Source organism: Tetrao urogallus (genome assembly GCF_951394365.1).
Source record: "Tetrao urogallus genome assembly, chromosome: 1".
NCBI lineage: Eukaryota > Metazoa > Chordata > Aves > Galliformes > Phasianidae > Tetrao > Tetrao urogallus.
In genome coordinates this window covers 65,648,271-65,720,359 of record NC_136813.1, presented here as the reverse complement: position 1 = coordinate 65,720,359, position 72,089 = coordinate 65,648,271, and the positions used below count along the sequence as shown (strand labels likewise).

The 72,089-nt window shown below is 39.2% G+C and overlaps 1 protein-coding gene across 1 annotated transcript; it reads left to right on the top strand.

The window, feature by feature from the left end:
- Positions 1-25,310: 25,310 nt before the first annotated feature.
- On the top strand, positions 25,311-70,998 carry PPP2R3B (protein phosphatase 2 regulatory subunit B''beta; the record flags this gene model as incomplete). The annotated part of the gene is made up of 13 exons (XM_079549787.1): positions 25,311-25,658; positions 53,005-53,190; positions 54,881-54,984; positions 55,533-55,635; positions 56,773-56,847; positions 60,220-60,306; positions 60,722-60,878; positions 62,005-62,053; positions 62,980-63,069; positions 64,048-64,223; positions 67,239-67,357; positions 67,529-67,635; positions 70,854-70,998. The coding sequence occupies 13 exons, from the start codon at positions 25,311-25,313 to the stop codon at positions 70,996-70,998; spliced, it is 1,746 nt and encodes a 581-aa protein (XP_079405913.1).
- Between the last annotated feature and the right edge of the window lie 1,091 nt (positions 70,999-72,089).

Sequence of the window (72,089 nt, the reverse complement as noted above, 5' to 3'; positions counted from 1 at the left end):
GGTCCATTTCTTCCACACAGTCTTCCAGCCACTCTGCCACGAACCTGTAGCATTGCTTGGGATTGTTGTGGCAGAAGTGCAGGACCTGGCACTTAGATTTGTTGAACTTTGGCCTCAGCTCAGCGATCCTGTCCTGATCCGTCTGTAGGGCCTTCCTATCCCCCAGGCAAATCAACACTTCCTGCCAATTTGATACCTCCTGAAACTTACTGAGGGTGCACTCAATCCACTTGTCCAGGTCATCAATAAAGATGAATTGAACAGGACAGACCCCAGTGTCGACCCCTGGGAAACACCACCTGTGTCTGGTCACCAGGTGGATTTAATTCCATTCACCACTACTCTCTGGGCCCAGCCATCCAGCCAGTTCTTTACCCAGTGTAAGAGGGTATCTGTCTGAGTCATGGGCTGCCATTTTCTCCAGGAGAACACTGGGGGAAAAAGTGTCAAAAGCTTTGCTAAAGTCTAGGCAGACTGCATCAACAGCCTTTCCATCATCCACCAGGCAGGTCACTCATCACAGAAGGAGATGAGTTTGGTCAGGCAGGACCTGCTTTTTGTGAACCCATGCTGGCTGGGCCCAATCTCCTGGTACTTCTGCATATGTCATCTCACTCAAGATGATCTGCTCCATAATCTTTCCTGGCACCAAGGTCACACTGACAGGCTTGTAGTTCCCCAGATCCTCCTCACAACCCTTCTTGTAGCTGGGAGTCACAACAGAAGTACCAGCAGGTACATCCTCTGGGAAAGAAGTGAAAAGGCACCACTGCCACTCAGTCGTACAGAAATGTTGAAAGCTTCAAGCCCTGCAGGACTAGACCATTTCTTCTCTATTTGTACCATGATCCAACATCAAAGCAATTGTGATCTACCACTTATGTGGATAGTACTGTTTCAGACAACAGTGTGTCCAAGATATGTGCCCAGGGCTGGAAGATACAATGGAGAACCTATGGAAGATGAGGTCCTTCTGGAGAGACATTTGCTTGACAGCTGGGAGGCTTCTGGTCTTGCAGTGTGACCTGTGGTTAGGAGAGATACTTATTCTTTACCAACTGGTCCAAAAAATAAAGACATTAAAAAGTCCTTATGGTAACAACAGTTTCTACAGGGTACTGTGACTTGTTGACTGCCAGATCTCCACACTGCCCCACCTCAGCCCAGTGTTGATATGAGCCCACCACTCTCTTTCCCTGAGTGCTTCACTCATTAACAATTAGTGACAATTGGTAAGGTTTTTTAAGTTGCCCTTTATACATGGGGGTGGGATAATACAGTGTACAGAGCACGTTTGCTCTAAGCCATGCCCTTGTGCAGGCTGCAGGCAGGCCAAGGTGGGCCAGAGCCCCTCACATGCTTGTGTGTGCCACTGGGTACAGATGAGCAGCAGCTTCAGGAGATGCTCTGTACAGCCTGAGCTGGAGTGATGGGATCCACAGAGCAGGGCTAGGCAGACAGAGAGGGAGAATGAGGTGACATATGAGTGGTTACCCTTACAAAACTGTTAAGGACGTTGCATATCAACCTTACTGAATGCTGTAGTGCATTGAAGTAATTTTATTTGCATATCCGAGTTAAATTTGGCTAGTTTCTAAGGAATACTGCTATAGGCTGTACGCACGTACTACCTGGAACATCATCTCCCCCCATTATAAACCTCTAATGATGGCTTATAAACAGAAACATGGTCAACCTAGAAATAAGCTGTCACACAAAATGCTGACATCTCTAAATGCCTAGCGTATCCGAGGGATTTTTTTCTCATTAAAAATATTGCATTTGTTTTTCTCAGAGGAAGTTGAAGTCGTAAGAAAAATCAACATTATGTGACCTAATCTTTCTCATTTTCATTTTTAATTCCCCCAGCATAGGGCTAGAATTGCTCCATTCCTTGACACCAAGTACCATGACAACTACCAGATCCATCAGGTCTCTGCATAGCCACTCATTACCTGGGGATAAATGTATGTACCAAATGCTTAAAGTCTTTATAAACCTATTAAATATAAATAACTAGTATGATTTGACCTAGATAGCTGAATTAAATATATCATAATGTCCCGGCTTTAAAAAAAAAGCCTAAGTGTAAAAGTGTTTATTTCTACATCTCATGAAGACTAAGTAAAGTTGCTACAATTAGTTCATCAGCCTTATTTATGGTTTAATAGAACTCCTCAAATGCTTTCAAAGTAAAAAAAAAACGAGTAAGTTGTTCAAGATTTTCACATAACTGTTGTGTGATATAAATACAAATTTCTACAAACAGTGAGAATATACACTTTTTAAAAAGAGATGAACCTCAAGTCTGGATAATTATGAGAGTTGTTCCAAAAGTAATGCTTCCTATTTTATGATGTTGGTCTCTGACATCATAGGCAGCTGTTAGTGGAATGCTTCATCACTGGTGAAAATGTGCAGCTAACAATGGCGACTGTTGGAAAATAGTGCTTTGTAGCTGAGAATCTGCTCTATAAAGAGTATTATTGTGCTCTTTTTATCTATTGTGGCTTCCATGGAAATAAATAGGAGGCATTACTTTTGGAGCAACCTACACAGTGTCAAGGAAAGGGTATTTTAAATTGCCCTTAAAGCTCTTAGCATTTGCATCTTACAGAAAGCATGAAGGTAAAAACACCACATCTTTCAACAGTACTATCCTTTGAGACAAACTGCAGTTGCACACACGTTCAAGCATGAATAAGCACGATAAAGATGTATGAATTTCTTATCACTAACCCTTACACAAACATCATTTATGAACAGTTGTATCTAACTCACCTGTTAGTCTGGCTTTTCCCTTTAATCTTGCTGTTAAATGATACTTGGTAGAATCTTGATGTGATACCGATGTTCAGTCTGCATTTTGCATTTTGATGTGCAAACACCAAAAATATATCCAGCTTCACTCCTTATCCTTATAAATGATACTATCATTTTCACAGGCAACCTGTTTAAATATACTAATGTGTTCCCTGAAAAATATCACCTTTCTGGCAGCTGGCCTTTGCGAGGGACCATTAGGTTTTCATCTGAAAAAGAGATGCAAGGCCAAGCATCGCGGCACTAAGCTGGCTCAAGGCTTTCATTTAATTAGCACATCTTCCACTTGGCCAAATTTAAATAAATGCATTTCTTGGTAATACAGATTTTTAAAAAGGCCAAGCATTTGCACCCTGTGACCTAGATAAAGAAATTGCTTAACAGATGAAGGGCTCAGGGTTCTCTGATTGATTTCAACTTTATTCAGCTTAATTCTCCTATTGTCTGGCTAGTGTTACCCCGTTCTACTCCAGCTTCAAGTATCTCTCCAGTCTTCTTCCCTCACACTACTGACTACCCAAAGCCTTTATTTTGCATTTGATTTTATTTTCTTCCTCTAAATATATCTCTCTGAGCAGATAATGGCTTTTTCAGTTTCCCAGAAAACTTCCTTAGATGCTCAAACATTAATGGCTTTGCTTCCAGCTACTGATCAGCCATACAAATCTATTCACACACTACAACTCTTGTTGCAAAAATTGGGTTCAACTCCATCCCAAACTTCAATACAAAATCTGTTTGAAATTGACTGATTTGAGCCAGTATGAGACTAAAAACAGTTGTCAATGCAAAACAGCTACCTTTGTGATCCTAATGTTTTGACTCATTTGAACACGTTGGGAAGCTCAAGACAAATGAATTTCTTTTGTAGCTGGAAGGCAAATAAAGTAAGTTTGGATGAACGTACCCATGTAAACTAATTACATTTGACTCACCATTGCCTTTCATCTTGTACCACACTCATTCATCTTTTGGTCAGAAAAAGGAAGAGAATGCTGCTTCTCTGCCCAATCTGTATCTGTGTCATGCCTGATTCAGACCATATGAGCTCCAGAAAAATGCACAAGTTTGCTTGAGGCAGAATCAGGCCCAGAAGTTGGTGAAATCACTCTTTCTCTGCTTGGAAAATGAGAGCAAACCACACTCACAGAAGTGTAGCAGAAAGAAGGGCTGAAAGAAAATATAACTGTGCTTCTCATTCATTTTGTCCTCTGTGGAATGTTTTATAATCTGAGTTTTCATTCCTCTGCCACATGACAGTCAAAGTGGAGGGGAAAAAAAAGAGATAAATATTTAACAAATGTATGAGAATGCTTCTCAAGGTCACCCCAATTATTTATTATTAGATTTTTTTTCTTGGTTTGCAGCTGTTGTAAGAGAATTCCTTTCACTCAAGTATCCCCTGGCTGCAGTTTCCATCAGAAAATCTATTTACTGGAATTGAATACGAAGACTACCAGGTATGTACAGCTGCACTACAGAAATGTATGTTATCTGGTCATTTATTTCTTGATATTCCATTTTTAAAGAGTTTAAATGTGTTTGAAAGAGGAGAATAAGTGTACAAGATTAGGAGGAAAATTACATAAAAATGAAAGCCTCAAATAATCCCTGTTTGAAGATACATCTAAGAAAGGGAACCAGGAAAATGAAGCCCCGTGTATGACCCAGGGTTAATTGTACTCAACTATATATGAAATATATGCACATTTCTATGTGGAGAAACAGAAGCATGAGAACGAACATTTCCAGCAAATGAGGACAACTGGCTCGATGACGCACAAGCACCATTAGCCACAGCCCTTGGAGACCCAAAGCAAACAGATAACTGCTGCTATCAGAAGCAGCAGGTAAATAGGACAGAAAATGTAGAAGCTCAACAAATTACAGGACGATAAACTCACACGGTAGAAATAAGCCGAGTGATAATAAGCAAAGGCAAACGAGGACAATAAGAGATGTCAAGGGTAGACGAATCAGCTACAGTCCTTGCACAAGCGGTTAAGTTTGAAATCTGGGAATGCTGCATTTTGGGACCAGCTGGGGACTTCTACTGCTGAGCCAATGCCCACCAGCTCTGGATCAGTGCTCCCTCTGCAGGATGGCAATGTTGCTGAAAATGCGCCACTGGCAACAACACTAACAGTGGCATACGGGTAAGGCAGACAGCCCCTTCTTGTCAGTCAGCTGCTTTCATGCAGACAGTGATGCAGTTATAAACACATTACTTTAATTTGTTCAATGTTGACCCCTTCCCTACATTACTGCTGCGCTGGACCACTCTAAGCTGGGGGTTACTCCACACCTCCCAATTTATCAGCCACTGGAGCACTACCAGCCTGCGAGTCCTGTTTGATGCTTGCTCCTTTGGATCATACAAATACGCACACGAAAACAATGAAACCAGAAACACTTCACTCTCCCTTGGGCATGAAATACTAGGGCATCACTCACAGAAAACGATACCTCTGGCCAGAACAACTCCTGGGCTGCTCCAGTGCTCACCAAACCCAGAGTCAGACTGAGGGCAGCAAGTGTTCAGACAGCAGAGACAACCAAACCTTGCAGAGCCCTCAGATCCAGACAGGCATCACAAGAATCCAACACACTGCTGTACCATGTTTGGCATTTAAAACCCAATATGCATGTGTCTCAACTCCTTCTTCAGCACATGCAACCTGCAGAAAGCCAAAATATTGATAGTCACTTTCTTGCATTGAGTGCCAGGTTTTTTTGGCTTCTCTGCCTCTTACTTTTAGCAAAGCATTTAGCCTGCTAGTGTGACCTTTCCTGCGGAGTTCACATGAGTGATAAAGCAGACGATAATGCATTTGCTATATGCAATGCATGTGTGAGAAAGGAAGGAGTGTAAATGTATGCTACATTTAAGGGTATAGAATTTGGCATCTGGATTTTCCTTCTCCCTGTATCAGCACAATGCTGCTTTTAAACATTTTATTTTCTGGCTGTCCTCATTTTCTGTGAACTATTCCTCTGTCTTTTTCACTGTCACAGGAATCAATACACAGTAATGATATTACATAGGTGGGTGTGTTAGCTTTGCAGTAACTTCTGGAGACACAGACATGTGGTTTATTAATTTTCTATATATCTTTGTCTGGTTCTATTCCTCTTGTCCTCTTACCTACTTTCTGGGGGTTCATCCTAAGACTGCAGAGTACTGAGAAGCAATAATGCACATCTCTGCTCCTGTTCCTACCATAAAGGTCAGCCTAAACAAAACCAGCTCATACCAAGAACCAATGACCAAGAACACCCGCTACTCCTCAGAACAGCTGCTTCCGTACACTGTTTACTGACCTATATATAGCATTTATTTCTCTTTATCAAGGCTGTTTACATGAAACTTAATTAACAAAATCAGGATCACTGTTTCATAGACTCTTCCACATAGACAACAAAAATGTCATTCTAAAGATGTGCTAAATAAAACTCCAGTTCCCCTCTTCTCAGTTCAGGTTACCTTTATTTGGCCACAAAACAAGCACATTTTCTAAATCTGCATTTACTTAACATACAGGATCAGACCAACCTGTCAGTATCGCAGAACAGTGAGAATGAACGCAATAAACTTCTAGGCTGCCATCAGCAACAGTAAATGGCACAGAATGACAACAATCTTTCCACACAAATACTGATCTTATTTTTGCTGAACTCTAACTTCTTGTTTCACGGTGCTTTTATAGACAACACTTCATGTGATTATGGGAAGCATTTAGGACGCAAGAATATTGTCACACTCTCTTGTATGGTTATATTATGAAATTGTGAAGAATTAAAGGAAAAAATATTTCAGTAGACCACTCAGTTAGCATTGCACTTCAGGAGGAAAAAACAGCACAGACATTTTGTATGTTTGCAGCAATCAAAAACCATTTCTCTGCATAGTTGTGGTTTTTAGTCATACATTCCGAATAAGGTATATTCCACTGTAAGAGAAATAGATGCCATTTTTTTACCAGGAGAAAAGCCTTTTATGAATGCTTCTATATGACAGCTTTATGTCTCCCCAACATGCCATTTACCTGACTTACCATAAATGCATTGCTTCTTCAGCTACCTCAAAAAGAACAGAAAAAACAGAGGCATGGTCAGCCAGCTGTAATAGCTGCACATATGTTACTGCCTCACAAGCAGATAAAAGGCTGATGTTAGGAGAAGAAATAACAAAACTTTATCTCTGCCTAGCCCATCCCACAGAATTCAAACAGTCTCTCAAGATTTGGAAATTACTACACATTTTAAATGAATGAGGTAGTACCAAAGCATTAGAAGGAGAAAAACATTGTGTTATTTGACAGAACAGAATCATTGTACCATTATTATCATTTGATAAAGAGAGGTATCATCCGGTGCATTACTTTTGATAGCAAAAGGAGATAGGCAATTCTTCCTGCGTTCAGTAAATAACATGGATTTGCACATATTTAGCTTAATTAACACTGGTAACTAAATATAGCCTTATCTCTTATCCTGACTGCTCGTGATGCAATTTATAAGCTTCCTTGCAGCAACAGTAAGCCTAACATTCACAGTAAATGTTTAGGAATTTTGCAGTGCTGATGACATAACTCATCACTCCAAACATGACCTGCAGTCACTGCAGGGGCAGTACTGAATATGCAGTATGTGCACTGCCTCTAACATCTGCAGATGCCAATAAGCAGAAACACAGAAATCCTTTTCCTTTACTTTACTTTTTGCAGGTTTCCACAGTTACGGTTTCCTGAAAGGTAGGCCTAGTGACTATCACTTAGACCAGTGCCCAAGATGTAGGGAAGAAGAAAGGAACTTCTAGCTGCAGTGGCAGCTTCATATTTTTCTTTCCTTCCTGGAAGCATTGTGGAAGAGCTGTCTTGCAACTGAAGTCGAGGCTGTAAGGGGGGGCTAATGTAAGTTTCCAACTGTCTTGAGAAGCGAAGATTCATGGGAAAATAGCTGTTTTTTTTGTGTTTGTGTTGTTTTTGTTTGTTTGTTTGTTTGTTTGTTTGTTCTTGCTGTTGCTGTTTGTTATTTTTTGAAATACAGTACATCTTTGGAGGCCTTCAGACCGGGCAGGAACTAGTAACTTGACTCCCTTCTTGCAGCTGGAAGAACTTCACCTTGTTTCTGCAGTGCGAAGAGGAGCGGGCAGCACAGTAATATGCACAGATACTTTCCATCTGAGTTATTTAGAACAGATGAATTTGAGGCTTCCTTATTCATCCCCGGAGGAGTTGTCTAAGGAGTTCAATATTCACAGTTATGTATTTTTAAGCAAAACACATAAATTATATCAGAAGCATACCAGCTTATGGGTGTTTTATGCCCTGTTCATATAAAAGCTCATTCAGCTACCTCCGTTTCAATCTCCGGGGAGTGCAGGAAGGGAGGCATTAGTTGGTGAACTGCACAGAGTTACCACTGAGGAATCCCTGCAGAGGATCTCTAGCAATATAATTTTCATCTTCTTTCTTCAGCAGACAGCAGCACAGCCACTAGAGAACACAAAAAAAGTTTCTCAAAGCTTAATAGACTTCTCCTTTCTACATCTAGCAGTAACTTGTCCACAGTAAGCCTTTGTACTTGACTGTGGATCCACAAGTATGGTTTTAATCTTAGTTTAGACTTCTTAGCTTTTCTTGCTAGCTGTACTTTTTTTGACACTTAGAATCATAGAATAACCCGAGTTGGAAGGGACACACGAGGGTCTCTGAGTCCAACTCCTGGTTCCAAAATGGACCATACAAAATTCAAACCCCATGTCTAAGAGTGTTGTCCAAATGCTCCTTGAACTTTAGCAGCTTGGGGCCATGATCACTGCCTCGGGCGGCCTGTTCTATGCCCACTGCCCTCTGGTGCAGGACCTCTTCCTAACCCTCATCCAACTCTCCCCTGATGCAGCTCCATGCATCAGATAGTTCAGGAATCCTACCCTGTACAGTATCATCTGGTTTTCAGAACACAAGAGTCTACAGCTGCTGCTTAGTTTTTCCCTTTCACGTTCTCCAGTCAGGTTTCTCCACTGCAGTCAAGCAAGGCTGGTAAGTCTATGATCATGCATATGGTATATATTCTCCATTGCACTTGTGGTAAATAAAAGGGGAGGATAAAGAACAATTCTGCTTTGGTTCTTATCTGTTTCTGAAGCATAGAAGAAGGAAAGGGAAGTTTCTTATCATAAGACCCAGCCAGTAAATGAAATAATTAAGAAAATTATATGTCTGCCAATCTGATACAATTTACACTGAAGACTATTCTGTATACACCATGTAAACCAACTATATGATTGAGTTTATTTACTTATTTATTCATTCATTCATTTATTCATTCATTCATTCCTGAATGCAAGCCATTTGTTGCACTTGCATAGAGGATCCTCTTGGACAAATCTTGTTTTGAGTAAAGGCTGGAGAACGTTACCAATTTATTGCAGGGTTTTAATAAGTCCGTGATCCAACTACCAACAAAGTAAACAGGAAAAGCACTGCTGCAGCTGGGCTCTCTCTGGGTTTTTAGCTGATTCTGTATGTAAAGAAATTAGCACGTGTATATATTCATGCATGGGGAAGAACAAGTTCAGATTTAACCGCCAATATGCATTCCACAGTACACAATTTGTTGCTAATTTAAAAAAATCTAAGAAACAAGGCTTTGTGGACTTACTTTTCATTTGAAAAGCTCAATAAACACAAGTATTATCACTCTCCTAATCCACTGTCACCAAATAACTTATTCCAGCCACTTAAATTTTTCCCCATTCATCAGTTTAAAATTGATCACTCAAAAAAAACCCCACTTCTAATTCTTATAAATTGATAGCTCAAGGTGTTCATCTCACTTAGATTCTGATTCAGAACAAATTTAAGACCAGCATTAGAAAGGGCAGTCTCATACTGTTAAGACACTCATATGAGTGACAGTGATATCCCCCCAGCATTTCCCCACTTCTGGGACGGAACAGAGGGAGAAAGTAGGAGTTCGAACAGTTCCAAGGAGCCTGGGCTGCCATCCACAGTGCATAGTAAAAACTACACTCTCCAATTGCTAACATACAAGCCATGTTGCAATTTGGCTCTAATGATGCCAGCCTAGGACCTCAAGGACATGCGATTTGCACATGGCGATGCTGCTCTAACAAAGTACCTTGTCTGCTGCTCTACTTGTGTAGTATCTTCTCCACGGTGAAACACAATAGGACTGAACTTACTACTTTACCCACAGGGAAATCCTGACTCTTCAGTGATTGATCTCATTATCATAACACTGCGTGGAAAAGGGTTTTGATATTTAAAAAACCTTCCCAAAAGTATTTAATTAAGTAGGTCTGTCTCTTACCTAGATAACTCATTTCCTTTACTATACTACAAAGCAGTCATCAGGCTGCAACTTTGGTGTTTTACCGTTACAGTGACTCTTGCATTTAACTAACAATTCCATATGTACCCCATACTGTTCATCTCTGTCCTTCTGCACCACTGGCTCAGCCTTGCAAATCCAAGTTGATACCAAGCATCAGCTGAGCCGAGGATCTTACAAGGTATACAACGGGCAAAATCATCCTTAGATATGACACTTTTTCTTCTTGGTTGCCTACATCTTCAGGCTCGTCTGTTCTTACAGTGAAGCCTCTGAAGTGAAGAGATGGTGTTCTGTTTTACCTCGGTACATTTGCAATGTCTGTCATTCTGCTCGACACTTGTCTCTCCCCAACTATTGTTCTACTGCATAACACCCACGTTACTGCATTATGCAGCAGTCCACAGCCCATCCACTCCTCTACACAAAGTTTGTTAAAAAAAAAATCAAATTCTTCTCTGCAATCCAGGTGGTTTACATTATTTTTAATTCCCTTTCCAGGATTTAGGATTTAATCATAGAATTTCTGCAAAAGGTCTGCCACATAGAACTTCATTTCCAAACACTGAGGCTTAGTTTGCTTAGGAACATTACATTCATTTATTTTATTTGACATTTATTCTTGTATTAGTTTGCTGTAATTCCTTTCAATTCTAATAATAACCCTATTTTCTGCTCTATATTTATAGCCTCTTGTTCCCATCACCCAAGCAGTTGTTTAATGGTTAGCTATAAATTTGCATCTGTTTGATCTCAGGTGTCTTACTGCCTAAAGAATTAATGGTGCTTTTCATAATATATACTCCAAAGGTATATTGTTTTGAACAACTCTTTTGACCTACTTGTTTCCATAATGTTTGAGGTATCTGTCAATGTGATTTCTCTTTATCATTTTTCTTTCCTTCCCTTTACCAGAGGCTGATTTTCTTCTAACAACCTATTTCATTTCAATTCAGTAAAACTCCCTTTATTTTTTAATTTTCTTAGGTTATTGAAGTCCCCGGCTTCCAAAAACATTAATTTTACATTTTGTCAAATAGAAGGAAGTTCAGTAGATTCAAATAAAACCAGACTGAATAATCCTACCTATCTAATGTCCTTATTCCTTCACTTTGAAAAATTCAGCAACTGTGGATGAAATTCTTGTTCCTGTGATAGGCTGAGAAGAAAATTAAAGTAAGTCTTATTACATTAGGTCTGAAATACAAAACTCCTTGTCACTTTTCAAAAAAGGAAAAAAAAAATTACTCAGATCTCTATGTCAGTAACACGCTGACGCTCCTGATGCACCTAGTAGGAATTTTATTTTACAAAGACCCCGATCTTGCAATCCAATCTGAACAGCAAAGCCCTTTCACTTCTACTGAAAGCCAGTGAATACAGTAGGCATGAGGCTTACAAAGGTATTTGGCACTTAAAAATGCAGACGGGTACATAGCAAAATCTTCAAAAATGTATAGGAAGTGAATTCCTATCAAAATACTTTCCAGCTCAATCAAGTGTCTGTAACACAGCACACTTTCCAAACCATTTTCTTTTTAGGAAGCATTCCAAAGAATTGGGATTTCTGCCTTATGTCACAAGAAAATGCTGTTTTGGGAAGGCTCAGGCCATACAGGCTATGGGACTGCAGAATTTTTGGGAACGTGATTCATCTCCCTGCCCTCTGTGTGCTCAGTAACTTGCTGACCAGCAGCACGTTGCTCCTGCTCCCTGACTATGTCGAGCGCAGGTGCCTGATTTCACATCTCCACAACCTTGCACTTGCATCAGGGCTTCTCTTGAGAGAAAATGCAGGTGTGTTTGCTCATTTCTATTTTTTGTGACAAAGGTAATTTTTTTTTTTTTTTTCAGGAAAAATAACTGCAGAGTCAATATATCATTTACTATATATATATATTATATATATATAGCATTTACTAATTAACCAGTATTACAGGTACAGCAAAAAGACAGTATTCAAATTCAGATTATTATTATACACTGAGGTAAACTTTGAAGGTTTCCTTTCCAGGTGATATCACAAATATGACTGCATTGGGCTTCAAGGGCAACAATATCTTCATTTCACAGAACATGAAAAAAGTTTCACTACCTCCTAAAGTAGAATGGGTACATACAGAGTGAAACCCATACTACTTTGAATTATAATGTATTTGAAAGCTTGGTTATATATGGTGCTGTCTTTCCTAACCAGAGAGACTATCAGCAATTATGACATGATAAAACTATTAAAAATGAACACTCACCAAACATAGAATGATTTCTTCACAGAAGAGTAATAACCACAGTTATTTTGTCCTTGAAAGAAGGAATGATCAAGAAACGACTGCAAACAAAATGGAAAAATGAAGATAGACAAAGAACACCAGAGCTATGGAAAGCTACAAGTGCAAAGCACTGTAATTCAGGCGGCAAGTTTAGGAGGTTGCTATATGTGCACTCTAGGATCTCACTAGAAATCTTCTTTCCTCTAAAATTAGCCTCACAGTTAGCTAAAATGCCGTTAACAACAGGAGAGCTGTGCAGCCAGCGCAGGCATGCACACAGTGACACTGCTCATGCAGTTCAGAAGGGAGCAAGTGTAGCGGTTCTTTGCTAAATCACGACCTGGGCTTACAACTGCTAGCATTGCAAAGGTGGCCACATTTGAAAGGATCTGTTTTCTTTTGTAAAACTAAAGAAAGAAAGAAAAAAGCAAGCATTTTTATGGCGCGACAGTACCATCCTTCTGTAACTGTTTTGAATACTAACCAATTGGCATGTGTGAGTCAGAGGGGGAAAACTGCAGAAAACTGCAGTGCTGCAAATTGTCTTAGAGGGGAAACTGATTATAAACATTTGAGAATGGGTATTCTGTCACAATTTTTTGCACACAGACAGTTACAATTAGGTATTTATTCTCTCTCCCGCACCACTGATGAACAGCTTCAAACCGAACTGGTTATAAAGTGATAAAGAATTGGACATAACATTTTCAAATGGACTTTCAGTGCCTTTTTACAACTGACTGAGAATGTTTCCTGATTTATATTAAAAAAAAAAAAAAAAGTTTAAACTGCTTGACAAATATTTCATTGTCCTCATCCAGCTCACTGCTGCCACTTGTTTGGAAAAATGAAAGGTAAGTTGAAAAATGCACCTATTCCATTTTCATCTCTAATTGAATTCTCTCTTGACCCCCTTATTCCCCATGGCTGTATTTCAGGTTTTGATGATAAGAAAAAGAATTTTGTATTTGGATAATACAATTTTCTCACTTGCCTTCAGCGACCTTCAGCTCAATTTCCTCTCCCCAGAGACACTGTATATTATAGAATTGAATCAAATTCCTTATTCATAGAAAAAAAAAGTCCCAATTTAATCTGAATATTCAGCATTTTACACTGGTCAGGGTGATGGATGGCATATTGAAATGCTTTTGGTTCAGGTAATCAAATGGTGGAATTCAGACTTGTATTGAAAAAAATAATGAAGTCTATTCAATATTCTCATAAGGTGCAAGAAAATGCACATTACACAGTAAAACTGGGGCTTTTTTTTTATTACCTAACCAATAACATCTCCATTGCAAAAAGTATAGTAAAACATTAAGAATTTATGTAGGTTAGAGCATGTGAGAAGCAGACACTGTTGAGGGAAAAAGCAGGCATCTTCCTGAGAGTCCTCAAATGAACAACTGCAGAACAGGGGGAAAACCAGATCTGTTCCCTGTATGTACCTGCAATGCTCCGTGCTGGCTTACCGAAACCCTTAAATATGTTTTTAAATGCTTTTCAAGAAAGCAACACAGGCTTTTGAATCATTTCCAGTTTCTGTTCTCCTAAACAGTTTGTATTGCTTCGTTTCAATTCCCAAAAGTTTTGTCAAGCAGCAGCATCAGGTTGCTGGTGGTTTCGAAAGGGCTATCGGTTTCATTTTGGAAAACTGCTCTGCGGGGTGTGATGTATAAATCCAAAGTAACGATGGACTAGCAGTTTGGTACCACTCTAATCATGTACCATACTTGGACGTTTAGATCTGGAGGATGTGACTCCAAGAAAACAAGAGAAAAATGATGCTTTTGTGGCTCTGGTTAAACATTCACTGACTACCTCAACTCCTTCTAGCGGCGCATAGTATTACCCTGTTCTGTTTTTAAATCTTGAATTAAAGTTATTTATTTTCTGATTATTTGGAGTGTTTAGGCAACAAGGAATGCCTAATTGTCAGCACCACTAGCATTTAAATGAATCTGCAAAGTAGCAATTAAATATTGAGGCACTGCATGAAAACACAGCAGCTGGCTGCCTTTGCTGACTCTGCTACAGCTCGAGCAGGAGGGAAAACCTCTCTGTGTCCATGCCCTCCCCATACAAACACGTCCCTGGAGCACAGCCTCTATTTGGGAAAGGCAGAGGACATGAACTTCATATGGGTAACTGCCATAGCTCGAGTGTGAGGTGCTCTCCACAACCTGGGAAGAACATCCTATCTCTCTCCACATCACCAGCAGCTCACAGTAATAGTGCTTAAACTCTGGCTTCCTAGGTGGTCATACAGAGCTCAACGCAATGCCTGGCATTGTCATTGGCCATTTATTTCCTATAGGTAACCTGCACGTGAGATAACCTAACAGCTTGTGTGGCTTCACAGCCACAAGGTAAAGATGGATCCCAGGCTGGATGTGGCTCTGGGCAGCCTGGTCTGGTGGTCAGTGACCCTGCACATAGCAGGGGGTTTGAAACTACATGATCATTGTGGTCCTTTTCAACCCAGGCCACTCTATGATTCTATGAGGGGTGAGACACGTGGAAAAATCACGCACATAAGCACACTCCAGAATAAAGCTCAGATTATCAGATATAAAGGACATGACAGAAACATTTTAAAGTAGAAGCTCGCAATGTTGAACTAACCCTTTCAAATGAAGAAGCATTGGTGGGAAATGATGAATACTAAGAACGGCAACTTGTGATCTACCAGCAACAGATTAGTGGGAGAAAAGCAGATACAGAAATACATTCATCTCAGACAAACTCCAGGAAAGAAAAAAAAAAAAAAAAGGAAAGAAAGAAAGAAAAAAAGATTACATCTTTCTGGCTTAACCCCACAAGAGCAATTTAGGTACCAAACAGTACATGTCATCACTGCATTGGTGTTAGGGAGGTTCTGCAATGAGAGCCATGAACAGTTACACTGATGAATGAGAAACTGGAGTCCAATTACTGCTCCCAGAGCCCTTAGCTCTCCAGGAATAGCAGGAATAAAATGCAATATTTTATAAGTGAATGTGAACTGATACCAAAGGCATACACAAAGGAAGGAAGTGCTAGGTGCTTTATATAATCAGAATCACAAAAAAGAACTTAAATAAGTGTCCTTGTCATAGAACAGGATTTAAGCATGTTACTTTGAAGTAATCCAAGGACATGCTTGCATTCTGTCTTAAACAGGATGGGAAATAAGCACACACTTCTGACTAACTAATTAATTGCATTGTATGGTCCAGAGCAGTAAGGACTTATTCTTTTTGTGACCACCTCTGTCTAATACAAAACCAATCTGACACACACGAGAGAAATGTATGCTACGTAGTACAAAAGGTAAATAGGAAAAAAAAGGATTGTTTTTGTTGAAAAGTTGCATTCAGAGCTTGATCCTTCCAGAAAAGTTCTCAGTACTCCTCCCATAGGAGCACGAGGTCCACAGGCAGTGGGGATGGTATGGTTGAGTGACGAGGCGCCAGCAGCCAGGGAATGCCAGCACTGAGATGAACAGTCTGGTTTTATGTTACCATGGGGGCTATTCCCAAGGGCCACTTTGGCCCAAGGGCACAGGGAACTCTCACAGCTGAGGGATAACAACAGGCTCCTCTGGAGGGCAGTTCAGATCAGGAAGCCACTCAAGCCCAGAGATGTCTGCATCACCCGGATCAATTTAATCCTTGCTAATGTTCTACAGACATTCTAATAATATCCTTTAAATTATTTTTCCCAAGACTATGTGAGTCATTATATAAGCCTGGTGTACTCTTTTTGTTTGCACTTATTTCCAAAATATTGTAGTATTCTTCTAATGACCCTGATCTATTATGAGTTCAAATACTATATCTGTACCCTGGCAGTTGCTGCCTGTTGTGACACTATCCTCTCTTTTCAGCTGATAATATTAAAAGCTAAACATTAGTTAGAGAGAATATTTCCCTAACCTTGTATCTGCAACAGATCTATTGGGGAACAGCATAGTCAGTCGCAGCTGCAGTCTGTTTGATGAGTGCTGTGTAAGAGCCAGACTACTCACCTGCTGACAGCTCTGGATCCTGGACAACTGGGCAAGATGGGGGCCCTGAAAAGGACTACCTGAGCTCACAGCAGCCATTTGGTTGTGTGCCTCACGTGCCTTCTTCAGACAGGGGGCAAACAGCATTGTGACAGTGTACAAAATACCCTGCTCCAGCATTCAAAGGACTTTTGTTCCTCCTCTGTATGCTAACTCCAGCAAATGCAGACAGGAGCGGAGGCTCCTATATTAGCTGGCACACCACAGAGGAGTTGCTGATATGCTGCGTCTCGTTCGCTATGAAAGCAAGCCAGCTTGGGTAGCAATTTAATAAAGCAGCTGAAGCTAATGCCATTTTTTTTGGCACCACATAACAGAGTTTGTTGTAGGGTCACATATATGCATATAAGGGGTCATGTACCAGCAAATTTTCAGGAAATAGTAGACATGCTCGTTATTAGACTGAATTGCTGTCTGGCTCCAATATCTGAAATATGCAACCAACTCTTAACCCTAAGTCTCAGTGCTGTGGTGCATTTAAATCACAAAAACATGTAGATCTTTGTATCTTAAACTAAGTTTCTAGAGTAGGAAAAGAATACCAGGAATGCAGTACCTGATCCTACACAGAAACACTTGAAAAGCAGTACTGCTGGAATGTGACTCTACTGACACAATATTTAGATTCATAAACACTTCCCAAAATCTGAGATGGCTTCTACAATCTTGATTGTAAAATAATTATTCTGGGGCTCCTATATTTTTCTTATTTGAATTTTTGAGCCATTAATTTTATATTTCCAAGACCTCCTTTGCCACAACAGAGGCTCTTTTTAACATACACGTTTAATAGAAGATAATATTGTTTCATAACCATGAGACTCTGAAGTTGAAGCTTTATAAGAAAAATACTAAATCTTATTAAACTTGTGATAAAATTATTAGTGTTGGCAACCCTGCAAACATACACCCAGAGCTGCAGTGTTTCCCTCCTCTAACAACTGTAACTAAAAAGACTTTAATGAGAGCAAAAGAATGTGGCTCTGTCTACCCAGAATCTTTAGGAATTTTCACTTTTCCCTAATGGAAATGAAAACAAATACTTTTTTTTTTCCCCCTTTAAGCTTTTATGGACATCTGAGTTGACTTTTGTAATGAAGAAGGATTAAGCAAACTCAGGGAAATGATAAATATGGTTTGTATTAGTGTACTAATTAGCTCATAAATTTAGAAGTAGTTAATCTTTTAGTTTTGCTGAATGAAAATAGTGGTCAAATCACAGATCAGATCTTGGAACTGGAGTAATGCAGTGGTGAATTAAAACCCCCTGAGCATAAGTGTCTGATCCTATAGCATTATGAAAACTGGAAGTTTTGCTACTGGCTTTGAAGTACACTAGGTAAATTTAACCAAAGTTGTAAAATATTACTCAGGCAGCCAGATACTTAACAGATAATAATAAAAAGTGTGATTTATTAGGTGTGTGTTTCTCATTGTGTTGTAATCCAGCAATTAACTATGTTAATTATTTTTAGCTCACAGAGGTAGTTACAGCACTGGTGTTCAGCATAATCCTACATTTTACTGCAGTTTTTATTTAATGGATACATGTATGTGCACAGATATTCAAAGACCTGGTTGCCAAGTGATAAAAATATACTTGTCTTTCACTTCTTTAGAACTGTCATGGTAGAAAAAATGAGTAAATGTACCATCTGCTTTACAGTGCTCCCTTTGTTATCTGATGAAGAATACACTGATGAAACACAGAATAATGCATATTCTTCCCAAAACAAGTTTAATTCTTAGTTCTTTGGGCTGGGTCCTTGCCAGGTGGTGGAGATGCACAGGCCCAGCAGACGGGCACAGTTCATGGCATGGTAGCTGGCAGACCTTGCAGGCTGCTGAATAGAACAACTAAGAGCCTCCTCCTCTAATGGTTGCACCAGGACAAGGTTAGAAGAGAACTGGGCTCAGTAACACTCAACATGGAGAATGAATAGACTCGCATTCTCACACCCCATAAACATCCTCATGCACACCTTGTTAAACACCACCCTAGAGACTGCATTTCAAGAAGTTTTCCATAAACTCCATGTGACCTGGATACAATGCTAGATAAAACCATCTGATAAAATACAGCACTAGAAATATGTGAACCTGGAATTAGATGATCAGGATAGCTTAATGAGGAACCAGCCTTCGCATCTGGTCTGATACAAACATGGTCCAAGCTGGGGACCTCAGCAAAAAACATCCCACTGATAGTAATTCAGTAAAACGGACAACAAAATGTTCATTGCTAGCCCTGCACTGACATGCAGTAGAATTAATCTCAAGCCACGACAGCAAACAACTGCTGAACCAATTTTCTCTTCTTTGGCTCATAGTACAAGTGCCGGTACAGTTCTACATTTTATACTGGGTTTGTTTTTTTTTCCATGCAGAAAAGTAAACACTTCCACATGAAACCAACCACTCACGTAAACAGCCAGCCAACAATAAGACCTTAGCCTGACTACACAGCGAGCTAAAATGGAAGCATATCAGCAACCACAGAATGTTTAAATGCCTGTACTCATGACACAAACCGATAACCTCCAGATCAGTTTGTAACTATGCTTCTGATTTGCACTGAAGGAGCTGCAGATCTGCAAGCAATCTACCAGATCTGAAGTAACCGCAGCATTCCACCTCAAAGTGGTCAGAGATAGCCAAAATTCAAGCTTCAGGTCTCACTGTCACGCTCACAGCATAGCTGGCTGCAAACTATGTGCACCAAGTCAGCACTGCTGACATTTTTTGTCTGCATATGATGCTACTTCTGGAGGCCATATGATCCGTAGTTTACCATCCTAGTGCTATTTTCGGTAGGCAGCTGCAAGAAAGGATGAAGTGGAGTGGTTAGCTGGTATGGGTGGGTAGTTTAAGGGATTCCCAGTTATTAATGTTCTCTTAGCTATTCCCTTCAGTTGAAGTGAGGTTGCATAAAGCATCCAATGTTCTCTCCACTCTCCCCAAAAATAGTATCAGGACTAGCAGTTTTTGTGTGAGTGACAGACTGCTAGATTTCATCTTGCAGTAAGTGGAACACAACATTCACACTTCCCTGAAGTCTCTCTGACTGCATGCCGTAAGCAAGTTTACAGGGAACATCACCTTGGCAGCACATCCTCAATGAGCACTCTTGGTCAAAATTTTAAAATACAGCAACTTTAAAAAAAAAAGTGACTGCCTTGTCAGAAATATTCAGCACACTTGCTTGCAACTAAGTTAACACATTAGAGAATCAGGACACAGTTATTTTTGTTCTTATATTTAGGTTACAACCCAACTTCAGAACACCCAAATTTGAAAACTGTGAAATGTGTCGGCAAAAGCTCTATGGGAAGACTGATAGAAATTCAACTTTCTTCTTAAAGCAATATCCTAAGGAAGCACTGTTTTTTTCCCTATGTAATATGTGTTTAAAAAGCTCTAGAATAAGAACTCAGATACATCCTGGCTGGTGAAATGCACTTTCATCTAGAGCATGCATTTCATCTCAACCTTACATGTCCTGTGGAATGATGATAACTCTATATTTGAGATAGCATAAAACATCTAGCACAGCCCTGTGCAATCAGGTAAACTTACTACTGCAAATACATTGGCTCTACCTAACTTCAGACTTCAAAAACGTGGTTGTGTACACCTCAGACAACAATCTGGATTCTGGATCATTGGAGAAAAATGAGCACTCTTAAGTCATAATTCATCTTCCCTAGGTTAGCCGTCTACTTCAGGATAAAGTTAATCAGGCCTTAGAACAGCCTCTTTGTCCCACCAAGCACAAAGGGAGTGGAGACAACTCTTTCTTATCCAGATTTCTAAGCTGTATATATCCAAGGTTATTATGGAAAAAGCCCAGCCTTTCTTGAATATAAAATGCTGGCAAAGAGCCGGAATACTCTCTATGACCATCACTGCCTTGTGTCACTACAAGTGACAAACCAGGGCAAAGAAAGACTTTGATATTTAGCCATTACTGTACATCAGCAGTACTGCTAGTACTCTTCCAACATCAAGTCTGGAAAGCAAGGTCAGAAATGCCCTAGATGCAGCAAAGACAAAAAGAATTGGAAGCCAATGTGGCTCTTCAGGTTCTGTACTATCGCTTTAACTTTCACGTATCACCTGGATTTTGCTTTCTCAGTACTTTCACAGGCAGCAATTATTCATTTAGTCTTTTAAATAAACCCACCCTTAAAACAGACACATGTCACATAAACTGTAATGCAGTAAGAAAGATTTTTGATTTCCATACTTCAAAACCAACAGAGAAAAGGCACAGCTTCTGTACTTATCATTCTAGCAAAAACATGGACATAGTAGTCAAAAGCGAGTTTCAAGTTCCCACTTTGGTGGAAGACCTAAACAAAGATCATTTTAGGCATTTTCCACTTTTGACCAAGTTTGGTCTCGTGCATCTCTACAAACACACATCTCTAATGGTAGACATACTGTTGAAGAGACCTGATCCATCCAGAGGCATGCTCAAAATATCCCTGTCAATTGCAAGTATTTTTATGACTTGGTGATGGCGCCCAAAGCACTTTCTGTTTAACAGAAGACATGTGGAATTGATTCCTTTCTCATACCAATGTTAATCATGACAAATTCTAATAAAGTCAGAATTAAATTGCTTTGAATATACAATAGCATGCACATGAGAATACTGTGACTGTGTGTATTGCTCAGATATTTTTTTTCATTTCTTTTGTCTTATTTCTCCTTCTCCTCTGGGAGATCTCATTGCCAGTTTCAACAAAGGGCAGCATCTCTATGCAGATGATATCCAACTCTACAACTCTGTCAACTCACTCTCTGATCCCCTTCTTGCCACCTGTCTTCAATATGTCAATCACCAGATGGCTACACCATCACTAAGGAATGCTTCAAAGGCATTCAAAATGTTTTAAAAGTCCTCTTTGTTCCATGTCTGTGGCTCTGCTATCACTCTTCTTAATTCAGCCCTTCAGTTCTGGGCCAGAAATTGCACTTCCAATCCATAACAGAGTTCTCATTTTCTTTCCCCTGCTTTAAAGCTACTTCCACAATAATTACAGATTTATTCATACTTTGACATCTGCTTCCTGTACTTTATATTGAATGCTTTGCTCCAGTTTAGAACAAAACATTTTGTCCAAATTTCTAGATTTCACCAACTGGCAGGAAACAAAGCACTCTGTTTCAAAATGTGGGGAATCCCTCAAAAATTGCCAACATTTCATAGGTTTTCTTGAATGCAGAACCTCACCTTAAAGTTATGTAAATGCATTTCTGTGTCTATAGCAACAGGTCATAGAATCATAGAATCACAGAATCATAGAATCACAAAATCATAGAATGGCCTGGGTTGAAAAGGACCACAATGATCATCTAGTTTAACCCCCCTGCTATGTGCAGGGTCAGCAACCACCAGACCAGGTGCCCAGAGCCACATCCAGCCTGGCCTTGAATGCTTCCAGGGATGGGGCATCCACAGCCTCCTTGGGCAACCTGTTGCAGTGTGTCATCGCCTCTAAAAAGCCATTCAAAATACTGACAACAATATCAGCCTTGACTTTGCCAGAAGATTGTAGTATTTTGTGTATTAATAAAATATAATTGTACTGACGTGTACCAGATTTCTCTCATGGGCATTTAACCTTTCGCTCTCCCTTAATCCTTTATCTCTGTGTTCTCTCTTTGAGCTCCCACAAACCATGCCCATTCCTTCACTTATTCTATTTTAATCATGTCTTCAAACCACTGAGAACCGTAAATGGTGTTGTCTCTGGCATAGCCTCAGCTCCACAACAATAAAAATTTCATGGAGTTGTGGCATCAATCTGTCAGAAGTGCTCAGAGCACCTCTCACACCAAAGGAAGAGCACAGAAGTGAGGCATACCCACATAAGGAAAACACAGCATTGTGGAAGAGGGTTATGAGGTAAAAGTACACAAGCCACTGATGTACAAAATAATGAGGAACAAATGACCTTGAGCAATGCCACGCCATGTAACTTTGCATTGACAGGCACACCTAGAGCCTCATTGATGTGTCATGTAGACGGTCTCTTGGTACCATGCGCAAACAAGTTCTCCAAGAGACCCTGTGTTGGCTGAACTGCCTCCCTTTCCACCCTCTCATTTGATAGGACAAGCGGAATGGTTTTAAACTGAGACAGGGGAGGTTTAGGTTAGATATTAGGAGGAAGTTTTTCACAGAGGATGGTGACACACTGGAACAGGTTGCCCAAGGATGCCCCATCCCTGGAGGCATTCAAGGCCAGGCTGGATGTGGCTCTGGGCAGCCTGGTCTGGTGGTGACCTCACACATAGCAGGGGGTTGAAACTAGATGCTCATTGTTGTCCTTTTCAACCCAGGCCACTCAATGATTCTGTGATTTGTAATCCCTTAGCAGGAATGGCAACAACAGCAATAGCACAGAAGCACAGGAGAAGTACTCTGTATTCTCCTCTCAACGGACTTAGCAGCTGGAAGCCACAAGCAAAGGTGAGTTCGGGAACTGCGAGTCCCCCTCGATGAACCAACAAGGCCCGACCGCAGCCCCTCCACAGCTTCAGCTCGGGTGGCCAGGAAGCTCCGTGACGCAGGCGGACAGGAGGCTCCGCCCGCTGCGCGTTACCACAGCAACCGTTCGCCGCGTCTCCGCCGGGACGGAGGAGTTCTCGCGAGTTTTCGGCGGGCAGGAGCGGTGGGCGCGGGGCGTGCCGGAAGGCGGCGCAGATTTGAAGGTAGCGGCGGGCTGTGCCTTGTGGAAATGGTGAGTGCAGGCTGCGGCTTCTTCGGGCGCCTTGGTGCTGCTTGCCCGCTTTCGTGCCGCGCTGCGTTACCCCGAGCGCTGCTGGGGGCACGTATACTTCGTGCTGGGCCGGGCGCGCGGGACAACGGCCGCAGGCGTGCCGTCGGCTGGCGGCTGCCCCGCGTCCCGCCAGTCCCGAGGCACGCAGGGCGCATGGGTACGGCCGGCCCCGCCGCGGGTTGGTGTGGGCGTGGAGGCGGGCTCGGCAGTCTCGTTGGTTTGTTTGTGGAGTGACGTGGCGACCGGTTCCGGTGCTGTGTGTGGTACTGGATCTTAAAAGGAAACGTGTGTGCTCAGCGTGATGAGCTTTTGAAAGTGGCAGCTCGGTAACTTGGCTGGTAGAGAATTATCAAGCCCTGGGCAAAGGCTGAGCCTCGGTGGTAACGGCGCTTTAAGGTGCTGGGTTGTGCTCTCTTCTCATGTTCGAGCGCTCAGTCATTATAAGGCTTCTCTGGTGGAGTGTTTGGAGTGACTTTGCAGCCTTCTGCATATGGATGAAATGGGTGTAAAGGTGAGGGCTTAAAAGTTAAACATTTCTATAAACATCTGCCAATGTGAAGGCTAACATGTCAAGAGGTAAAACGTAGGGAAAAAAAAAAGAAAAGAAAAAAAAGGGTTTAACCTAGCTAGTCAGTAGGTGTTTTGACTGCAGAGATGGTGATGGTAACCTGTTCAAAGCTCCTATTTCACCGTTAAGCCCTAGTGCTCTGGCTTCTTGAAGAGCATATATTTTCTCAAGTGAACAACTGAGCTGAAGTGATGCTATCCCAATCTTCAGGTCGCATAAAGCTGATAGGACTAAAGGTGGTGGCCTTAAATTGCCCCAGAGAAGGTTCAGTTTGGGTATTAAAAAAAAATGTTCTCAGAAGGAGTGGTGAGGCATTGGCACAGGCTGCCCGGGGAGGTGGTGCAGTCATCATCCATAGAGGTGTTCCAGAACAGTGTGGATGTGGCACTGAGGGATGTGGTCAGTGGGCATGGTGGGAGTAGGCTGCTGGTTGGACTGGGTGATCTCAGAGGTCTTTTCCAACTCTAATGATTCTATAATTCTGTGGTGTTTCACAGTGGCTTTAAAAAGTGTAGAAATATCAAAATATTTCTGTTTGTGGACTACGAAGAAGCCTTGAGGAGAGATCTCTGGGAATCTGCTTGAACAGAACTCATGTGGCAATATTAGTGTGTCATGGTGTGAGGTTTTGCATCGAGCACAACTTTCAGGGTGAAAATTGAGCCTTCAGTCTCAGCTTTTGACTGCAAGGATCGACTCATAAATCTTAGTTGTGCTTCCACCAAGGCTTTGCATAAACAGTTTGCTTATAGTCTCATAGTTATTATGAAGTGCAGCTACATTTTTTGAAGGCTATTTGTTACAATGAACATGTGTTTGAAGATATATTCCCATAGGCAGCTCTATTTGAGGAAGCTAAAGTGAAGTTTTTCTCCTCAATCTCCATCATTCGTGCATAAATAAATAAATTCATATAAATGCATTTGTTATTTGTGTTCTATGTCATAACATCATTTAGTGCACTGAGAGTAAAAGAATTAATGCTCCGGTTCCGTGTACTGTCGATATGTTTGGGTACCTGGTTCTCTGAGGAGAACAACTGTATATCCCAGAAGACTTTCACTGCTCTGTTTCTGTTTTCCCTCTCTTCCCCACCTACCCTTTTCCCTTTTTTGGGCCAGTGGGCCTGTATGCCTTTTGTCCCATCATAGACACAGGTAGATGTAGAGATAACACCATGACGCTGGGTTTGACTAATGATTTATGCTTACAGAATGATTCTTTGCCATTGTAGTCACATGCTGTTTTCTCTCTCCCCACACCTGCTGTATCCTGTGGAGAGATAAATATTAGCACTTTTATTTACTGTTGTAGCTTTAACAGAGTTTGTTTTTGTTTTTCTTAACAGGAGTTTTAGATTCTGTGAGACACTGAAAGTGAAGTGGAATAAGCAGATAATTATCAAACCTTTATTTTGAATTTCTTCCAAGAAGGGAAACCTGTAGAAAATGCCACCTGGGAAAGTTCTACAGCCTGTACTGAAAATGAAGGTGGATGAACTCTTCTTGTGCTGGCTGAGTCAGCCTACAACTCAGCTGATGCTGAAGGACTGCTTGAAAAGAATCAAGAATGAGGGGAAAACTGAAATTGGCAGTGGAGATGCAGGAAACAGTGAAAATGAGAGGTTCACAACTAAAAATTCCAATTCAAAGCAAAGCATATTAGGAGATATCAGGCTGCCTTTGATGCCTTTCACTTCTCCTCAGCTTTCTACTTCTCTTCCTTTAGCAACTTCAACCAGCCTAAGGAATGCATCTAATGTTAAAGGAACACGTAGATCATCAGGAACCAGAGTAGTAAGTTTTGTTTCTTACTTATTACGCCTGTTTGTTGAAATGGAAGTGAATTCATGTTTATGGGTGTGGTGAGTTATGCAAGTAATGAGTTTCCTCAACAGGAGGTGTTGGGATGGGAGCAAAGCAGCAGCACAGAACGTGAAATATCAATGTTAGCATTAATGGCTAAGCGGCTTAATGTGCAAGGAGCCAAGACAGTCTTTTGAAACATCTTTTGCTTTTTATAAGAGATGTGCACTTCACACAAAATGAAAAGTGGATTGTTTTTATTTCCAGTAATTTTTGCTGAGTAGAAAGCATCTTAAAAATGCCATATCCTGTACTTTGGTTTACCTGCCCTGTTTTTGAGCTACAATTTCAGATACCATGTAATATTAATCTGTCTTGTAGCCAACTTGCATCTTCTGTGTTTGTTTTGGTGGATGAAGCATATGTAAGGAAAGATTAGAATAAGCACTTCTTCTGAAGAAGGATTACCCTGTGTGCTAAGGTTAAGGCTGGTATTGATATTCCTGTGTTTCTTAATGGGCATGAGCAAATGAGAAGTGATGGAAAAGCTAGAAATCACCCTGTAAAAGAAAAAGAGGAAAAAGGTTCTTTCGGTAATGTCCTTGTGTCTGTTGAACAGTGTCTAGCGTATGGGAGTGTGGTGGTGTTGATGGTGGATATTCTTTTTAAGAGTTGGAGAGTGAAAGAAATAAACTTAAAAGCCAAAACTTAGGTAGAAAGGCATAGGTGTGATGGCCATGACTAACCAGGTATCATGCATGAAACATGTCTAATATTTTATTTAAAAATTTCGCATTTTATCAGGCACGGTAACTTACAAAGGCTATTTAGTTTAAAAAACATCTCTTGTTTATCATATTTTTGATAGATGCCAGTGCTTCAGCTATCACATTTAGACTAATAAGCCCTTCCAGTATATAAGTTATTGTGAATAAATGCGAATCCCCATGTTTGTTTGCAGTGTTATTTTTATAAAATACTCCCTTGACTGCAACTATTCCTTGGTCTGATGATACCAGGCACTGTTGTTAGTACAAGACTCCAATTTATTTCTACTGAATCTGCATATTAACAAAGTAATTGTTTTGGTACTGCATGGTACATTCAATGCTTCCTTTCTGAGAAGGTCTTGATTTATAATAGACAATGTCTTCTATGCACAAAAGACATCCCTGCCCCCCAGCCTGATATTTTTCGATGCAATCTAATTTCTAGCCCTTTTAGTAAATTGTAAGAACAAAACTGGATAGAAAATGATCTGATAACTGATGAAATTAAACATTGCATATGCAGTCTGCCTTATATCTAAGGAGTTGTTAACAGAGGCGTGCTGTTTCTGCCCTAGTATTATGAATCTGTATACTGGTAATTCATTGCTGGAGTTCGTTGCTCCTGACTACTCTCCTTACTTTGGTGCGTAACTCAATCCATTGGCCAAACCTTATGTCCCAGGGAAGCCATCTCAACTAAGAGTAGAAAGGTTGAGAACGACTTGTGGAATGGCTGAGAATGACTAAATATCAGTTAATTTTAGTCTGTTCCTGGTCTTTATTGTGTGTGCATATACCTGTATTTTTATACACTGAAGTAACAGTGTGACCTCTGTTTTGTGCTAAACCGTTTAATCTGAGGTGTTGTTTTTTTGTTGTATTTTTGTATTTTAAAAAAAAAAACTAATTTTCAAGTCTAGTTCAACAACCTGCAGCCCATGTTTCTTAGATTCAAGGCATTACGCTTAATGTCTAAAACTTGCCTGCACTGTTCTTACCACGCAGGGACATGTGTTTGATGCATAATCTAGACAGACAGCAAAGCATGATGATCTATTGACATAATTTTTATTTTTCATACTATCATATTTTCTGTTTTAGTAAAAATGAAGGGAACTTGCAGATATTCAGTCTCTTCTTGTATTGGACAAAAGTGACCAAAGGGGGTTAGAAGCCACTGCTTATTTGTTTGCTGTAATTTCTCTTCATGCACATTGATTGCTTTAAGTAGATGTCATAAAGAAGAACTGTAACAGATTCATAAAGATGTAATGTGGCTTACTTAAATGGAATCATTTGCATCGTGCTGAGAAGGAACCTGAATGGGTAGGTTGTTTCTTTCCTGAGAGTTAAACATAGGGAAGTTTCCAAGCAGTGAGGAAGTTATTTGAGGATTTATTATTCATCTTAATTGAATTTTCATATAAAATCTAATCTTAAGGGCTTGTAAATTGTATTTGCAGCAAGCACTGGCTCTAAAGATACTGCTGAGAGTCGCATAATTGCATATTCTGCCATGACTGTGAATTTTCTCATAGAAAGCAAAATGTACCCCTCTTCCTTCTTACGTGGTTATGAGTTACCCACTGCAGTGTCAGAAATGGTCCATCTGGCTTTGTACATCTAATTATGGTTCACAAATTTAGCCACAAAAGCTTTACCTATTTCATTTGAGATTAAGTAAATTTGAGGTCCTTGTCATGTTTCTGTGAATGAAGGACGATATTTCAAATAGCTTTTTTTTTTAAAAAGAGAAGGCTTGTTCTTCAGCTCTAGTAATAGAAATTTATATTCTAAGTCCTAGAAAATGCTAGATGTCAATGTGCTCAAATCTGTGTGCCTGAGGGTGTTATTAGAAAATGGTTTTCACATCCCATCATGAAGAGCTGGAGAGTTATTACCTTTAGGATCATGTAAGTCAACTGAGGCATCTTATTGAAGCTTTTCTTACTGTATATGGGAATGCTGATAATGCAGCATACAGGCTGTAAGTTCATTTGTTATGCTTTTTCAGTGTCATTGAGCCGAATCACTATGTTTGATTATGGGTAATGTTGCTGTACAACTCTTTCTATCTCTTGAAAGTTGAAACTCTTCTGAAGGGCGTAAGACAAAAAAGCTGCTAACAGGAGAACTGATATCCTCGGGCCATAACTAGGTAATTATGAATACTTAGGAAGCACTGTTTTCATACTACGGGTTTCTGTACTTCAAATAACAAGTATTGCAGAATGGGAAGCATTCTTGGATCACCAGCCTTGAAACTAATTAGATAATTAAGCTTTAACATATAGTCAGCATAATGAGCATTTGAAAACCCAAGCTGGTGTTCTGATGGTAACTGCTAAACAGTAATAAAATTACTGACATTATTGACAACTACTATATTAAAAGAGATTTTCTCTTTCAGAGGTTAGCTTGCATATGAAATTTAAATTTCATTTTTATTCAGAAAGTTGCCACGCGTTTTTGCTGACATAGTAATGCCTTGTCAGAGAAGAATGTTCTGACTTCGGAAAAAGATGAAGCCCTCACTGGTTAGCAAGTCTTTTGTTTCTTGGGTGATGAGAGAACCTACATTGTATGGGCAAAACATTGAGGCACTTGTAACAAGGATTAATTTGTTCAACTTGACAGAGTGCTTGAAGCCAGTTCTGGAAGAACAGTAGTTCAGAATAGACTGCAGGCTTAATCTTCAGACATGTTGTGAAATCCAGACAGAACTCAGCAGTGACAATTTATCCTAGCATGTTTTGGTGGAAGTGAAAATAAAATATTGTTTGTTTAGGGTTTGGATTTCTTGTTTCTTTGTTCATTTTTTCCTCTTTGTTTGCCTGGTGTCACTCACAGTGAGTTCAATTTCTGGCTGCACCTATTGTGCAAGTATAATAATTGCAAAGTTCTGGCAATGTGAAGGGCTTGATAGTGCTCAGTGTACTGCAGTTATGATTGTGATTTGTAAATCCTTAATGTACTAAAATAACAAGAAATCAGAGGCAGAGAGGGAGTTCAACAATTATCTTCAATGTTTTATGAATATAATGTTGTATAGAGGAAATTCTAGAGCTGTAACTTCTGAACTTGAGGGATTGTTGCTGCAGTTTTCTTTCAACCTCTATCTCTATTGTGCATAGGTTTAACAGTGTTTCTGGCACGCTAGATTATCTTAAACATGGAGGATATACAATTGTGTGCTGTTCATCACATTGTCAAAAATGGCAGGCCTCAAGGTCTAAAAGATGCCGCAGGCAAGACGTTTAATCCAAACCAGCTGGTGTGCAAGGCATCTGGGGAAACAATTCACAGAATTTCCTATGGGCATTTTGAAAGGGGGTAGTGTGGAGAGATGTCATATGATCTGAAGAAGTTCAAAGTTATTTTCCATTTCTCTGCAGGGGCAACCTTTGGCATAAAGGTACTTCTTAGACAGGTTTCTGTATAGCCTTTTCTTGATGAACATATTGTTCTGCTTGTTATTCTGTGACAGTTATTAAAGCTCATTATCCCATATCTGTGACTTTTTAATACTCCGATATATTGTAGCGTATGGCTTTTTTTCATCACTTCCATTCTTATCAAAATTTCTGTTTCCAATTAGTTTGATTCAGATGTAGTGGCACTGCTATATCCGTTTTAGCTTAGAGGGAAGATAAATGAAATAGTTTAACATTAAGACAGAGGTTTGAGTATAACAGCACTAAGAGTTGCTTATTGGAACAAAAGAGCTCTTTGGATGCCATGAGTCTCAGATCTGCCCCCTTTAGATCAGTGGTGGGCTGTGTTTCCATGTTCTGCAGATGTGTGTGCTTTAGGTTTTGGGGAAACCACCACTAACAAGGAGTAACAGAGAAGTAAAAGGAGTGACTCTCTTTGAATCCAGGCAGCTTTTCACTCTGGTAGGTATTGAACTTTGATGTCACTCTTGACGTTTCAAGAGATTAGTCTTGTACCTTGTCTGCATCAGAATTGCTACCTAACATACCTTAATATTCGAAACAGTGCCTTAATACTTGAAACAAAGCCTGGGAGATATGAGTTGTGTTAGGATTGCACAACACTCTAGGTTATGTATGGTCTAACACATGAACTCCCTAACTCTGCATTAAGGAAATCTAGTGTTAGTAGTGCTATCTCCCATCACTGCAGTGGTGAGGTGCTGGATTTGGCTTCCAGCTCAAGCCCGTGACTTAAAAGCAGACTGTAAATAACCTGGTAGCAAGCTTATGTACTTCTGGGATGATAACAGTGTGCAATGGCAGATGTCAGAAATAATGTTCACAGTGAAAGTCTTTCTATGGTGTCTACAAAGGAAGGATGGCCAGAAGTTCATATTAAAATCTGGAAGAGTGCAGCTATGGGCATTCCTGGATAATCATTACTAGTTTCAACTGTGGTCAACATAAGCAGTACCAGTAGTATGTTGTATATATTGTGGTGGTTGTTCTTAAGCTTTACTGTACTGAATAGCTTGGAACAGAAGAATCGTTGTCTTGATTGGAGAACTAATGATTCATTTCATGTGTAAATGATGAAATGAAAGTTATTTACTGTTGCAGCTATTTTGGTACTGTCTTCTTACTGTACATTACTGTATATTGGACCCTGGGCAATAATAGCATTTACTCTGTTCACATTCTGTACTTTGCTGAAAGAAGGAGGTGTGTCTTGTAGCTCTCATTCAAAGTGGCAATTGCACGTGAAAAAGATACTTCTGTCTGACTGGAAATTCAACAATGTTGTACATGCTACCTGCAATCTTAGACTTGTTGGTACTTCTAGTGATGGAAAAAAATTGAATTCAGAATTATACGTGGCTTTCTTTAAACTTAAAATTCATGTGACTCCTGACATAGGACAAATTAATATTTTGATGAAACTGATAACTAAAAGGTACTCTCTCCTATGTGAGTAGCTACTGCTTAAAAGCAAACAAGCAAAAAATTAATTGCTACATGGGATCATTACATGTAGATACTATTCCAGTCTGTCAAAGCATTTGAATACAATTATGGCTTTACATCAGTCATTGAAACAGTAGTTTGTGTTAACAAGTAGGCAGTCTAAGAACCCATTTTAGCTTTTGAGAGCCCTCCTACATGCCCTCTACGTAGTGTCAGCAAGAAATGAGGTTGAGGCCAAAGGTATGTGTGAATTTACTTCAGTACAAAACAATTAATGCAGTTCATCCTGTGAACTAAATGAACCTAGACAATGACTGCTCACAGCTAAAGGATTTGCACATGTAGCTGCCTTGAAAAACTGAAATGAAAAGCAAGCTCAATAGTTTCATTAACTGGAGAAAACACCTGTTAAGCACTCTGTGTTCTCTGCGGTCTACATGTGAGTGCTAAATTTAATGTTTTAGCTGTGACATAATACATAAATAATTCCATTGTGTTGAGTTGAATTGTGTTCTTGTCTTCCAGTTAACCGCAAGCTAATGATAGTTGGTAGCTAACAGCATTGGTAGCTAAGATTAGTTTGTGTTCCACTATGGATACAAGTTAAACTTATTCCACGTAAAGCTAACCAGCAATCAAATGATGTTTTCAGGTGTGTAATGGTACTTCATGTTAGGTGTATCTCATTCCCTTAGCAATCACTCTTCTATTAAAAAAATAAATAAATAGCCAGAAAATCTAGAGCTGCCCTTGTACTGTTTCTTGATCACAGGTACTTGCAGTGCTAATGGGTTCTTGAGGCTGTTGTTATGTCCTTTCTGCTTAGTTTAATTTCATACGAAACTAGCCTTACATATGTGATCTACGTAGATCTTAACTAAAAACTTTGGCTGATTTCAGGCAACAAATAAAATCAACAGGAAGTGTGTAGGGAGCCTTTCACAACATGTGCAGGTGTAAGAAAGCAATGATTATGCAGGAAAGACTTGTGTGGGTGATGAGGGAAAGACAGCAAGACTGTCAATAAAATGTAAATAAAGGGTCTTCATCTGGGTGCTGCTGACATCACCTTGACAAAACAAAGTTTGCAGAGCTTACAAAACTGTTGGACTCGATCTATTTTTAGAATTCAGCAGAATCAAGAGAAATGTTTCTAAACAATATTCTTCCCATAAAAGCTAGCTGTGTATTGTAATCAGTCTAATGTTAGTATTCATAAATGTACTTATTTTACAGCAAGTACCTTTTTAAAAGTCTTCAGTTGCAGCTTTGGAAACAAAAAGTTTTGAAATGCAAGACCTTTCATTTAGTTCCATATTATTTATTTTAAAAAAAAAAATCTTATTCTCCTTGATAAGCAGTATAGTTTTATAGTTTCTATCATCTTTCTGTTTCCTGTGCATGGCAGTGTTAGGTTAAGAGACAGTCTTAATAGGAGTTCTATCAGAAATTCCACTGTTAAGTTATAATTTGTGGTCTTACTGACTTTCTTATAGAACAAGTGGGTCCGTATCTTAAGCTTCTTGATTTGTTATTTTTGCTTAAGGCCTTTAGGGAGTGAAATCCAAAGCAAAAACATATGCAGGAATCTTTCCTGCACCTGTCACTTGCTCAAAATTGCTGTCTTGTGATTTCAGGGACTAAGTTACACGAGGCATTAGCTTATTTTGCTTGCACTGAAGCAGTGATTGTGCTTTCATAGGCAAATCATTTTAGTTTTGGAAATGATTAATTTAAAATTCAGTTGATGTAAAATGAAGTACTGAGAGTTAGTGCTATTTAGTAAGTTGCTTGACAGTTGAGGATCATAAATGGCAATGTTTTATTATATCAGATTAGTGTGTCAACTTCTAAAATAAGGTAACAATTGGTAAAGGTTACCAATCTCAAAATGATTAGATATCCAAATGGTACCTGTGACTTTGAAAAGCCGCATAATGCATAAATAGGACTCCATTATAAAAGTTTGTCTACTGTAGCAAAATCCAAATGGTATTGATATAGTATTCTTAATCAGCTTGACCCTTCATTTCACTATATTCTTCAGTTCAGAGGCATACACTGCTAAACTTACAAATGTAGCTTTCTCTGTGGGTAAGCCCCATCAGCATCATGGTTCATTTGAAAAACAATGTCCTATTAGAGCAGGTGTAACTTTAATTTGTATGGGCTGTAAGAGATTTTTATTATACCCATCTGCTTGATAGTTTCCTTAGCAACATCAATTTGTGTACGCTTCTTTTCGTGATCGGATGAGTAGGGTCCTCTGAAGATCATGACGAGTCAATAGGTTCCACCTATGGAGCACCATTCCAACAACCTGCTTCCACTGAATCTTTGTTTATGCCGTGCATGGAAAAAATAACATAAGAACTGATGAAGTTTTCCAAAGATGGTAAGAGATGGCAGAGAACAAGAAAATTATTCTTACCAGTATGTATGTTATCCATTAACCTTTGGTCCTCGTTTTTATTTTATCCAGTGCTGACACTTGCTGAAGTTAGTCTGCCAGATGCAGTTAGCAGTCTAAAACGTCCTGTGCTATGTCTTTGGAGTCCAGGCAATGTAATCATAGCAAGGTGACATGTATCTTATCTTGCTTCTAATCGGCCTGTGCGTGGTGTACATACATGGCATTCTTCTAGTAATGTGCAGAGAATCTGATCAGATCATTCTTCCCGGTCTAGCAACATGTATCTTACATCTAATTGGTGTGTTGCTGTTCACTGTGTTACCTCCTAAAAAACTTCTAATTCTCACATAACTGTGGAAAGAACATCCAAGCATTGTTCTGTCAACTGGGCTCAAGGTCTTAATGACACTCATTCACAGAAAGTTAGGGATGAGTAACAATACTCTGTTATTCTATTCATTTCAGGAGTACATTGTCCTCTTGTTCTTTTCTCATACAGAGCAGTTTGAAACGGGTGGATACTAGCAAGAAACAACTTAGATAATGGTCTGAAGAGCATCAGTTCCATCAGTGTGAGAATAAATAAGTTTCAACTTTATGTATCCTTATTTCATAACAGGGATGTAGGTTTTAGTGAGTGAGAAAAAAAATTGTCATTTATGAATTCAGTATTGGAGAAATCAGTCTTGGTAAGTTCACCCCAACCCTGAGTGGATCAGCTTGTCAACGAACAGTCTTGGTTGCTTCTGCAGTTATTTGGATGAAAAACAGAATTTGATGTGCTACATTTTTTTGTTCTTTTATTTTTCCATACTCTAGAAATGTCACATTTTACAGTGTCTATCTGTCTAAAATTCACAAACAGTAAGTCTTGCTTCACTTTCCTGATAGGGGAGTATTTTCTTTATTGCTCATAGAATCGTAGAATGGTTTGGGTTGGAGGGGATCTTTAAGATCACCCAGTTCCAACCCTCTGCTATAGGCAGGGACACCTCCCTTTAGACCAGGTTGCTCAAAGCCCCATCCAGCTTGGCCTTGAATGCTTCCAGGAAGGGAGCATTTATAACCTCACTGGGCAACCTGTTCCAGGGTCTCACCACCCTCACAGTAAAGAATTTCTCTCTAGTATTTAGTCTGAATCCACCCTCTTCCTGTTTAAAACTGTTTCCAGTTTAAAACTTCCCCTCCTCCTGTCCCTACGTGCCCTTATATAAAGTTCCTCTCCTCATAATAGTGTAAAATAACACATGTGACCAACTGAGACATTCCCTCATTCCTACAAGGTTTTCCCTTACAAAGATGCTTTCAAAGATGAGTAGGAGTTCTAGAATTCTGTCCAAGCAGAGGTATTCTTCATTTATTTAGACTCCTTTTTGCTGGAAGTTTTGTAATGTTGTTCAGCAGAAAAGTACAGCAGATGCTCCTGAGCCTGTGTAAGCTGTGTTTTCTTCTGTGTTTTCACTTTGTCCATCATAAAATCAAATCTGACTGAAATTGACATCATTTTTTAATCTTTACCCTCATTTTTCATTCTACCTTAAGAACTGCTAATACAACAGTGGTCCAAAGGCCTACTACTGTTTTGCGTGCTTTAAAGATCTGTAGTAAATGATGCAACTACCCAACTAGAAATACATTTACTGAAGTGCAGTGTCATTTGCACCTACTGTTGTGCAGTAACTCTTGCCAAAAATAGTTTGATTCGTTGAATGTTCAGTCTCACTGTGGAACTTGGCAGTAAAGAGTGGGGAACCAAATAATTAACAGTCAGATATCTGGTATTTACCCAAATAACGGAGCTCTGTGTGTATCAAAGGTCAGGTACAGACTTATCTGGTCTAGAATTGGCTCTTAATAATATTCAATAGTGGGGAATCTAGTCATAGTCTTTTGAGAAGACAGGCAAAAAAAAGGAAAGAAAAAAAACCAGCATTTTAGGATTTTTTGGGGTTGTTTTTGTGGGGTTTTTTGTTTGTGTGGTTTTTTTTTTTTTTTTTTTTCTTGTCTAGCAGAGAGTTGTTGCTTTTATCTGTCTGTGTCTCTCTTCTGGTATATTTACATAGTTTCTTCTTTGCCTTTCCTGCCATGTAGTTAGTATATTTTGCTCAGCATCTTTAGCTGCTCGACTGCTTTTTTGATACATCTTCCTGAGCTATTTACTTATACCAACAGTGCATTTTTTCCCTTTTAGATATCTGAAAAATATCCTTTATGTTAAGTTTGTCACGTTATTTCATCTGTTTCCTGTATTAAGAAAGGTGTTACCTCACCTTAGTTATCTTCACTGCTCTTTTTTTGTTCCTCACTGGTCAGTTACTTTTGTTCAAGGCTTTACTAGTTGTACACGTTGACTGTTGTAGAGATGGGACAGTTGTTTCCACAGTCAACCCAGGGCACGCTTGCATTTCTGCAGTATGGCAGGCTGAGGGGTTCAGGTGTGCTGCACACTGTTGCCATTGAGCTCGTTCATGCGGTCTTGTGTAAACTGTATCCAAAGGCCAAACATGCCTTCTGTCACTTTGGTTCATGTGTAATTGGGTTAAGATCTGGAAGCTAGGTTTCATATAGCTGAGCACAGCTCATAACACGTTGAGTTTCTTTTCTTTGAAACTTTCTTGAATGGTTGGAAGTGGGTATTTTTAATAGTGTTTGAGATTGGTTTTCTATAACCTCCTAAGACTTTAGATCTACTATCAGCATATGCTTTTGACTAGGAATTGCATTTCGTAGCTAAACATTTGAAGTTTTTTGGGATCTGATTCAGAGTTCTGTTTCTTTCACGTTACCCAAAACATCAGTGAAATGTGTCCAACTTGAATACTTCTGTGTTGCAGCCGCATAAATGCTGTGCTGCTATTGCACATGCTCAGGCCACTGTTAAAGTGGTAAACTCCTTAACCACAGGCCCTTGAGTCACTTCCATTCATAGTGTGTATCTTTAGCTTTGGAAGGAAGCTCAGAGCATGTATCTTCCCCTCTGTTTGTCTAGCTTATAATAAGCTGCCAGGATGCTTGAACCGCTTTATGGCCAGCATCCAGCCCTTCAGCCAGGAAAATATTTTGCCTTAGCTTCTGCTGGAGAGAATTCAGATTCAGGGGGAATGTAACACTACACCTGGACATTCCTTGTCCAGTCTGGATGGAAGCTGACTTTCCCCTTCTCCTGTGACTAATTCATGACTGAAAAGGTTAAAACTGATCTTAAGGGGCTCTTTAACTACACTGCTTTGAAAGTACTGGTACCTCCCTAAATATGGCAATGCAAAACCCTTTGAGTTTAGATGGTGAGAAGGGGGTGGTTAATAGCTGCCACTGTCCTTACTCCTCACAGTGTGTTGCAACTAAATGTTCACTAGATGTAGATTTGTTGTATGGTGCAGCCTGTATGCTTTTGAAAACTATACATGCAGGTATGTAAGCAACTACTAGATTGGAAACCAAACCAGTGGCAGTAGGGCTAATACAGCATTAAGCTAACTGTGGAATTGATGTTATCAGCTACTTCTGACTACAAAGTGGTATCATAACAAGGAAACACAGAATATTCAAAATACTGAACAAAATGTACTGGTAAGTAGTGACAGGCTCAGAGCTCCATCTTAAAGAGGGAGTGAAATCCCCAACTCTTCAAAATGGGGTTGAAAACACCAGTGTCTTATTGAGGGTCCTTCAGGTGAGTAGGAGCTTCATTCCCTTTGCTTAACTCTGTGTGGCAGTCAGTCATCTTAACGACAAACAGCCACCTCAAGTAAGAGCCCAGTTGTAGTAGTGAACTGGTGCACATCACCTTGTGAAAAGGGGTGAAAATCTCAATTTAGGTGAGCAGATACCTTTCTTTACATATCTTTGTTCTCTAAAAGAAGGCCTTTTTCTCCCTGAACTGAAATGTAATCTGCTTTGCCTGTGTGCAACACAACCTTCCTGACCTTCCTCAAACATCTTAGTCTGGAATTGGCATCTGCTGCCAGAGTAGGATTCTTCTCCTACTCTAACACCTCAGTCCCCTGTCTCAGGTTCCAGGCATGCTGCTGTTGTGTGCCACACTCACTGCTCTCTCCTCTGGCTTCCTTGTGAGTCAGGGTTATAGCTTAGTTGATCTGATCTTCCTAAGAGGCAGTGAGTGGCAGCCAGATTTGCTCTGTGCAGTTTGACAGTCTGATCATGCCAAACACAACATGTCTGACTCCTGCCTAGTCAATTCCTTTCTTGTTCTCCTACTTCCGAGAGAAATAAATATCTTCATAACAAGTTGCAATAAAGAAACAGGTGGGAAATGCTGGTCACTAAATTAAACTCAAGAAAACAGACTTTTTGTCAGCATTTGCTTCCTAGTAGTGTCTGATAAAGTAAAAAGGAACCAACTTAGACAAGTCATGTTTTACTGGTACCTTTTCAGTTTCTCTTTTCTGAATCTCACAGTCTGTTGTGGAGTTTTACTAAACTGATCCATGACAGAGTGGATATGAATAGAAGAGTTAGGCTAAAGATCATAAGCACAGTGCAGAGCTAAAATAATGTAGTCAAGTAAGAGAAAACTTGAGCTTTGTAGTGAAACAGTTGTTCTAGTGTTTTTTTGGTATGTGTACATCTTTATCTAATCAAGAAAGTTATTTAAAGCATGAGGGATGAAAACATCATGACCGACTCTGTCTTGCCATTCAGTAGCTTTGCTTTTGCATGACTGGTCAGAGGTATCAAACAGGCAATTTAGAGAGTAAAGAGAATGTAAGGGGCTATGAGTATTTACAAATTGATTTTATAACGTGAAAACTTTCAGTTATCTAATATGCATCAGGTTGTAGAAGAGGATGGATAGGATACTCTGAATTGTCAGTTGAATTTCTGCAAAAACTAATCACATTTCTGCTTCTGGGAAGGAGATTGCTGTGGTCTGAAAGATCGCATTACTCCTCATAAAATGCATTTGAGATTCATTTAACTGAAAAGAGAATGTAATGGTACCTAACTCTAACTTTAGTGCTTCTGAAATTTGATAGACATGCAGTGTAACACGTAGATACTGGTGTTTGTAAAAGCTCCTATTTGAGTAAGAAAAGTGTCTCCTGTCAGCTTTGCTCAGATTTTGTTGCATCATTGGTATTTCTAATGTACTCTTTCTGCAAAAACATTTGCCTCAGTGCTGCTGGTATCTTCTGCCGTGGCATTTGGGTGATCAGAATCTTGTGATACAATAACTGACATCTAGATGAATGCAGAAAATGTTTCATGAAGCTAGCTGAGCCACTCCATGACAGTCTGCAGCTTTTTCTGTTGTCACTTTCCTTTTTCTTCTGATGTAATAGGATTCCTGCTTAAGGGCTGAAGAGCTTGGAAAGAGTTGAACTGCTGTTTAGTAAGCCTTCGGTGAGGTACTTCATTGAAGCTAGACAGTGAGTGTTTTGTGACAGAAGGAAAAGCTGAGGGGGATGGGAGGAGGAGGAGGAAGCTACGACATGACCACGGCTGGCCTCTTCACATTCCTCCAGGGCTTGCTTTTTTAAAATTGGAAGCTGCTTTTATAGATGCTGCTCCAAACAGGTTTGGTTTTTTCCATACTATCCCGTTTAGACTTTGGAATGCTTGTATGAAAGGACAGGCCCCCAAAGTGACTTTCCAATCTGTTTTTGTGATTCCAGCCAAGTTCCCTTTAATGTATGGAGCAGGCGAAGTTGAGCTGACTCTCTTATAATATCACGGAACTCAGACGCAGCTGCTGCTTTAAGTGGCACTGTGTGATAATACAACAGCTCTGCTATTTACTGGGATTCAAGTGCCTGGACTGGCACACAGAGACATTATATGAAATCCGAAAGCATGAGGATAAAGGAAATTTCTTTGCGGCAAGATCCTGATCTGAGGAAGGAGTTGGCGCTGCTAGCTCGAGGATGTGATTTTGTTTTGCCTTCTAGATTCAAGAAGAGACTGAAAGCTTTTCAGCAGGTCCAGGTTTGTCTTTCAGATCTTATGCAATTAAGTTATTGTAATTAATTGTACTTCTTCAGCCACACAAATTTCAGGAAATATATGAAAATTCTTGCTCAACTAGCAGTGTTTCAGTGGGTTTCATATCGATGATCTCCTGTGTTTTAGAAGACTGTGCAGGTGGTTCTCTGCAAACAAACAGAAGACAGGAGGGCTTACTGAATCGTGTAGTGTAGATAAAGTGTGATGTTTGCACAGAGGTGCATGCAGTTGGACGCTGGTGTGCTTAATGCCACTAGACTTCTACAGACTGCTTTCTATAATCTGCATGCATTTTTTTTTTTCCTGGGGTTTTAATTTACCTTTTTTGTTTTTTCCTTTTACTGAAACTAGGCATATAAAATTGGCTGTAACTGTACTAACTCAAACAGAACATGCTGAAAGGTGCTTTCTTACTTACATGATGTCCCTGAAATCCCTTATATTGTTTACTTCATTTGAGTTTGAGAGAGATGAGTTGTACTGGCTGTGTGGCAATATGTGCCTCTCTGCTGTTTTGCAACAGTGAGTTAAATCCACCATTTTAAAGTGAGCTCATAATTGAAAATAGAAGCATTTGAAATGCATACGTAGTAGGAAAACTTACAGAGTGAATGTTTCAAAGAGATTTTTTTTTTTCCTAGTAGAGGGGCAAAAGCTTTCTGCTGCTTTATTGGAAAGTTGATATTTCCTCAATCACCACCTAACTTGTGTTTTGGTGGTATGTGAATTTTGTCCTCACTTCACCTTCACTTCTAATTCATGTACTAAAAGGTACATCTGTGACAGCATGCATGACATTTGTTTTATACTCCTTTTTAAATAAGGGAAGTTTAGCATTCAAGTAAAAATCACATTTCTTTGGATTTGTGGCTTTTCCAATCATTCTAAATATAGCTTGATTTTGTATTCAGTGCACTAGTGTCCCTTTCAGGTGACCTTCAAGAGAGGGCCGTGGAGCCCCATGATGGTAAAAAGGTGTTAGGTTGGTATCTGCTATGTTGCTATTTCAATTTTCTTTCAACTGAGTTTTATAAGCAACTTTTATTCCTTTGCTGAAAGCAGAGTTCAAGTGCTGACCCCCTCTGTTTTATGCCATTCAACATAAGTTTGTGAATGAAAGTGTTTTGCTACTTGAAGTTTTTATGATGAACATTAGAAACTACCAAAAGAAATGAGAATTACATCCTTACTTACCCAAAAGATAGCAGTTAATATTTAGGAACCTCAGAGTTCAAGGCGAGCTTAGTCTAGTCATGGCATCCTGCTGTAAACAAATGCTGTTATTACCAGGAGTGGTGCCCCTTAACTCGATCTGTCTTTCATCGAATGGTGGTTGGATTGCTTGAGCTTTTACGAGGCTTTTTTGTGTTGAACTTGGAATGATTTCAGGATAGTAGGATAATGCATGTCTAAAAGCAACCAAATCCTTAACAAAACACCTTGTCTAGTCTGTATTTTTTTTCTATTTTTATATGCTGCAACAATGAACGATCATTTCTCATTTTGAACTAGTTTTGCACTTTCTTAGTGAATGGTAACTGTGGAATAATGTACCTTTGGCCACTGAATTGTATTACGGACAATATTGTGTGGGTACAACAGGCTTAATAGGAGTGTAAAATTAATTCTTGCATCTTTCTTTGCTCAATTTGTTATATTTCATTTGAGGTACCTCATTAAATGGTACTTTCCTTCTACTTCATAGTGTTAAGGAGAACTTTTTGGAAGTACCTTTTGGAGAAAAAAAAAAAAAAAGTGTTGCTAACTGTTGGTGTGGAAAGTTTGTTTACTTGTAACTAATATTAATTTCAAGTTGTGCCTCATGGGTCAAGTGCATTTCAAAGAGCAGTTGTTCATCTTCTACTACATAATCTTTAAAGAAATTTCATGTTGAAATGAAAAATTGCTTAGACTTCTTGTAGAACAACTAATTTTTTTTCTCAGTTGCTGAGTTTCATTGCCATAAGAGTTTAGTTTCCTATGCTACTGCAGTGTTGGCTTTCAGGCAGGACAGACAGTTCATGTATCTGAAGTAAAATCGAGCAGAAATGAAGGTCAACCTGTTTTTCTGTACTCTTACTATAGCTTTGTAACGTTCCTATCAGTGAAGTTTTGGTAAATCATTAGACAAATGTCAGATTCTTGTGAGGATGTTTAGTGCTGTAGGAGCGAACCTCTTAAAGAGTAATGGTGGTGGATGGCGAGATGGAATGTGTGGCTCCACATCTGCTCTGAGCTGTTTTGGAGTGACTGTGGGTCTTGCACATACTCCAGGAATCCCGAGGCAGTAGATTTTGAATAGAGCCATATAGGTTATTTGTGGATAGTCCTCTGCCTGTTGGAAAAAGAGTGTAGCAAACTGAGCTGTACGTGCATCTTTAAATAGACAACCAATGGTGAGATGGGTAGCTTTGGAAAGCGATGCAACAAGCTGCTTCCCAGGGATTGCATTTATTGATGGAAATTGATAAAACTGAGCAAAATAGGGCTTTTGGGGAAAATCAGTTCCTCAAGAACAAGGTAAAAACAACATACAGCTGTTGGAGTGCTCTGTGTTTTGGGGAACTGAGTTTTTAAGTAGTTGATTTTGAACAGAACTAAATTGAATGTGAATTCATCTTCTCACATTGGTTGTAAGAATGACCATTTTCAGACAATTTTGTATCTCCAGAATATAGTGAACTGAAAATGCAGCACTTGAGGAGACGCTGTGTCCATCTTGCTCATCAATTTCTCCGAAACTTTGGAGGGAAACTATCACTATGTCAAGTGGACTGGCAACTTAAAGATGTGAACTGAAAGGCTTATTACCAGCTGGTAGCAGAGCTGGGTGTTTTAGCCAACAGCTGGTGACATCCCTGCCTGTCAGAGCTGGAATGTAAGCAGGATCATTACCCAGGCTATTTGAGGAAAATACATCTGAAGTTGAAAACAAAATATTAGCAGAATAAAATATATCTGTGTGCAGTAACGGGCTTACATACGTGTGCCTTAGTGTTAGGTAAACTAGGAAAATCAGTTGGTTTTTTTTTTTTTTTTTTCCACTTAATCTCATACTGCTGTGTTGTAAATCAGGTAAGTTTTAATGTGAAAACTGGGCTTTTTAAAAAACAAATAAATTCATGCTGAATGTGATGATTCGAAAACTGAAAAATTGCCCTGAATCTTGAAGTAATCCTTTAAATTTCAGTTCCAGGACCAATGCTGGCAAGTTCTCTGATATTCTAACTGCATTATGCCTTCAGCTGCTGTCACTGCTTGGTGATCCCCATAGCTGAATGCGTCACACCTCAGCGTGGAAATGGCAGCCTTTGGTTCTGTGGCCACCTGTTAATGATACCAAATGCTGCTTACGTGTGCTATTTATGTCAGCTCTATGTGAGATATTTCAACTTCTCCACTGTGCCTACAAGATTAGCTTTCCTCCTGTGTGAAATTAGATGTTAGTGCCTCTTGTTTGCTTTTGCACTCCTCTGTTAGCAATGTGTTCTTTAAACTGCTGTGGCACGTTTACAATGACAACAACTGCAGAGCCTGTAGGTGTTAACGTGTGCTGTGCTGATGTGTGGTTGTGCCGCAGTGCGCTGATTCTTCCAGTGATTAAGAGAACGTTCCAACTTCTGAGAGAAAGTAAATTTTGAGAAGCTTCATTGAGGCAGTTGGTTTTTCATCTGTAGTCATAGAAGTCACTTACGTATTAGTTAGAGGTCTTGAGAAGTCACTTACGTATTAGAGTTCTCTAGCAAGCCAGTTTTCCAGGGTCCTTTTCTACCATAACCTTCATTTGGAAACCCATGAGCAGCTTTTGGGAGGTGGATGAAGGAGCAGAATAAAAAGTGTTTGGGGAGGGGGATGGGAAATAGGAGTCTGACTCTAGCTGATAGCTATGCGTGATGTTAGTTTGTTGATGTAATGCCAATTTATTACAGCAGATGCCAACATTTAAGACAGAATGAAAACATCCAAGCTGCCCACAGAGGCTGCCTTGTTAAGATGAGAGGTTTCCCGTAAATGGTGCATCACTAGTGGCTTGCCAGGCCTTAAACTTTAGCTGTTCAGAGGAAGCTGTAAGCAAACTAATGGTTTTCTCCCACTTTTGCAATAGAGACTCCTAGTACAAGCTTCAAATGTACTGGCTCCACTGTGGCAGCACCTTCCTTACCTGCTTGTGGCTGGCACTAAATTTATGCAGATGTGTATTGCTTCTGTAGAAAAGCCAATATGGTGCTTACAGCTTACCTGACTTGCAGTGTGACAAAGAAGTGTAAATGCCTGTATCTTCTGCAGATAAACCCTCACCCAACAATTCAGAGATTGAGGAGTTCTCATGTACTTCTCCCTCTTGGAATAAAAGTTCCACTGCTTTTTCTCCATTTTAACATACCTTACCTTTATTATCACTAACATTGCTAACAGTATGTGTCCTCTGTCAGTGGTACTACTTTGTTTCCTAGAAAGCCTGAAACAGTTGTTACACTTCTGTAAAATATCTTTCAACTTTTATATGATCAGAGGGAGAAGTGATTGCTTTCACAGTCATCTGAGTCAGAATTGGTTGGAGCATTGCCAGACAGAAGCTAACAGGACACTTACTGCAATTACTGACTGCAGCTCTGCAATGAGGCTGAGCTTATTTGATAATTTTCTTTAGTAGATTTGTTTTTCCTAAGCTCAGTTGCATTGAGTGACTGAAATTTGTGGTAAACATGGAAGGCTGCAGAGTTTACAAATTAAGCGTATGTCTGTCTTAGCCCTATTTGTTACTTGTGATGTTGAACTGATGGCCTGTCCTGTCAAGGGCTGTTTTCCATAGACAAATGTTAGAATTGCCTGAGGTAACTGACTGTCAGTTTTTCCCCCATTAAAATGATGTTTAGTCAGTCATGACTTCTTTGCAGGTAGTGAGTCCCAGTGTGATCTGCTAGCTGTGTACAATCAATATGATTATGTATTAGGAGGGTCTTACCAGCTAGTCTCCTGAAAACAGTAGAGGTGACAGAATGTGCCAGTTAAAAAACAGGAATACTGATCTAACCTGTGATCAAAGTATTTTCTGAGAAAGCTGCAACTATATGAAAAATTGGGTACATTATTGACTTGGATACTTCATTTGACATAGTTCATAAAATGGAGAGTGCCTGACAACAATTCACAGCCATTAGCACTCTTGTACTACTTCTGACTTAGCACAAAATACAGTAGGGGTTGCCTTTCTTTACTTGGATTTTTTTGATGCTTTTTTTTCTCCCTTCTCCCCATTCTATAATCGGTACCATTTTCATTTTCAGAATTGGCAGAGGAGGCAAAATGTGTTTCCGTTGGTCAGTCACAGCGAACTCTTAAAGGATTCTACCACATCCAAAGGCTTTGGTAAAAGTTCTGTCAGCAAATAAAGCAAATTTCTCACAGATGTGTGAGATACATTCTGTTCACGTGCTTGTGGCTTTTGGGGGAGAAGATAACTACCTCTTCCTTCTGCTGTTCCACCTGTGCCCCATCCCAAGGCATTGAATGAATCATGACACTTTTTCTAACTGAGTGACTTTTTTATTGCTGAAGTTCTATGTAACTATGCAAAAAAATAGACAAAGGCAGCCATCCTTGGAGGATTTTCTACAGCAATAATGTGTTTGCAGTAGCAGGACTGCATTACTTGGCTTCAGCTATACCAAATTGCTACCAAAGCTACCAAATCAGGATTGTCCTTTAATTTCCAAAATCACAGTTGCAGAACTCAGGTAAGAAATCTGTTAGTACACTGTCTACAGTACTGAAAGGAAGGAGACTGGCAAGCATGTGCCTTAATGGTTAGGTATCCTGCAGAAAAGTGATGTTAACGTACCTGTGATGGAGATACTAAGTAAAATTATCTTTTGGTCATTTGAAAACTTCCCCTGTGCTTGCTTATTCCACACTACTTCTGCGTATGTAGATGTAATACATCTTGTCTGAGGTGGCATGCTTCCCACTGAATGTATTTTTATTACACAAGATGTTATGTATGGAATGTATTTCATAGCTCTAGGTGGAAACTTTTCCTGGATTCCACTACCTACTACCTCCTCCTACATGAGAATCAACATGCTATCCCAAATAAACCTGTGTAGATGGTCAGGACACTGCATGCTCTGCTAAAATACTTAGACTTTAACAGATTTCTTTTCAGTGGCTTTCTCATGGGGCTTGTGTTGACTGCTGAAGTGTGCTTGATAAATCAAAGGAGAAAAGAATTACTGATAGTTCTGCAGCTACGAGAAGGTTTTGGAGCAATATTTTTCAAGCTTTAGTTAAGACTTCTAAGCCTATGCAGCAGTGGTGCTTGCCATGGCAATTTCACTCAAACTTCTTTCTCTAGCTGTGATGTGATAAATAGCTGAAGTGCTTGTTACTCTGCTATCTTGAGACTCAAAAAGGTGGGAAATTTGATTAATCTAGCAAGCAGTTAACATCTTTTTTTCCTCAAAAGCACAGACTGCCACACCAACATTATTTCAGTGAGAAAATAAATATTATTCTAGTTTATTAATAAGATGGATTTTCTAATGCTAAATCATAAAATTAATGTAGATTCATATCTCCACATCTCTGGTTGTGTGCAACTTACAGCAAATAAGAAATTGCATGTATTTTTTTAGGATGTGATACTCTAGTTCTAATTCCATACTTGCAACTGCAAGTTGCAGTGTAAGTTTAGAGTCTTCCTTAGACATAATATTTACTAGTGTAAATTCCAGAAGGTGTCAATTCCAGAAACTACAGACCACTTCAGTTCTGCCAAAATGGGACAGTGTGATAGATGGCTCAGTTGTTGGAGTAAAGTCACTTTAAAATTAGGGGCACTCGTTTGCACTCAATGACAAAGCCAGAAGACCGTATCATTTTTTTTTATAGAAATAGTCTTGAGGGTCAGCTGCCAAGAACATGCATAAATCAGATGAGAACGATAACAGTCAATCTGTAATAATGAGAGAGTGCAAAACGTGGCACGACATCAGGAGACGCCCGAAGTATTTGCCAGGGCGAATTTCAAGGTGAACCAAGAACTGCAACACAGACTGTGCTGGGTGGGTTACTGAACAGTTGTTTCCTTGTATTGATTCATGGGATCCATAGGCATAAAATCAGAAGCAGTGTAGCTTAAAGTACTTTTTTTTTTTTTTTTTTTTTTTTTTTTTTCTTCCTAACAGTGTATGGCGTTATGGAAAAGTGTATTCCTTTTTCTGTTGCATTTCACTCACTGTAATACTAATTTCAAGTGACTACAGGCCAAACTGGATCAGGGGGCTGATCTGAGTTAAGGCTAACAGCAAAAGCAAGCCAATTTAAAACTCTGTCAAGGCTAAAATTAATAGATGTTTATCTCTTACCGTGGAAAGAAGAGCATGTATGATAAAATTAGTTTTTATAGCGTGTCCAAAAACAGCTGCCAGATAATAACCGAAGGCTTGGAAGAAGCAACTGGGACTAAAGCACTTGTTTCAAGAGGACTTTTGCACGTACTGCCTGACACCCATTTTTGGCATAGGCTCAGTCTCTGTAGATGTGTTTCTAAGCTTGGCCATTCATGCACGTTTTAGATTTCTGATTATGTTAAAATAAAATAAAATGTAATCTTAGCACAGTTTTAAGAGTAACGTAGGCTTATTTCAAACCAGATCACCATAGTGTTCCTCTTATCTTTATGAATTTACAATCATGATGCTTCTAAGTGGAACCAACTGTGGGGAAACCGGGTGAGAACAAATAGTGTAAGGTTGCTTTTCAGCAATCTTGGTGCCTCAGGGCTCCACTGCTACCACTGGTACGAGCACAAAGGTCAATAAGCTCTAGATACAGGAGGTGGAGGTGTACTGTGGATTGGCTCGCCTTAATACCATGCTGTGAATCTTCATTAGTAAGCTTTCAGACTAAATTACTGTTTGCAAGCTATTTTTCAGAGCAGCAGCTAGATTTTGCAGAAAGAGTCTGGCTGAGGAGAAAAAAGTTTTGAAAGCTTTAAATTGTCAAAGGATTCTCTTGTTAAGCATATGAGGCTGAATGGGAAGTGATACAGCCAGTGAGTTCTTGGAATTATAAATCTGTCAGTATGGTTTGGCTAGAACAGGGGAAAAACATCACTGCTTCAAAACGGATAATTGGAAATCCAAATGTCTATTACAAGATCAAGCGAGCTGATGTTACAGAAAATAAGTTTTCCTGGGCTTGTCCTTGGAGCGTAAGTTGACTTATCTGTCCTGAAGCAGATCTTTGAAGGAACTTTACTGTCCCAAAATATTTGGGAGTTTGGAACAGACTGTTGAAATTAATGCTTTCCTAGCAGATGGGTCTGAACCGATTTTACAGTAGTGTGAGCCTTAAATCTGGTGTTTTCACAATTTACGTTCCATAAAACTTACTGATCTTGTCACTTGCTTGTCTAGAAGGAAATGCAGAGTTTCACTGTGTAATCGAATAGGTAGTAACTTAAAGCAGAAATATTCCTGAAACTTTATTCATCAGACTGCTATGGAAGAATGGGGAGGCAGGGAGGCTGGTGAGGTGCTTAATCCTTTCCAGCTTTCTTACAGGTAACTGTTTTTTACATCCACTGTTACCTTGTAGCTTTGATAGATCACAGCACACCTGTATTCTGTAATAATTTACTCTGATTTTTAAGCGGGTGACTTTTCATAAAGCTTATGCTATCAATTTTATTTTTGTTTGTTTTATAATTTAAGTTCACATTGCCCTTTGGGTTTTCATCTTGACTTCTGTTTGCTGTCGTATCAATTGGAGAAGGGAACCTCTTGCAGTGTCCTGATTTTCTTGCTGGCTGCTTCATAGTTCTAAGTGAGGGTTAATGCGAAGTTAAAATTTAAAGAGCCAAATGGTGCACCTCTGCAGAAAATCTTCCTACCTCATTATGCACTCTGTTATACCCAGATAACACTTGCATGCAATGTAATATGCAATAATAGAAGATTCAGTCTACGGAAGAGCTAGAACTGTTTATGCACAACACGATTAGCTGCAACATTCTGCTCTTTTTTGGTAACTTCCCCAGTTAAAAACTTAGGTCTTGAACCAAACTTCTACTTATTTGATAAGTAAGGGTATCCTTTATTACCAGAATTTACTTCCTTTTTCAGTAGCACTTTAGGCAATGTTTCACTCAGCTTGCCTACCTTTGGAAATATGTACAGTCACTGAAGGCTCCATTGCAGTGCCATCTCTATCATTAAGGCGAGAGGAAAAATGATATCTCATTTTAAAAGCCTTCTGTCTTCATTTTTGCTTAGAGCCAAGTTAACTGCTGAGTGCTTCTCATCTCTTGGTAGATGCAAGAGGACAAACAAAGAGACAGAACTTCTCTCAGTTGGAGTGAAGGCTATCCATGTTCTCTGGTCCGATTACTAACATATTACTCCATTGTAATTATGATGTTTTCTTTTGCTTGCACTTACAACTGATAAAGGATCTTGGGAGTTGCAAAATAAAACAGGAGCAATGATGCTGCTAGAATATAAATTTTCACTTCCTTTGTGAAAGTCGAGGCAAATAAGCATTGGATAGCTGGACAGTTCTTAAGGTGGTGTAGGTTAGGAATGAAAATTGATAGTGTTCTAAAGCTTTTCTTGAATTCTCTTTATAGACCAATCTTACCTAACTTTTGCACCGTATAGAAATTTTAGGGGGAAACCCACACTTTTCATCTTCAAGCATAAAACTTTAACTGCAGTGGCAACTTTATAACACAATTACAAATTCTGGACTCTGATACGCTTATTGAAAAGGTGAATGCACCTTTGAGTCTGAGGCTTCAGCAGACATTTGCTTGGGTGAGTTATTTGCAAGCTTATACAGTTTTATCTTTAGCTCATTATCTATGAGGAAGGATATTACAGCTCATGTGCCATGGCAGGTTACAGTGAGACTTACCAAACTGGTCTCTTATGGCAGTTTAGCTTACCAGTACTAGTATTGAAGCTTTTAACTCAAAGCCATAAGAGAATATGGGTAGGTTTTCAAGCATTAAAGTGACCACTGAAGTGGATTAGTTTCATAAAAAGAATAACTTGCTGCAGATTTTCAGTTCAAAGATTCTCCATTAGGAAACTTCTAGCAGTTATTGCTAATGGAGAAATTCCCTGGCTAGTTGTAATTCATTTTCAAAGAGCTTAATCTCACGCAACTAAGCATTTTAGCTGCCCTGAAATAACAGTTGTCTCCCTTCACATCTACAGAAGAATCTAGCTGAAATTCTAGAAAGCAGTGGCACTTAGAGCCCTTCACACTTTCCCTCGTTAAGTGCACGCAGCAGAGCAGTCTCAGCTGCGCTGGAAGCCTTTCAGTCCTCAGCGGAGCTCAGGCTGAGGGAAGAGAAGAATCCTTGGCCCTTCTTGGGAAGGCGAGGAGAGGGAGGAGGTGTAATGCTAGCTTTGTAGTGCATTAGCTGGAGCAGCTCGTTTTGGATGACCTGTTTCTTTCTTTGGTGCAGGCTCTTATCCCCGTGTTGACTGATGTTAACAGCACAGTTTGGTTGTCCAGTAGCAAGTTGCTAGTGCCATTTAGGAAGTGTTAGCGTGCTGAGAACATCCACATGGCAGATACCGTGTGAGAGCTGTGCTCTGAGCTGGCTGCTGGAGGGCACAGGGAATATTCTGTGTCAGTTTGCATTGTCCTCTAGATGGTATTCTCATGAGATGCCTGTATGCAGACACCAAATCGATATTCCAAAAAGCAGATCTTAGACTTTCTAAAGCAAATGAAACATTTTTATGATTTCTCCTCTTACCTACCTCCTCTTACCTACTTTGAGAAACCAGCATGTAGCAATGGACAATATCCTTCAAAACAGAAAGAGGGTTTTTACTTTGCAAGGGCAGTGTGTATATGCTTCAACTGAAGATAATATATACAGTTTTACAGATTAATTACTGATTAAATATTAGGTATTAACTAAACAAGCTGAATTCAAAACAAGACCTAAACATAACTCTTGAATCTTAGGAAAAACAAATTTCTGCACATACTTCTATCTTCTGTTCTGAATCTGTTCCTTATCTTCTTCTTCATAATCACTGTCTGGCACGTATTTACAATGGGCGAAGAGATTAACATAAATAAAAACCTCCACTGTGTAACTCTCACTTAATGTCCAAGCGAGCTGCACATACTAGAATAGTTCTTACTGCAACTCCTACACTGAGATTTCCACATGCATTTAAGAGCAGCTTTTAACGTTGTCTAATGGAAGTAATTTATTATGTTGTAGACCAAGATACCTGAAGTAAATGATTAGTTTCTGAAAAGAGTACCGAATTTCAAAAGGACAAATAGTTCTGTTGGTAACTTTCCTCCTCCTGGGACCTTTTCCTATTTAGTTTTCTCTCTGCCCCTGCTTTTCCTTTTAAAAGAAACTTCTCTTTTGATCTAAAGCTCTAAGCTTTCATAGTTATGGATTTTGAAATGCCTTTCCTGTCTGTCCTAGGTTTTCTCAAAATACTGATTTATCTCATGTTACCTGAAACACGAAGGGCACATTAGCAGCCTGTAATGGACACCTGTCCTCAGCTCAGATGGGACTGTCTCACTCAGCAGGCACCTTAACACTTGCTCCTTTGTGGCAGCTTGAGCAATTCTGGGGGGGAGCAGCTCGGGTAAATGGGGAGAAGGGGGAAATAAAGTAACTTTGCTCTCTGGAACAAACAGAAGACTTGGGAATTGCTAAGTGGAAGATTTAATTGCTTGAGAGCATGTTAGCTATGTGAGTCCACAGTACCAATCCAAGGAGAAAGTCTTTAGTCTGCCTTTGCATCGGGAAGCTGTAACAGCCACACTGAAAGTGCTGATGTGTAGAGCTGGATTCCTAGACCTAAACAAGGTATTAAGCCAATCACTTATGCTATTTGTAGTGGTGAAGGTAACAGTGCTTTGAAGGTTAAAATTTTGCTGTCTTAATTCCCTCCCAGATTTGGGAGTCTACAGTTAGAAAGGATTTTTGATACCTCATGGCACTTTTGTTCTAAATGGAAGTTTTATTAAGTAAGACTCTAAACTAATGATGAAGTATCAGAAATTGTAATTTGCTGGATTCTTAGAAAGTGATAGATGCTGTCTGACTCTAGTTTTCACAGCTCAGAGGTATGTTTTTCTTTTAGGCAGTGAAACCTGTAACTCAGTTGAGGAACTTCAGCAACTGGGAACAGGAGCGCTGGCTTAGAGGAGGGGAAAGGTTAATTCAGACTATTTTAGCACATGTTATTTTTCATTAAAAGCTTCTGGGTTGGGACCCTGAAAATTAAAAACTGTTCTCCATAAGTACTTATTTGTTTCACTGCCTGAAGGGTGAGCATCTTTACAGGCCCTTTGCAAAGATGGTAGGAAGTAAAACAAGGGTTCTTTGAGTTATCTTTTTATTTTTTTCCCTTCAACTCTGCTTGGAAATGAAATGTAATTCAGGATCTTCAGCATGTTTTCCCTAAAATAAGCTGTCGTATAGCATTAACCCTTGTTTTTACATTTGGAAATGGCCTTGAGGCTAAGGGCTTAGTTTAATCACGTTATCGTGCTTGCTATCTTTGCTTCTCTGTGTTATTGGACTTTCTTATTGCAGCACCTATATACAAAGTAAGCTCATCTTTACTGGAGTTAAATTAGTTGAAATAATTTTGCTTGTTATTGGTAACTTATTTTTAGTAGTGTGATGTATTACAAATTCTTGAGGAAAAACATTTCAAGGCTCATACGGCACAGTTGTGTACAGTATGCACAAAAAAAATAAAGCCTTCTGTCTCATTTACTTCACTTATGAAAAATCAACCATTTTTAGGGTCAAAAAAATGCATCTGCTCTGGAGCTGCACTAAGCAGGGTGATTGTAACAAAGTAGACAGGCTTGTTTCTGAACTTAGAAGCTGTAAAACTAGAAGTATTTCAAAAGAAAATTCTTTCATGTCCTGTCTGCTAAACTAGAACTCAACGTTTTTCTTCTGAAACTGATAACCTGAGTATTTCAGATGTTTTTGAAAAGCTGTCTAGTGTATTAATCTTGAAACTTGATAGGTTGAAGGTTGAAATTGTCTGACTTTTTAATGTACCAGAAATCTTTCTAAATGACAGTAGTTGGAAACAGTCCTGAATTTTTCCAGTGTGCTCTCGTTCTTAAATAGCTTATTCAGCCTGTCATCAAAAATCTCTTTGAAGGTGTGTTGTAACAGATAATACCAGGAGAATCAAGTTATCTGAGGATGCCTATTATATATGTGACTTCATTGTACCTGACTGTCAAATGTGTTTTTATCTATTTAGGTTCAGACAAAGAAGGAAGAAACTTTGCCACCATCGCTTAGTCAAACCATTCCAACTTTCTATTTTCCTCGAGGATGTCCTAAGGAAAAAGTAAATATAGATGCTGTGATTGCCAAAATTGAGAAAACTTTCTCACAGTTTCCAAACGAGAGGGCAACTTTAGATGATATGGGGAAAGTTGCAAAGGTGAGAGTTTGTTAGCTAACTGCTTTCAATACTGTACATCCATGGAAAGAACACATGAATTCTCTGCTTTTCCTTGCATTATGTGTACTCATCTGCTATTAAGTAGTGCCAGTAAGACAGTTGTGTGGAAATCTTTGTATTAACCTTGTCTCAAAATGCCCTTACATTATGCTTACGGAATGAAATGAACCACAGAACCAAACGTGTTCGTAGATTGATATGCCTGTTGATTTCTGACCTACATGATATTAGTTGTGTGATGAAAATGTTACTGTCCTTGGTATAAAATCTTTCAAAGGCTGCTTACTCATTTGACAGTGTTGTGAGCATCCATTTTAAAGGTGCTGAAATACAGAATGGTTTAGCAACTTGAGAGCTTAACTCTTCAGTCGTAATTGAAGAGTTATTTTATAGTTACTGTAGAGTGACAAAATACCGAATTAGGAAGTAGGTAAGATTGTTCATGTGTTATGTAATGCACAATAACTAATTGATTTAGCATTACATTTTAGCTTTTGAAATATTGATCTTGGTCGGGAGCCTTTGGTTCTCATTCCTGTTCTTGTCACTTTGTATTTCAAATCCAGGGTTTAGAAAAATAGAAATAAATTTTTGTGTAGACCAGAATTAAGTGATGAACTCCCAGTTTACCTCACCAGAAGTGTTTAACTGCCAAGCTGAAACACAGGGTTTCACAGCTCCTTTCCATGTAGATGTGATGCTTCAGCAAGAGGGCTAGAAGAGCCCAATCAACTACAATTCAGTGATGAAAGGCATCCTACTGAAGGATAGGGTAAAGCCTCTCAGACCAAGGAAATTTTGTCAAACTTTTAAAATGTGCATTTTTAAATGCTAGTTAAAGTGTTGCGTGAGAAGTATCTGTTCTTTTTCTCCAGTGACCTTTCACATCTTGCAATACTGAGTTTTATGTGAGTTCCAAATGAGAATTTCAAATGTTAGCACATCTGACTGCTCCAAGTCACAGTTAGTTTTAGGTAAAAGGCACATAGCTTTAGGACAGACGAAGCTTGAAGCAGACACGGAAGCAACACTGTAGTTACATAGGAATTCTGAAATTGTGGAGGGCATACCCAGTAAGTATTGTGAAGCATACAAATGATGCTCAGTGCAGGCTGACCTGCTGCTGAAAATGGGATAAAAAATTTGCCTGCGTGTGCAAGGATGCAGATGAGTTGAGATATCTTCTGAGGCAGACAAATGCATGCTAGCTGTCATCCAGAACTTGAGTTTGAGACAGCATGAACAGTAACACAGCTTAAACATATCCAGCCCGTTAGCAGAGCTTATTAGCATGGACTCCATTCAGCTGCTTGGAGCATGAACATGTAACTGCATTCAGCTATTAGGAATGCTGCAGGATTGCCTTATATTTTACTTTCTTCTACTGAACTTTGGCCTAAAGCAGTTGTTTTAAACTACTTATTTTGGAAGGTTGCACCTGGTTTCAGAAACAGTTTAAAAATAAATAAATAATCTGTGTTTATTATAGATCATAAATGCTTTTAATCCCCTACAGATATGTTCAGTGTTACTAAAAGGTTTTTCCCATGGTGTTGCCTTAATGTTTTTTCTTAATGCTTGTAAAACTTAATTTGAGAGATTTATAAATGAGGGAGTAGCCCTCGGATAAAAAATCAATGAGTTGACTAGATGTATACTCTAATTATAGGCTTGTGATTGCCCGCTCTACTGGAAAGGTCCTTTGTTTTACTGTGCTGGAGGTGAACGAACGGGATACGTGTCAGTTCATAAATTTGTTGCAATGTGGCGGAAGTAAGTAGATTACTTTCTCAGAGATACTGTATTTTTATTTCTTGAATTGAAATGTGTATTTTAAGCTCTGAATGAGATCCAGTGTATAAAGGGAAAGAAAAGAATTTCCTGTAATCAACTGTTGACAGCAAACTTGTACGTGAGAAAACGTAAGTTTATCACCCCTTCTAAAACAAGCAAACAAATCTTTACTTGTTATGATCAAAGATTTTGAAATATTGTTTGATAAATGGCTGGCTATTTATGGGAAAAGTGAAAACCATGGGCGTAACTTGCAGGTGTCAGTTCTGAGCAGAACTACATCTTTCTAGCTTACGTTCTAGTTCTAACTGGAAAATGTCTTCTCATGTAAGCAATTGTGTGGAGTACCCACCTACAAGATGATACTGCTCGATGACTTCCCCTATAGCTTCATTTGCCATGTGTGATTAACTTTTGAGTTAAATGTTGTGGTTGCTGTTTCATAGGCCTTTCTCAGAGGATTCCCATACGAAGTAGTATCAACAATTTTCTGTGTACAGTAGTAAATGCATGTATTTATATTTCAGAATACTTCAGACCTGCTATGATGATGCTGCAAAGTTTGTTCATCTTCTAATGAACCCTGGATGCAACTACTTAGTGCAAGAAGACTTCATTCCTTTTTTACAAGTAAATTGCAATAATTACTAGCTCTACTAAACACAACTAAATTATGAATTTTTTTCAATTCTTTTTTGAGCTAACTGTACATTTTCATGGTCTTCATTAAAGCTTATTAATAGTATTTTAGTGTGATTTGCTTTGTGTGGTCCACACAAGTGAGATCTTTTAAGACCTACAGTAAGATGTATGGATCTTGCTTGCAGGAGTATCAGACAACCTTTAGGGTTTTGAAAGGTAGTTGAAACTACAAGGGCTGTTCTGAAAGCAATGTCTCATGTTATATTATGTTAGTCCACAATGTCAGAGGTGGATTGGAGGGATAGCAGTAGAGGTTGAAACTTCCCACAGTATTCTGTTATATTTTGTTGCTGTGCGACTGATGGCAGCAGATGGGCAGCCAGACAAAATAAACATGGAATTACACATGAAGCAAATGTGTGTCACTGAATTCCTCTTTTCAGAAAAAATGCCATGCATTGACACTTACTGAACATTTAAGGAGACCAGATAGTGAGCACAGTGTGCAGGCTCTTGTTCATTGCTGGCAAAAGTACACAGCTGATGGTGCTGACTGTGCTGAAAACAGTGTTTGGTAGCTGAGAATTTGCTCTATCAGACACTGTTATTGTGCTCTTTGTACCTGTTACAGCAACGCCATGGAAATAAATAGGAGGCATTACTTTCAGAGCAGCCTTTGTGCTTAAGGAGGGTTTGTATCAAAGCCCCCTTTAAGGAGGGCCTTTGGAGGGCAAACTGCTTTTCTGTATTCAAGACCTAATGCAATTTCTCTCAAAGAGTACAAAAAGATATATATTTCTAGAACCTAAATTGACTTGAGTGAATCATCATCAGAGGCAGAATTACAAGCATTGCAGTCATCAGTAGTATTCACCTGACCAATTTATTCAAAGTCTTCTGTCCTTCTGAAATATGGGAAATCATCTGTTTGTATGGCTTTTAAAAGATAATTTTATTTTTTGAGTGTCAACAGTGTGCATACAGTGTGCTTCAAATGAAGTTATTAATTGTTGTAGTTCGTTTGAACTGTTTTAGTTAAGGAAGAGGACATCTGCTAATGTGTGTTCATTGTTCTGTATAGACACTAATGGATGCTGTTCATGATATTGTTATTCCTTTGTGTAGGATGTGGTAAATAGCCATCCTGGCCTGTCATTTTTAAAAGAAGCATCTGAGTTTCATTCTCGGTACATTACCACAGTAAGTGTTTTTTATTTGGAAAAGCTATTTTTGGTCAACTAAGTATGAAAATGACTAAAATTAGACAAAATGTATAAGCATCTTTGTCCTTTGGGGGGGAAAAGTTAAGTATGCTGCCAGTCTTCATGTCAGCATGACTAGAAATATTGCAAAGAAAATTAATTTCTGGAGTATCGTAGTAGAAACTGTTGAACTTAATACAAGGATGAGAAACACCAAATTGTAGAAGTGTAAAACGAGTTAATGAACATTTAAATAAAGAACAGATTGTTATCTTAAAGACTTGATTGTCAGTATAGACTATTGGAATCTTGACTGTAGTCTGGGATTAATTAAATGAAATTTTGAAAGAAGGGTCTATGTTCACATGATTATGTTCAGCATCAAGTAAAATAATGATAATACTGAGACTGTTTACCACATCCATCTCCAGGGATGTGGAAGCTCCATTTCTCTCTTCCTATGGTGATGTGAATGAAGTGCTCTTTCTGTACACAAGGGAAAAATCAGTGACATTACATTTTCTCAATTGTAAACAAGGCAGCCAATTCCAGTGAAGTCTCAGAAGATTAAAATTCCACAGAGTGACATTCCATTCACTCTCTGTGCATGTGAAAACTAGTTTAATAGATCTTCCCAACAACAAAAAAGGACAAACAACATGCAGCTTATAGTTCCACCCAGACCTAAATTGTAGAAAATCTTTTTTTGTTTTTTTTTTTTAAGTATTTGGTTTTGGTTTCTCCTATCCTTCATAGAGAGACTGCTAGCCTATCAAGTAGATCCCTATCGAGTAGTGCTTTAGATTTTGCTTCTTGTCTTAATTATTACATGAGCTCCCAGAACTTTCTTGTCAAATGTGAGTAAGGGAAATGTTCTGACAGTGAGTAGTTTTCTTTATTAACAGATTGTGGTTTGTATCAAAGCCTGCTCTGCTAAAAGCTGTGAAAGCTTGCTATAGGAAGGAGAAGGTTTTGCCATTTCCAGTTACTTTTCTTTGGATGAATAGCTTATTTTAGTAGGTCTGAGCCCAGCAGTGTTGAATAAATTAGTGCTGCAAGTACTTGACTAGCAACATTTAGTCTGCAAGAGAAGTCTGTGTGTAATCAAAATGCCAGAAAAAAACATCAATATTGGCAAGAATATAGTAAGAATATTTGAAATGCCAATCTGCAGGTTAAAAATGACAAGAGGACTCTCTGCCATTATTTCATGTCTTATTTCTGGATGGAGTAACTGCTATTGATAAATTGAGCTACATGGTCTTCTAAAATTCTTGGAATTGTGTTGGAAGCTGCTACTGATACAACTGTGGGTGGTTTTTCTCTGAGACAAAATCAGGTGTTTTATGCTTACGTTCAGGGTAGCTTTAATCTTGCTGCATGAAGCTTTATGTAAATGATGTTGTAAGCATTACAGCTGAAGATTTAATGTCTTCTGATTATTGCCAGTTGCAAGATCAGTTCTTCTGCTGTTTCTCTGTGTATTTGTATTCATACTTATGTAACCTTTAACTCTTTAATGAAGAGAGCATCTTGTTGGTTGGTCAATCTAGGGTAAGCATTTGGTTCTGCCTGCTAGGCAGGGGTCTGTGTTGGTTGGTCAGTCTAGAGGTAAGGTTTGGTGCATCTCTGCCCAAGAGAAAGCTGAAATACATTAAAAACTGTTGTCCTGACAAATGTGATACTGCATTCAGTCTGCAAGTACGTTGTGTGTATGCCTGTGAACTCTTGAAATTGTAATCTCTGTATTCCACAATTTCTTCTCTCTTATGAGAAACTGTAGTGCAGCATAGTAAGGAGGGCAGTTCTTAAACAGTTGGCTTGTACTGTGCTTTGATTCACTTTAGAAAACTATTTTTTATGCCTATTCCCAGTTGTCTCCAGCAAACATTCAATTTTGTTTTTATTTTTAGACCAGTTAAATGTGTAACAGATGAGATAATGACATGCAGATGGATTAAGTTGCAAAGCTAAAGCAAAACCTTTTTAGAAAAAATTGCTTTGTAGTGTAAGCCAAAATCTGGGCCTTCCCTAAAATCACAATTAGAATTGGGCTAATTAACTTCCAAAAGCAGACCAGTCTATTCTCCTTTCTAGATCTATTGAACCAGCTGTTCTTGTTCGAAGTGTGAGGTGCAGAGCTTGCTGTAGCTTACTGCTTACAGGCAGCTTAAGCTTTATTTTAAAAACTTCATGGAAAAAGCTGCTCTTCTATTTGTACTTCAGAACAGTTGGTTTCTTTACACTACTGATAATAATGCAATTACATCTGAAGTAATACAAACTGAAATAAAAAGGCCTTTCGTTTGGAGGAGGGAAGGAATTCCTTAAGAGATGGCCTTTTAGCTAGTAACTATTGTTGCAAATAAAATGCTGTACATATACAGCATTCAGTATTTAGCTAATCAGCAGGGTACAGTTCATCTCCAGTTAAGCAATTACAGCTCATAATACACTCAGGTTTTTTGTCTGGTTACTGGCGAATGAATTATTTGAGATGCTCATGTGCTTAAGTCAAAATAATTGAAATGAATATTTTAGATACAGAAAAATGGTGTTTTAAAGTCTAATGTTCATGAATTAAACCAAGCAAATTGTGTTAAATGCATGAATCAATCAAAATGACCTACGGGTGCAACTGATTTAAATAGATTCTATGGATAATCAGTTGGATGAGTAGGATTTTGATTCTAATATCACTGATGTCATAGAAAAGTCATTCTTACTAGTTTTGTTACTCAGAAATCACTTCTGTGCTGTTTTTTATAACTACTGTCAGTTTTTTATCTAGCTTTAAATAGAATGAAATGGAAAAAATGTATTGTCTGTCCACCTGCAGGAAGTGTTCTTTTTGTTAGGTGTTTGTTTCTTCTGTTTGTGGTTATGGTATCAGAAGTTATGGTATCCCCCAGTGCTCTGGTCTTCTTTAAACAGACCCCATTCTATTTCTGTCACTTCATTTATGAAATACTTTCATTGCAAATACGGGCCCTTAAATCTGAAGCCATGAAATATATTAATAGCTTTATTGCCTATAATCTTAGAAGATGGGAAGGCAGTGAAATTGTCGATAAACATCTTCTGCATAGCATGCAGGAATTCTGCCCATTTACTGTGTAGGATGTGGGTACTGCAGCATTGCAGTACACTACCTGGATTAGTTTAGCCATAGCTGGAAATAGCTTGATAATGTGATGTAGCACACTGATGCTTCTCTCATTAGTAGTGGGAACAACAGACTCGTAAGCTGTTCATTTGGGTGGAAAATGGAGTCCTGTAATGCAGCTGAGCTAGGACTCGTTTTTGATCACAAGTGCTTAGGAGGTTGTTCTGATGGCATGCCTGAGATCACCTTTTTATTTTCTTGCAGGTTATACAGAGAATATTTTATACAGTAAATAGGTCCTGGTCTGGGAAAATCACTTGCAATGAGCTCAGGAAAAGCAATTTTTTGCAGGTACGTAGTATCTTCTGTAAGATGTCTTCACAAGTTTAAAACAAGCGCTAGCTAAATGCTTTGGGGAGTCAGATAGGCATTTCCTTCTCTTGCAAAATCTAGTAGGGACTAGATTATATTAATTCTCCTACTGTAGAATATGTTTAAATGTCATTTTATGTAGATCTGCATATGTGCAACTCTGATTAGCGAAAGTCTAGCTGATCTCCTTCGTCTGTGGATACTTTAGCTTTCAACCTTGTCTGTTAAGTCTTTGCTGTCATGCTGTGTGATGCGCATCATCTCAGTAGCTCATGATTCTTCCACTGAAATACTGTTAGGTAACAGTAATATTAGTCTGGTTATCAGAACTCAGATGATTCAGCAGCTGTCTTAAAAATTCTTTAATGTGTTCTGTTTATCCTTCTGATAATAGAATGTGGCATTATTGGAAGAGGAAGCTGATATTAACCAGCTGACAGAGTACTTCTCATATGAACATTTTTATGTTATCTATTGCAAATTTTGGGAGCTGGATACAGACCATGACCTCTATATTGATCGGAAGGATTTAGCTCGACATAATGATCATGGTATGACAAATGAAGCATCTTTCTTTACTTGTGTTAAATTACTTGCAAGCTTTCAACTGAACAAGTGGTTAACTGCAAAGGCCAGTGTTCAGGAGTCTGTTCCTGTAGCTGATCCTCCTTGCTTAGGGGAATAAAGCAGGACAAGTAAGCTCCGATCCTGCTTTGTGTCCAGGAATACCAGATTGGAAGAAAACTCTGAATTCTGATCCTGACAAAGAAGTAGAGGAGGAAATAGGTCACTTTTCACCCCTTGAGATCAAGTCTACACACTTAGAAATTTAAGTCTTGATGTATTATCAGTGGGGGATTGTTTTGGAAACAATCTGTTATTGTTAAAGTAGTATGACACTTATGGCAAGGTATTGAAGGAGAAAAAAGTAGGGCAAATATATGTTGTTGCTTTGCTTATTTTAGTTTATTCAGCTGCAGTATGTTTTCTTTAAATATCATTTAGTAGCTTTCTATTTTCTATATTCAAAATATACAGTCACTAGGATTCTGTATTCTTGCACACTCCCTATTTTAAATGTTCTTGTATGAACATTTTACCTTCTATGAAGCTGTTATTTTTTTTGTATGGTTTGTGTCCCTTGTCATCATTGTCCTCTTCAGGACTGGAGAGTTTACTCAAACGCTAACTGACCATGGAATATTATCCCAGATTAAAAAGAATAAGCATCATTCTGATTGCTTTTGGGAGCTTGCCTGTAGAAGTCTTTATTTTAGGACACTGAGGCAGGATTATTTCATTTGTGAGGTTGCTCTAGTAGGCACACTGTTTATAAATACACACACACACACACACACACACATGCACACACAATTTGCCAAAAAGCAAGGGCACTTGAAACTATAATGGCACTCGAGAACATGATTTACTTGTCAAAGAACTAATAAATGCCATCTTACTAATCAGCCAATTTTATTACTTTTGCTGTGTCACTGTTTCTGCATTGTCTGAATTCAAAGTTGGTTGGTTCAAGGCTCAAAAGAATTAATGAGCACTGTAGGTGATCTTTTTTACAGATGTTTATATATGAGGTTTGTGATAAACTTTTCAGCTAGACAGTACATGGTAAAAGTAACATGTGCACCACTGATACAATTTTAAATCTTTCTTTCACAGCAATATCAAATAGAATGATAGAGAGGATCTTCTCAGGAGCAGTAACAAGGTAATTATTTTGCATGCTGATCTAAGCACAGTCTAATATTCATATATTTGCTTGCAAAATTGAGTATCATTATCCTCAGAATTAAATGATGTCCCCTTGAAATGAAATGCTGAACTTCAGGATTTAATACTGAGCAATCTCCCAAGCGTTCTTGAAAGCTTTGGCTCAGCCAAGGATCTTCAGTCTTTCTTTATTACTACAAGCGCTCATCGCTTAGTATCATATGGCATAGCAAGGATGGGAATAAAGAGGGGAAGAAATGCTGGTGGTGTTCTCATATCCTTAAATCCTGAGAAGCTTTCAAGGGGATTTGGGATTTTTAATACTACTCGCACAATCAAATTTGCAACAAGTTCTTGCATCAGGGTTGCAAAAATAAGTCTAGAATGTGGTCGATAAACAGAAATAACAGAAGCTGAAATGAATAACAAATGAATTGGACAGATATGTCTACAGCTTACACAACTGTGTGAGCAGGGAAGGATTAGGAATGGAACATAACAAGCTGTGACCTGCTTACTTAACTTTTTGCTAGAAAGGTTGATTGTATGTCATCAGAATGTATTTGGGTTCTGAGCTCTGTGGTATGAGTAGGAAAAATCATTTTGTTGTCACATATACTTCATGAATGTTCTGTCTCCTTTTTATCTTTTTTTTTTTCTTCTTTTTTACAACACTTCTAGTACACATTTTTGTTCTTTTGCCACCTTCCTCTTTAAATATCCATTGCAGTAGCAACAGAACAGAACTCGTAAGGTCTTTTTTTTTTTTCTTAATGATCATAGTCACTGATAGGTCACCTTCAAGCACTCTATCTTTTGATAGATGAACAGTTAATAACACCAAGGAAAATAATATTTGTTTAGTAAAGCCTGGATGTTTTAACATAAATTCTCTTTTTTTTTTTTTCTGCATTGATTGTCAAGAGGTAGAAAAGCACAAAAAGATGGAAAAATTAGCTATGCTGATTTTGTCTGGTTTTTGATATCTGAAGAAGACAAGAAGACACCAACTAGGTAAGAATGCATTTATTTTATCAGAAATAAAGACTGGCTTATACAGAAGACCGCTGATGCTCAGCTGGAACTTAAGAAATTAAATCATTAAAAACATGAGTAGAATACTGGCCCAGTTGGTTACATCATCCTTGTTTCTCAGTGTCTTTGATTGTTGCTGCATAAAAGTATTTACTATCAAAGCAGATAACTATTTTTCTTCATGTGCTATAGATTGATTACTTATAGTCGAGCTCGTACACAAAGGGAACTACAGTTGTTTCATGATACCAGTGGTATTGGAACTGTACAGCTAGCATTAGTAGTAGAATGCTTGTTAGAAACTTACTGCGTGATATGTTACTGGCTTGCTCAATATGAAAAAAAAAAACTTGTTTTGATACAAAACTATATTTTTATTTGGATCCTATCAACAACTGTTTACATGGCTTGATAGTGATAGAAAAGGTGAATGGTTTTAAAATGAGATAGGGGAGATTTAGGTTTAGATACAGGAGGAAGTTTTTCACACAGAGGGTGGTGACGCACTGGAACAGGTTGCCCAAGGAGGCTGTGGATGCCCCATCCCTGGAGGCATTCAAGGCCAGGCTGGATGTGGCTCTGGCAGCCTGGTCTGGTGGTTGGCAATCCTGCACATAGCAGGGGGGTTGAAACAAGATGATCTTTGAGGTCTCTTTCAACCCAGGCCATTCTGTGACTTTTATGTAAAGCCACATGTTTAAGTTTTCTCCTTCCTCACTCCCTCACAACTAAAAAGTGCATTTTCAGATGCAAATATTGTTACATGAAAGGACAAATACCAAAACTGTTATCAAGACAGTTTTTCATGTTGAGTGACTTCCATGGCATTATGGAATGTAGTCTTAAAACTAGTTTTGCATCTGTATGTAGAATAGCCTATAAAACAAGCACTGTAAATTCTGAAAATTCTTGCATGCTTGTGTAAACTGCTTGTTGCTGTTAATTACTGAATTTCAGCATTGAATACTGGTTTCGCTGCATGGATCTTGATGGAGATGGAGCTTTGTCTATGTATGAATTGGAGTATTTTTATGAAGAACAGTGCCAAAAATTAGATAACATGGCCATAGAACCCTTGCCATTTGAAGATTGTTTGTGCCAGATGCTGGATCTTGTGAAGCCACAATGTGAAGGTAGTAAAACCCTTTTCCATTCTGTAACTCCTGCTTTTCTGGATAAAGATCTAGAGAACCACTAACAGCGTGGTCATACCAAAAATAAGCCTTTGGATGGTCATCTATCTAAAATCTGTTGGTGCATAAAAGTGGTGTTTATTAATTGAATGATCTTCCAAGGATGGGCAAGCGTTCATTTCAGTACTAACATTGAATATGCTGCTTAAAAATTCCTCGAAGTCTTTTAAGGGATAATAGCCATGTTATTCTCAAATCTTTTTGATGAGGTCTTTTTCACTATCTGGCTGAGGTGATATTGCATATTGCTGCATTGTTGAAGAGAAGCATACTGCATGTTCATGGCTTCTACCCCATGTGCTGTTTCTGATATTGGTCACATAAGTTTGATAAAACTTTTTTGTAGCTGGGATGAACAAGTTTTCAAGGATTTCTTGAACTCAATGCAACTGAGGTTGGCACGTATCTAAATCTAACATCTGAACACACGTCCGTACTTAGCGCTGATAATCCTTTTTATGGCTATGCTTTTTAATGTGAACTTCAGTGTGTAAAAGGATTTGGCACGCGGTCTGGTTGCTATTCTTATACAGACTCTGGATCGCAATAAATGTGGAACTTGCATATTTGTCCTTGAAGTGTTTGATAGGAGTAGTAACCTCTACCACGTACGCTCATGTCTGCTGTTTTCATGGTGAAAAGAAATTGTTGAACGTCTGTGCTTTTGATTACCAAATATAATGTTGTGCTGAAGTCTTGCATTTGTGCACTCTTTTAGATGAGGAGTTGACTTTTGCCTACTATTATTTCAAGAGTCACTTCAGTAGTGCATAAGAGGCTTATTCTGTTTACTATCTACAAAATTATGGTTGGAGTATAAATTAATAGTTCTGCTTGTCGCCCACTTCCTTTCCAGTATTAAAATTACCAGAAACTTTCTTTTGTTGAAAGAAAGGCACTTGACTTTTATGGAGACGTGAAGTTTCACATACTAAGAGAATTGAAATAACTCAAAATTTGCTCAGGAGAACTCAAAGCTTCACTTGATGATTTAAATAAAGTTAATGTGAATTTGCTAGGTGAAAACGCATAAAGGTGATAAAATTGTAAATGAAAAAGATGTAACATGTATGTTTCAGCTGGAAGCTTTAGTTCTAGATATCCGTGGAATTAAGCCCTAGATCAGCATGTGTAATTCAAGGTGAGGGAGGATTAAAGATTAAGTGAAATAAACACTTAAGAAAAATTAAATGGTTGCCTACAGTAATATCCCAGACTTAAGGTGTCCCTTCCAAATGCTTCTGAAAGACAGACATTTTTGATAGCGTCTCAGATCGATGAGATTTATGTCTCTTATGTACGATGTAGATAGTATAAGGAGGTTGTGAAAGGCCTTAGCTAGGGAAAAGAGTTGTATGGGACAATGAAAGCAGAAACAAGTTGTGAAGATTTGATGGGTTTTCGTGAAACCTGAATGATGTGGAAAAGAAGAATTAAGAAAAGCTCTTCTATTGTTTTCCTAACACAAAACTAGCTTCATCAATTGATGCTTCAGTTGGTAGTTTTGAAACAAAAGGTAATATTGTACAATATGGTACAGTTTGTTACAAGATGCCTTGTGTACCAAAAAGCAAATTCTTGAATTTGTAGAGACCTAAATTTAGCAATCTTGATTTCATTCTGGTCTCGTTGGTCTCTGAGAGACAATGTGGGTGTCTACATGAGTGTTAGGTATCTAAGCTCCCATTGCAGTAAATGGAAACTAGAGAGCAAATTGGTGAACCAAATATAGGTGCCGCACTTAAATTGGGAGCTTATATAACTAGGACTCACAATCAGTTGCTTGGTTGTGGAGAGATGCTGCCACTTGAGATGACCTGATACATCAGACATCTGTGTGGGTCTGACAGATATGACACAGGTGCCATGAGGGATTTATGATGTTCTGGAGCATCAGCTGTAAGCTAGACAGAATACACGCAGATGGTGGCAGATGTGTGGCAACCATTTCCAAATGGGATTGAGATTCAAAGACCTCGACTTCCCTCCAGTGCCCTTGAGCCATGCATTGTTAAAGGCTGCTAAGCTGGGTTACTAAACTGAGGAAATACCGTTCTAAGTCTGGCTTCTATTGAGCTCTTCCATAACATCTGCAGTTGGCTGCTCTTTGACAGACAGTGGAAGACCAGCCCTAGATAAGGCATATTAATAAATTCCTAACTTTCAGCAATAGCCATCTGTCCTTACTTGCACATCTGATATTTTTCAGTCTCTCTGTGGAAGTTCAATAGTCAGCCTTGAAATAAGGTAACATTTTCAAGCAACTCAGTAGATATTTCCAATGCTTTGTTATCTATTGCTGGGAGGATTTTTAAGAATCACTTCATGAAACAAAACACCTCTAAATTCTTAGCCTATCGCTCAAGCAGTAAATACTGGTCAAGCTGGGCAAATAAGAAAAACTACTCTCTGTAAAAAGCTCATTTACATGAAGCACAGTCACACTCTCAGGTCTAAAATACACACTTGAATGTTCAGGTCAAATAGAAGTTCTTATCCAAGGGAGAGCTGAAGGAGATCAGTAAGGGGGTTACTTTCACTTATGTAATGCAGAATAATTCAGGCTAAAAGAAAGGGGAGCCACTGTCATACAGGGAAGAGAGAGGGATGCTGCCAGAGGAGCTTCCTACCTGCTGCCCAAACACTTTGGCAAGGAAGCTCACTGGAGGCATCCCTCTCTTGAGGAATCTCAGACAATTAGCTTGAATGTTTTCTTTAAATCTAGGTGTGGTAGATCTGCATCTCACTCCAATATATTGAAAGAAGCAGGATAACAGTTAAAGCAAAGGAAAATATCTGCAATAATTAAGTTACATATTTCACCTATTCGGATCTCCTACTGTGTTGAGCATCGGTAGCAACTGTTCTTAAGCATAACAATAACTTCTGAGTAGCATTTCTCCCTTTTGGAGAAAGGATAATCACAGCTTTAAATATCTTCTATCTTGTGTGCAGGAAAAATCACTCTGCATGATTTAAAGAGATGTAAGTTGACAAATGTGTTTTTTGATACCTTTTTCAACATTGAAAAATACCTCGACCATGAACAGAAGGATCAATTTTCTATTTTGCGGGTGAGTATGAAGCTGTAAAATAAATAATAAATAATAATAAAATAAACAATCTTTCTAGCTGCACACTTAAGTCATTAATATAATTATCACTGTAATCATTACAATTAGTATGTGATAATGATAATATAATTGTCGTTATAATTTTGTCTAACTTGCAATGTGATTGCTTAGGAGAGTGAAGGTGAAAGTCCAGAAATCTCTGACTGGGAGAAGTATGCTGCTGAAGAGTATGACATCTTGGTAGCAGAAGAGGCAGCAAGTGACCAGTGGAATGACGGGTAAGAATGTAACAGCTTAGCTGGTACGTGGCCTTTCTACTGTTGTAGAACCTCACCACCACTACTATCATTCATGCTATTTTTCCAGACTAGTGTTGTTGCCTGTGGTGGAGGAAGGAGTAATTTAAGTGCTCTGATAATGAGTGGTGGCCCTGAACAGTCCATATTGAGACTGGTGCTGTTTAATATCATCACTGTTGACATAGGGAGTGGGATTGCGTGCAACCTCAGCAAGTTTGTGAAAAGCCAAGTTTTGTGGTGTAGTAAACGTGGTGGAAGGAAGGAATGCCATCCAAAGAGACTGATCTGATGAAGAGCTGGCCTTGTGCAAACCTTATCGAGTTCAACAAGGCCAGGTGCAAGGAAGAGCCTGCTCTAGGGCTGGGGCAATCCCAGGCACAGGTAGAGGCTAGATGATGAGTGGAATGAGTGTCTCTTCAGAAGAAAGCTTAGTGGCATTGGTGGAAGGAAAACTTGATATGAGGCAGCGATGAGGTGCCCTCACAGCCCAGAAAGCCGGCTGTATATTGGGCTGCATCATAAGATGTGTGGGCAGGGGGGAGAGGGAGGTGATTTTCCTTCCATAGCCTCTGCCCTCATGAGACCCCATCTGCTTTCAGCTCTGGGAGGCCCAACACAAGAAAGACGTGGAGCTGTTGGTGCGAGTCCAGAGAGGGGCCACAGAGATGATCAGAGGGCATCTCTCCTATGAGGGAAGGTTGAGGGAACTGGTCTTGTTGAGCCTGGGGAAGAGTCAGCTCTGGGGGGAAACCTTAAAGCAGCCTCCCAGTGCCTTAAGGGGAGACCACAAGAAAGCTGGGGAAGGACATTTTAACAAAGATTGTAGTGATAATGGCAAGGGGTGATAGTTTTAAACTAGAAGAGGGCAGGGTTTATATTAGACATGAGGAAGAAATTCTGGCAGTGGCACAGGCTGCCTGGAGAATTGTATGCCCCATCCCTCCAAGTGTTCACAGCCAGGTTGGATGAGACCCTGGGTGGCAGTGGAAGGTGTCCCTGCGTGCAGCAGGGGATTGGGACAAGATTGTCTTTAAGTTTCCCTCCAACCCAAGACGTTCTGTGATTTATAATATGTGAAAAGGGGAGAGCATTTTTAAATTTCTTTTTGTATCTTGGAAAGGAGTGAAAGTTGTATTCCATGAAGAAAGAAGAGCTCAGAAAGAGATGGGAATTTGCATTTGGTTTGATAGTGTTTGAATAACTATCTTCTGAGTACAGCACAAACAGAGCCTAGAAATAGTATCTGTGCTGTCCTTTATTTTTGATGACTGGAAAAGCTGTTGTCATCTCTCTGTATTGCTATGCAACAGGCAAATTAAAAAGCTACATTTGAGATGTTAGCATTTATTTAAAGAAAGTCCTTCTCTGAAAGGTAGAATTAATTCTTGTAGAATGCTATAAATTGAAGGGTTGCATGTCAACATGGTCATTTTGGTAGAATATACATGTTTTCCAAACCCTCTTTTTTTTTTTTTTTTAATCATAATTCAGTAAAGCAACTCTTAGAGTGAGTTTTATTTCCTATTTTGTAGGTTTTAACAATTTTGGGAAGGGCAAAATAATGTTTTTTAAAGGGAGGGGGTGATTCAAACTGTTTTTTTACTCAGCCTGATCTTTAGCTGGTGTTACCACGAAGTGTTAGGTTTACCAGGAACGTTACTGAAGCTGGGTTAATAGATTTGTCTATGAAGCTATTCAATGGAATCACATTCACAAATGAAAACGTTTCTTTCCTCCTGCCTCTGATGTTCTTGCTGCTCTTTAGGGCAGTTTGGTTAGGTTGTGGATGGACTCAATGACCTTCAAGGTCTTTTTCAACCTGAGCAATTCTATGATTCTATTATTCTACTCTGTTAATGTTTGTGATGGCTTTCTAGTGTTTAACACTTCTCAGCGCTGTCATTCTCTGAAAGAATGCTTCTCCTTATCACCACATAATACCATTATAAGTCAAATTTGAAGAATGCGGCAGGAAACGAAGGTTTTGTGCTGGACAGATACTGCAGTATCTAAAGCTTCTTTGTTGCCTAATCTTGTTGAGTAGATGGAAATAATCCCATGCTGAGCTGAGATTCAGTAGCACTTGGGGAGATGTACATGAACTGTAGTTGGCCTAGCCCAGGAAATGGTCCATTCTTTGATCACGGAAACACCAAGGTTGGAAAAGACCTTCAAGATCATCCAGTCCAGCCACCCTCCTATCACCAATAGTTCTCACTAAACCAGGTCCTTCAACACAAAATCCAAACGTTCCTTGAACACCTCCAGGGTCGGTGACTCCACCACCTCCCTGGCAGCCCATTCCAGTGCCTGACCACTCTTTCAGAAAAGCAGTATTTCCTAACATCCAGCCTGAATCTCCCCTGGTGCAGCTTGAAGCCATTTCCTGTAGTTCTGTCACCAGTTACACAAGAGAAGAGGCCGACCCCCAGCTCACTACAGCCTCCCTTCAGGTACTCATAAAAGCAATGAGGTCTGCCCTGAGCCTCCTCTTCTCCAGACTGAACAATCCCAGCTCCCTCAGCCGCCCATAAGCCCTGTGCTCCAGACCCCTCACCAGCTTTGTTGCTCTCCTTTGAACATGCTCCAGAGCCTCAATGTCTTTCTTGCAGCGAGGGCCCAAAACTGCACACAGTACTCGAGGTGCAGCCTCACCAGAGCTGAGTACAGGGGGACAATCACTTCACTGCCCTGCTCCTGCTGGCAACACCGTTTCTGATGCAAGCCAGGATGCCTTTGGCCTTCTTGGCCACCTGGGCACAGTGCTGGCTCATGTCCAGCCGAGCATCAATCAATACCCCAGATCTATTTGCTCTATGCAGTCTTCCAGTCACTCTGCCCCAAGCCTGTAGCATTGCCTGGGCTTGCTGTGGCCAACGTGCAGGACCCGGCATTTGGCCTTGTTGAAACTCATCCCATTGCCCTCAGCCCAGCTCTCCAGCCTGTCCAGATCCCTCTGTATGGTCTCGCTAGCCCCAGACATTAGACTGGTCCCTGAACAGCACTGAAGCAGATCTTTTTCCAGTGCTAGCATTCACTGACATTAGCTACACACTTTGTTAGCCACCATGATCAGCAGATGGTTGTCAGTAAACAGCTTTTGTTTTCCCGCTTCTTGTTTCCTCTGACTTCCTTGTACTCACTCCTGCTTCATTAGGCACCTCCTAACATACCCAAACTTTGTCACCTGTTCGCAGATACGAGGCTGAACTGAATCCTGTAGACCATCAGAAGGCCAATGTCCTGAAGTATCAAATGGAAAAAAGACCGTTTTTTGAAATGCCTTCCCATCTGGCTGATGTAGACTTGGACGAATACGACTACGAAGAGGACTTTGAGTAGTGGTTGCAGTCATCACTTGCAGAAGAGAAGGGACAGTCTGCAGCAGGTCTGCTACACACCTATATGTTTCAGTGGGTTTTGGTTCCAGGAACTCAGCTTAGTTTTGTGCTAAAAGTATTTAATCACCAGACTACCTTTTACATAAAAGAAATGCATTTGTATGGAATGACGAAACTTTTTGTATTTATTCAATACTCTATAGTTTGTAAAATAGATTAAAGTATTTATTTACAGATGTTGCGTAATTCCTTCTTGGAAGAATAACACTATTTGACTCGAGGGTAAATCTACTGTTTTTAAAACAACTCTGTACTTCTAAGTTGACGTGTGGTGCACCGACCATCTCCATCCCTTATGTAAATAGGTATTCCTGTACTGCTATGGGAGGGGAGGAGGCCATGCACTGCCAGCCAGGTGTGCGTCTGTGCTCATACAGGTTGTAGGGCTTTTCTGCCTTGCCAAGGAAGAGACGTCACTGTGAGCACGGGATTCGTCTCTTTCTTACAGATGGTTTCATGGGACATGCTGGGCATTTTGGTGCATGAGGAAAACTAATGCCAGAAACAAGTTGCTTCCCTTCTCTGCCTCAACTTTAACTTGCTTGGCCTTTTAAACTTCAGTGTTTTCGTTGACATTCATTATAAAGAGACGATTTAATAGTGAAGTCTGTTCGTGTTCATACTTGATCCAAAATGAGAGTGTTGAATTCTTGTAGAAGGAACCAATTTTTTAAAAATCCTTTGTATAAATGTTACCTGATCAGTGATGTGCACTAATTTGTTGTGGGCATTCAGTGCTTTTGTCTGTCCCTCCCCTTCAGTTGTTTGCTATTGACACATTCCATGGATATTCATTCAGTGTCACAGCAGCTTGAAATTGTTGCCTCACTGTTAAACAGATTGTGTTGGGAAAAAAAATGGACAGAAAGATGTAAGTTATTTTTTGGTTGCAGTGTAGATCTGCTTAAAGTGTTTTAAAATCATGTTTGTATTTGCAAATAAAGATTTTCATACGTGTAATGTAATGGTTCTAATTAATGTTATGTACTACATACAATTAACTTCCTATTAAATACCTTAAATGGTTCTTGT